Consider the following 72,089-nt stretch of genomic DNA (forward strand, 5'->3'; position numbering starts at 1 on the left):
GTACAACTTGGGTAGAACTAACCCATTTGCTGTCAGAAATAGGATAAATGATTCCATTATCTAGAAGCTTAATGACTTCATTTTTCATTACTTCTTTCATATTAGGATTAAGCTTTCGTTGCATTTCTCTAGAGAGTTTAGTATTTTCCTCCAAATAAATCCTATGTGTGCAAATCAAAGGGCTAATTCCTTTTATGTGAGCTATGGTCCATCCTAATGTATTTTTATGCATTTTCAGAGTCTATAATAACTTACCTTCTTGATGTGCATTAAGTTTGGAAGAGATTATTACCGGAAAAGTTTCATTTTCTCCCAAAAATGAGTAGTTGAGATTAAATTGTAACGACTTCAATTCAGGTTTTGGTGGTTGAACACTTGTAGGTATGGACTCAATTGACCGTGGTGGCAATTCTTTAATTTGTGGTCTCTAATTACATGCCTTTGATTCTTCCTGAAAATAGACCATTTGCAAATCATCAGATTCATCAATCTCAGTTTCACTGGAAGTGGTTTGAAATTGATCATGAAGTAATTTTTCAATAAAGTCCACTTCCTGTAAATCATTATCATCTCCAGGTTGCTTGTAAATGTTGAAAATATTCATCTCCAATGTCATGTTTCCAAATGATAGCTTTATCAATCCATTCCTACAATTAATCAATGCATTAGAAGTGGCAAGAAATGGACGTCCTAAAATGACAGGAATTGAATACCATGCTTCAACAGGTTGTGTATCCAAGACAACAAAATCTACAGGGTAAATGAATTTATCAACTTGTACTAACACATCCTCAACTATTCCTGTAGGCACTTTTACAGATCTATCAGCAAGTAAAAGAGTTATAGAGGTTGATTTTAACTCACCTAGATTGAGACTTTGAAAGACTGAATATGGAAGTAAATTCACACTAGCTCCAAAATCAAGTAAGGCTCTTTCAATTTTATGTTATCCAATAAAGCAAGAAATTGTAGGACAACCAAGGTCTTTATATTTCAAAGCATTATTGTTATGAAGAATGGCACTTACTTGTTCGGTTAAAAAGGCTTTCTTTTTCACATTCAGTTTTCTCTTCACAATGCACAGATCTTTCAAAAATTTAGCATAGGAAGGAACTTGTTTAATAGCATCCAACAAAGGTATATTGATCCTTACCTGTTTGAAAGTTTCAAAGATTTCAGAGTTGTGATTGGTTTTCCTTTGTTTGGTCATGACATGAGGAAATGAGAGTGCTGGCAGGGAATCAGCCTTTTCTTTGCAATGTTCAGGTTCAACCTCCTCCTTACCTGTTTGAAAGTGATGATTTGTCTTTTGAAAGAGTTTGTTCTGTGAGACAGAAAAAACTTCTTTAAAAATTGTTGTTGCATTTTATCCCAAGCACGAATAGATCCTGGTCTCAAATTTTGTAGCCATGTTTTAGCTTTATCTTTTAATGAAAAAGGAAAAAGCTTTAATCTAATGGTGTTCATGCTACAATTTGAGTCATTATAGGTATTATAGACCTCCTCAAATTCCCTTAAATGCAAGTATGGATTTTCTAGGTCTAAACCATGAAAAGAAGGTAAAAGTTGAATAATGCCTGGCTTAAAATTAAAATGGGATGCATCAGGAGGGAAAACTATGCATGAGGGTGCACTTGTTCTTGTGGGATTCATGTGGTCTCTAAGTGTTCTCATACGGTTATTCTTATTATTCTCATTATGGAGTGATTGATTATCTTCTTCAGCCATATTTTCTGAAAATGATGAGGATACCATACAAAGTCGACCACTTAATGTACGTGACCAAACTCTCATGCACGTGTATGAAGAGAATAAAAGGAACAAAATAAAAGAGAAGAAAAAGAAACAAAACAAAACAAAGGAAACAAAAGTTAGATAAAATGAAAAGTGAAAAAAGAAAATAGATTAAATATTATAATTTATACAAGAATTTACCTCCCCGGCAACGGCGCCAAAAACTTGACACGACCAAAAGATTGATGTCTTCTCCCAAGTGCAAGAGTGTCAAAGTAATAAATAACTCGGAAAGACCGGAGTTCAACCACATGGAGGTTAACTATATAAATTATAAATAACAACAACACAACAACAACAACAACAACAACAATAATAATTATTATTATTAGTAGTAGTAGTAATAATGATAATAGTAATAGTAATATTAATACTAATACTAATAATAACAATAATAGTAATAGTAGTAGTAGTAGTAGTAATGATATGAATAATTGTAATAGTAATAATAAAGAGAACTTTGAGATGTAAGATTGATATAAGGATTAAACAATAATAAAAACAAATGTCAAGGCTAGAGGATCCACTAATGGTACTTCAAACAAGTATAGTATAAACTCTTATTACTCAATTGGAAACCATACACAAAGGAGGTTCCAATCAGATTATAATTGTTAACATGATTACATTAATTATCTTATTCGAGTAATGTCAATACTTGTAAATATTATCAGGTATTCATGGTGATAACTTATGTTAACAACAAATCAAGTTCCTTTCATAGCACATGTGTAGGTTATACCATACGGTTGGGCTAAGAAAGTGCCAAGTATTTGTTGTACCAAAGGTTGTTCAACACAAATCTAGATTAATCATTTAATAAGCAAGGTATTAAGAGTGAGCAAGATAATAAATATAAAACATGTTAATATCAAGCATTAAAGTCCATGTTGAGTTTATAACTATAATTATTCTTACACCATTAGTGTAACATTTTCACCTTGACATAATAGATTTAGCTAAACATAATGAAAGAAGAAACATAAATAAACAAGATAAGAACGTAATCATACAAATAAAGAAAAGGAAATGAAAAGCATAAACAATAGATTAATATAACATCAAATAAAACTTAAACATTACAAAATACAAAGAAAGAAAGCAAGAGAATGATCTTGATCTGAACACCAAGATGACTAAATGCATGGCAAATGCCTCCTTTTATAGGCCAAAATTTAGAACTATTGATTTGATGAATAATTATTGAGTGGGTGGCCATATCTTGACTTTGTGAAAACCCTTATCTTCTTGTCTGAATAAAACATCATTGCTAACATCATAATTGGAACCACCTATACTCATGAAAGTTCTAGGAAATTCTCTTAGCTTTCTAAGAAAAAACAATCGAGGTCATTTGGACTTCTAGAACTCAAGATATGGGCTGAACACTGAATAGTGTCTGGGCTGCAGGACAGATTCAAACTTCTCCGTTGTTGCTATAATTTGGACTTGAGGCCTATGTCTTACCTAATCTGTGTAAAACATTGAGGTTATTTGGACATCTAGAACTCGAGATATGACCCCATTACCGAACAGTGTTTCAGTTTGGATTGCACAAACATCTCTTTTCTAAGCTTCACCCTCTCTTTATCTTCATAATTTCAGTTGTTGAATTCATCAATCAATCCTTTGATTTATGTGATAGGCCTGCATATAAGATGAACATTTACCATATATTAAAGCATTTTATAGTATCAGACTTGTTATTATAAAACATGCTTTAGTTAAGGAGTTATTGATACTTCAAGTGCAAAATGATGATATAAAACCTTGATAAACATGCACTTTTAAGTACTAATCACTACCCGAACACAAGTCATGGACAAGTCACCCAATCATAGACCACATGCAAGCTACCTGAACACAAGCCATGGGCAGGTCACCCAAACAAAAGCCACGAGTAGGCTACCTAAACACAAGCTAAGGATAGGTTACTAGAACACAAGCCATATGCAGGTAATTGAATAAGAGACCACAAATAGGTTACCCAATCACGAACCATAGGCTAGTCGCTTGACCCAAACCCAGAAAGATTTTCTTTTCTTTACAAACTTACTTTCTAAAATCTTTTTAAATACTTTAAACTATAAGTATTGTAAAGAGAGGATAATTGTCACAACCTAATTTTAGCTCTCCCAAAATTGTTTTATAAAAAAATATATACATATTTTTAGTAAAAAATAATAAAAAAAGAAAATCCAATAATATTTTTAGGACACTTGGAGATAAGCTTTTGAGATAAAAAGATCAAATAATAGAAGAATATCTAGATTGGGAGAATTCAACAAGATGAGATGAAGAAAGAAATAAGGTTGAGGTTGAAATACAAATTTGATGAAATTTGGAAGAAATAATCATGTTTAAGGACTTAATTAAACTTCTAAATGGCATAGTTGACTTATTTAAGGAATTAATTAAAGTGAAGATTATGTTTGAAAGTTAATTGAGAAAACAATTAGAAGAAATATTTAAATTTAAGGACTTAATTAAACTTCTAAAGGGTTTTGTGGATTTAATCAAGAGCTTAATTGAAAAAAACTAAGTTTCAGGCCTAATTAAGATAAAGTTGCAGAGATTGGAAGATTAGGGATATATTTGAAACTTTGAAAAGGTTAAATTTGTGAAATCAGGAGTTCAAATACAAGAAATGTGAAGTTTGAAGGCTAATAAGGGGCCAAAAGGTGCGTAATAGTGGGGCCTATATTGCGCTTTTTCAGGTACTAATTTGAAGAAAATCAAAGTTTAAGGTTTAATTAGGGGCTAATTAGAACAAATTGGAAACCAAAGGCTACTTTGAAAAGGACGTTAGACTTTAGGGATCTCATTTGATTTTTGGCAAAGGCCTAATTGCATAAAATTAGCTAGTTTTGTCTCAATTAAAGATATTTGAGCTTAAATTAAAACAACATGTCATTCATTTCTAATAAAGATATTGAGTGACATGTCGTCCATCCCTGTTTTATTGTATTTTTTAGTTGAAAAGGCTGACCACATTGTCATGTTCAGGTGAATGAATGTGGCATCTCCGACCACTTTAGAGACTTCAATCACCACCATTCAACCAAAAAAGGTTCTCCTCTTTAAGTTTATGCCACCCTTGTTTGATGTTTATGCTTTGCCTACCACGTGGAAGGCCTCAACATCTTGTCCTTGATCAGCCATTTTGCATTGATCGATTGAAGTCGATCAATGGCCAATCTTCCAAACAATGAATGTGAAGTTCTAAACCTCCAAATCGAGTGTGGTTTGTTTTTTAGGGTAGTATGCACCCCCTTTACTTGTTTAAGGTAGGCAAAGGGTATGACTATCTCCTAATTTGTATGATGACTTCATCAAAATAGCACATTTAGTCAACCATGACTAATGAAAAAACACTCCCTTGATTGACTAACTTTGTGGCTGCCTTCTCTTGATTAAATTGAACCTATAAAATAATAAAAAGAATGAGAACCCTTTTTTCTAAGGACACTAGGAAAGGATGGGCTTGAATCTTCTAGAAACCACCCTTTTTTTGTATGCACAACCATCATGGTTCTGCAACTGATGGTTTTAATTTGATTATAAAAGAGCAGTTTCTTTTTGAGGAAAAGGGTTTTTTTTTTCTGGAAAGGAAAAGAGTAGAGAAAAAATAAAGAAAACACCTAAAGAGTTAAAAAGAAATCCTATAAGTGATTTAAGAGAGAAACTAGAGAGCAAGTGTACCAAAGTGAGAGAAATAGAATCTAAATCAGTTAGAGGTGAAAAAAGGAGCTAAAAATCAAAGGGAAAGAAACCAATGATCTAAAGGAGAAAGCTATATCTTCTTCATAATGTATACCCTCAAGCTTTGATGGGGGATGTAGCTCGTTAAACACACCTATCCTTTTTTTATATATATATTCATTCAGCTTATCAATCTATGTTTAGATCTTTGTTTTTAAATATGTGTTGTTGTTGTTGTTGCTAGCATCAGATGTAATAGAGTTTTGTGTTTAAGATATCACTATTCCATGACTCAATATATATACATAAGTTCATTACGATTTATGCATAGTTTGTTGTGTTATGAATGTTAATATAATGATATATTTTAGCTTAAGAGATTTTATCAAGTTTTTAACTAGGTTTATTACTTGCTTTATTGGTTAAATCATTTAGGAAGTTTAGTTTTAGGTTTGCCTTTTTTGGTGTATTTTTTTAGTCACAACAAGTATAGGTTTGTGTTTTCAAAATTTGAAAGATGTGGCAAATTAATGTTCTTAGATTGTTATATTTCAAAAATATGTTCGCTATGAAACTTGATCTAATTACTCCTTTTTTTAATGGTTTTTTATGTTTTTTGAAGTGTACATGAGTGTCCTTGAGCGAGGGCTACTATAGTTAGGTCTCATTTCTGGGTTATATTGTATTTTTTTGGGTTTACATTTTGTTGCTGAGTTTTTAGGCTTGTAGAGTTGATGTTCATCCATTGAAGATAGACTTAGGTACCTATTTTTCATGCTTTCTTGGTCGATTGATGGTTCCTACATGTGTGTGCATACTGGTTGTTATTTAATATATGGTCTTCATGGCTTAAAAACATTGTTTTTATGGCTTTTGATCTTTGTTTCTATCTTTTTCTTCTTCTTGTTTTTTTTTATTATTTTATTTTGGCATGAAATTGAATAATGTGGCTTTTGTTGGTTTATTGTGATAATTTAGTGCCTAAACCTTGTTTGAATGATGTTTGTGTATGATTCTATACCTTTAATTTTGTGTAATCTGGTATCAAATTAAATTCATGTTTTTTGAGTTTATTTTTTTTGTTCATTGTGTTCGTTGTCAAAATCAAGAAAAAAACCTGTTTGATCTTTAGTTTTTCTCTTTCTTGTTTTCGAACCTTATTTGTGGTCTTGGGGCTAGGAAGCCCACCCTACGTGGCTGGGCTAAGCCCACCCTACGTGGCTGGGCTAAGCCCATTTCCTCTATAAGGTAGTGTTTGACAAGTTCGGTTTTTATTAAAGGAAAAATGTATTTTTTTTTGTCCTCAAGGCAAGTTTGCCAAACATGACCTTAAGAAATCTTTTAGCCTTTGATTTTTAGTTAAGGGCATGTATGACAAACATGCCCCAACTGATTCTCAGCCAACATCTATTTTTTTTAATTTTTATGTTTTCATGAAAGACCCACAAATAATTTCATAATAAAATAAAATAAAATAATAATAATGGACTATTTTGAATTTATTTTGAGGTCCCTCACATATTTTTCCAACCATTTTACTTAATATTGGATCTATAGACTTATACTGTAAGATAATGATTCTATATTTAAAATACTCATTTTTCTTCAAAAGTTTTAGAAAAAAAATTCAAAAAAAGTAAGAAAATTCCTTATTTGAAAAAAATACACAAAATATGTTTTAATTGTGTGCATATGGCCAAATATCTTAAAAATTAAAAAATTAAAAATAAAATCATATTTGGATAAATAATAAAAATAAAACAAATATCAATACATGATTTAACATCTTTAAAAAATTTTAAAAAATATTTTTTTCTTATATTTGTCTTGTTCGTAAGACTTATTCAGGATATTAAATAAAAAGATACTTTTATTTTTTTTTAATTTTATTTGACATTAGGACGGTTATGTTTTAACCTAATAAAATAAAAACATCATTATTGAGAAGAACTTTTTTAAAATATTAGATAGACCAACGGTTAGAAAACATAACAACATCTTAATTTATCAAACAAATAAACAATGCAGCTTACCTTAGGTAGGTTGTACTAGGAGTGATATATCTTCCATACACAACCAATTCTTTTATCCAGACTTTAAAACCAGTTAGGGTTTTTAGTAACCAAAATAATATATGACGACTTCATCCTTTTTTTTTTTTTTTTATTGATAAGAAATAAGCATTCCTTGTTCTTTCCCTCATAACCACAAAGATCCCAACCCGATAGAATGATCACTGTGACTCTACACACGTATGACAATTTGCATCAATAACTATTGTTTAAGAGTTTTAATCCTTGGGTTTTGATTTTCAACTAAAACTTTCTATGACCAAATCATGATGATTAAGTGATAATCGAAGTGAATGGATGCAAAATTATTGATCCTTGTATGATTTCCAACATGTCCATGTCTTTTTTTTTCCCCATAGCTGGTCTAGTTTGAGAGCCATGTTGTTGGATTCATGTTGAATGTTCTTCCTAAGAACAATGCCTTAGTTATGTAATTTTGACTTGTTTTGTTCCATTTCTTTACATTTGCATCTTCGTAAGACATTGTTAGCCAATAATCTAGGGTTAGTTTGCATTTATAACGTGTAATTCAGCGTTCTAATTTAAGGTTTTGGGTTTCATACCAAAACCTTTTTGTGACCAAATTATAAAGATTTAATGATAATCGAAGTGAATGAACCCTTAATTATCGATCCTTTAATGATTTCCAACCTTTATGTGCTTTTGATGTCATGAAATCTGATCTGGATTAGTGTTCATATTGCTGGGTTTGAGTTGAATGTCTTCAGTGTTCTTTGTGTTCTTTGTTTTTCCTGTTTTGATTGAAAAATTCCGAGTTTTAGTGTTTTTGGCAAGTTTAATCTGTTTTGGGTTTTGATTTTGGTTTTTTTTCAAGTCAAACTAATGATCTTTAAATCGGTTTTATGGTTGAACCAAAATTTTTTTTATAAAAATCATGTTAGAGGAAGTAAAGCCCTGTTTGGTTTGCAATCTTTAATTTTTGGCTTAAAGGTGTGCTTGACAAACATGCCCTTAGACTTGTTTTGATAGTTTTATTTCAAGGAAAAATGAGTTTTTGCTAAAGAAAGCTAAAAATTAAAAATTAAAAAATTAAAAATATTTTCTTTTTTTTCTTCATTGCATATACCCAAAAATCCTAAATATTATTTGAGTATTTGTTTTAAGAAAAAATAAATACTTTGGAATGTTTTTAAAAAAGTATTGCATGGATTTACAACAAGTTTGTAAAATTTCATTGGATATTGGCTTATTTTTCAAAAAAAAAAAACTATTTTTGGCGAGGAAATATATTATTCACTTTTAATATAAGGATAAAAAACCTAAAAGAGGTTAATATCTAAATTATTATTATAGATAATAATTTATTATTACTTAATTTCATATAAGGAAAAAAAAACCTATATGAGGTTAATATCCAAAATATTATTTGGAATAATACAACTCATTCACTTCTAATATAAGAATAAAAAAAACTAAAATGAATTTTATCTTAAATATTATTTGAAATGACGCAATAGCTAAAATTCAAAGTTAATCCCGAAAGAAGTCTCAATGATAACTGAGGACATTTCAACCTTTTATACCAAGTTCTTGACCTAGGAAATCAAGGTTTGTTCATCGTAGCAAACCTACCATAATAGGCTGATGAAATAGAAACATCATCAGACCATAGCAAACAAAGAAAATCAATGCAGCTTACTTGAAGTATAAAATTCCAAGTTAATCCCGAAAGACATCTCAATGATAATTGAGGACATTTCAACCTTTTTAACCAAGTTCCTGACCCAGGAAATCAGGGTTTTTTCATTGTAGCAAACCTATCATAGTAGGTTGATGAAATAGAAACATCATCAGACCATAACAAACAAAGAAAATCAATGCAGCTTACTTGAAGTATAAAATTCCAAGTTAATCCTGAAAGAAGTCTCAATGATAATTGAGGACATTTCAACAGTCGATATCTCGAGTTTTAGAAGTCCAACTGACCTTAAATTTTTTTTCTTTGAAAGATAAGATAATTTTATATAACTTTCATGAGTACAGGTGGTTCTAGTTCTGATGCTAGCAATGATGTTTTATTTAGACAAGAAGATAAGGATTTTCACCAAGTCAAGAGTTGGCCACCCACTCAACAATTAGTCATCAAATCAATAGTTCTAAATTTTGGCCTATAAAAGGAGGCATTTGCCATGCATTTCGGCATCTTGGTTGTTCAGATCAAGATCATGCTCTTTATATTTTCTTGATATTTTTGTAATGTTTACATTTTATTTCATGTTATATTTTTCTTAATCTTTTGTTTATGGTTTTCATTTCTTTTACTATACTTATGTTCTTATGTTGTTTATTTATGTTTCTCTTCTTCAATACGTTTAGCTATGTTTATTATGTCAAGGTGAAAATGTTTCACTAATGATGTTAGAATATGTATAATATAAACTCAACATTAACTTCAATGTTTATATCCAAGAAAGTTTGTTATTAACATGTCTTATCTTTTTATTTTACTAATTCTTAATACCTTGCTTGTTAAATGGTTAATCTAGATTTGTGTTGTATAACACCTGGTACAACAAATACCTGGCACTTTCATAGCCAATAGTATGGTATAACCTACACCTGTGCTACGAAAGGAACTTGATTTGCTGTTAACATAAGTTAACATCATGAATTCCTGATAATATTTAAAAGTATAGTGTTACTAAAATAATATAATTAATATGCTCATGTTAAAAATTTGTAATGAACTATTAAGGATAAATCATCTGATTGGAACCTCCTTTGAGTGTGGTTTCTAGTTGATTAATAAAAAAAAGTTTATGCTATACTTATTTCTAATACTATTAGTGGATCCTCTAACCTTAACAATTGCTTTTATCATTGTTGAATCCTCACATTAATCTTACATCTCAAATTCCTCTTTAACTTATTATTATTATTATTATTATATAGTTAACCTCCCTGTGGTTTGACCCCGGTCTTGCCGGGTTATTTATTACTTCGACACTCCTGCACTTGGGAGAAGACATCAATCTTTTGGTTGTGTCACTAGTAGGTACTGTAGGATGACAACTCCTCTATAGACCGTTGGACTGACTTTCTCTTTACATCCTGTCATGCATAGTATTTTAGATATGGATGAAAAGCATTCATGCATCACTAATATTATTTATAAGGGCACACATTATAAAGTTGTAGGTTAGATAGGGGACTAGTAGCTTACTTTATGACTTTTAGTTAAGGTATATGTTTGTGTAAACTCAACTCTTTGTTGAGTGCTTTGATTGACAATGATTAATACATGTGACATCCCATTGCCTACGAAGCCCCTATATTGCTTTTACAAGGGTGATTACTGGGAAAATAAGAGACATTTTTTTGAAGACCAAGTAATAAACCTATCATTTGTCCCATGCAAAACAATTAGAACCAGCCTTTAGGGTGTATGTTCCATAATACTTATTTTGCATCAAGCCTGAGCCTAACCATAAACCATCTTAAGTTACATGACTTGTGAGTGATAAGATGACCATCACTGCTAAATTTACCAATGTAGAATATATGTAAATTCTGAATTGTTACAACTATCAGAAGAAGACTACCCTAAATACAATGCAAGGAAACTAAAAAAAGGGTAATGAGATGTTGTACACAATTATTATACATATGGATGGTAGACCAAATTGAAACAAAGAAACCGGTCTTCAATAATTTTTGGAGGTTTAACCAAAGGCCTTTAAAGTTAGTGGAAAAATAAAGAATGAGGAAACTTGGGCGATCAAGGCTGGATGACGAAGTTGTAAGAGTTGCCTAATAGAAATTTCAATTGGAAAGCCCTATGGGTCATAGTAGTAAATGTCCTAATGAGTTGTGGGCTTAGATGTTAGGTACCTTAGGTCAGGATTACAAGTTATGTTGGTTATTCTCCGGCTCTTAGGGTAAGACAACTAAGGAGCATACAATACATCATGAAAATTGTTGGACTTGTTCAATTTTCTATGTTATTCAAAGATCAATCTATACGTGAGGTCCAAAGAGTAGAAATGATTGTCCTATTACAAGAATATACAAATTTTTTTATCTGGTCCAACAAGGATATGTCTAGTTTGGATACGGATATCGTAGTACATAGGGTACCATTTATAGATGGATACAAAACGATCAAATAAAAGTTAAGGAGAACCCACCCAGACATCTTGATTAAGTCAAGGAAGAAATTAAGAAGTAGTAGAATGTTGACTACTTAAAAGTACTTAAATATCCACAATGGGTATCTAACATAGTTGTCGTACCATATAAGAAGGGGAAGATCAGAGTTACTTAGGTATTTGAACAATGCTAGCCCTAAAGATGACTTTTCATTGCCATATATAGATGTTTTGATTGACAATGCTACACACAGTTTCACTTATTCCTTTATGGATGGCTTCTCAGACTACAACCAAATAAAAATAGCTTCGCAAAACAACTTTTATCATACCCTAAGGAACATTATACTAAAAGGTTATGCCACTCAAATTGAAGAATACAAGGGCCACCTACTATATGGCTATGATGACTTTATTCCATGATATGATGCATAAACAAATTAAGGTGTATATGGATGATATGATTGCCAAGTCCAGAAAATGAGAAAATCATGTCTAGGTTTTAAGTAAGTTGTTCCAGAGATTAAAAAAGTACAAAATGAGGTTTAACCTTGTAAAATGTTCAATTGGAGTTAAGTTCGAGAAGTTACCAGGATTCGTGGTAAGTGATGGAGCGATATAAGTGGATCATGATAAAGTAAAGGCCATTCAATTTATGTCATCTCCTAAAATAAAAGAGGAGGTGAGGGGATTCTTTAGGAAATTGAACTATATTGTCTAGTTCATATCTTAGCTAATAACAACCTATGAACCTATCTTTCAGCTATTATAGATGCCATTGAAGATTATGAGTTATTGGATTTTGACTTTCCTAATAAAGATGTGTTATTGGTTAAGGAATAAGAAAAGAAGATAAATTGTTGTACCATGTTTTTTGATGGGGCAATAAATATATATAGTAATGAAGCTGATGTAATAATTATTTCTTCTAATAAGAAGTAATATACGGTTTCAGTTAAGCTATCATTTGAATGCTTCAACAATATAGCTGAGTATGAGCCTTGCATCCTCAATTTAGAAGTTGCATTAAAGTTGAAGATCAGAAAGATAGATGCATATGATGACTTAATGCTAATTATCTTCTTGGTGAAAAGTTGAGACCCTATCAAGAATACCTATCCAAATTGGAAGAAGAGTTTAAAGAGATAAAGTTCACCCATCTAGGAAGAGAAAGGAATTAGTTTGCTAACACTTTGGCCACACTAGTTGCTATGGCTAAAATTGACTTATGGCATAGGGTACAATCGATACACATTGATAATAGAAATTTCACAGTTCATTGTTGCTTAGGATTGATGAGAGATAGATACGAAAACCCCTTGGTACTATGATATCAAAAACTTTGTGTAAAAACCAAGAAAATGAGTGGCAAACTATGAGGGTCCCTATCTAAAATGGATGAAGAATATCTAGCTAGAATTGTGAATTCCAATATTCTATAAGAGAATACAACGATATTATGTATCCATTTTCTTTCAAAATCAATAAAGTGAAGTTTGGCCATATATTCTTTGTGTAAAGAACCTTTCTTTATAAATTGCATGATCTCACAACATTTGAAATCCTTTTCCTAAAAAAAATCTTGAAAAAACTGGCTTTGTGCATGATTACAAGGAATATATCATAATATGCTCAAGATGAGGTTTTAAGCAATTCATGATTAGTAGGTGACCAAACCAAAACAAACCAAAGCTAACTATAAATGGCAAATTTAAATTTACATGGATAAATTATTGGTAGTGACTCTATAATCACCTACAATTTCTTTCGGAAAGATAAAGTTTGTTGATATTTTTAACGATGTGTGTTTGAAATGAGAGAAGAATATACCCTTGTGGTCTTTATTTTGGCCTGAGCAAGTTGTTCTTTCATCAAAATCTGACTAGGATCAACACTTCATACTGGGTAAGAAAGAATAACGAGTAAAACTGGCTGAAATGTATACAATGGATCTATAAAAAGTCAAAAAACCAACACTAAGGGCATCATCATAAAAAGGAAAAAAAAAAGAACCAGAAATGAGGAAGCAAAAAAGAAAAGTAAAAGGAAAGGAAAAGGAAAGGAAGCGAAAAAAAAAGATACGAAAAAACAACTGATTCTCCAGAACTAAGCAAGGATCTTAAAGTGAGACTATTTATTAAGAAGAAATTATATCCAAAATAAAAGCCCATTTTGAGATGACCTTATAAAACAAAAAAGGCTAATATAAAAAGTCATCCTAAGTATTTAAACCTTTAAACACTTTTTTTTAGCCTAAAAAGCATCTATTTCTATCATACCCTATAGTCTTAAGGCTGCATTACATGCCTTTAAAAGTCCTTTCTAAAAGCTATCATAACCCATAACCTGGTTTGATAAACAATGATATTACATTTCACACGAAGTGATAAAGAAGTAAGGGCTTGCTCTTATTTAAGCGAGAAAAATATAAATTCTAACACGAGGCAAACTTAATATATATATTATATATATATATATATATAAATACTTGAAACCTCTTTGAAAACTAAAGCAGAAGGTCGCCTCTAGTAAGAACCCCACTAAAAGATAACCCACACTCTAACAACTGATAAAACACTTGGGAAACATTGCTTGAAGAACTCATTTAATGCATCACATTGAAAGTTTACAGTTTCATAAACAAAAACCAAGTCTTTTTAAAGATTTCTTCTTGAAAATATAATAAATTATGTGATGAAACAAAAATGAAAGGCCCTTAAAATGGTAAAAGGCAAGTAAAGCATTGACAAAAGCATGATGGAAAGCAATGTTAAATTACTATGGTCAGTGGAGCAAGAAAGGGCCCCACAAAAGAAACAAAGCTGGAGGCTTCTTCTAATAATGAAAGGTGGGGTAAAAGATTGTAGCCATAAGAAACAAATCATCATAGGTTCAAGCATACAAATTCAAACAAATAAACAAGCTCACACACGGGCTAGAAAAGGTCTAGTTCATTATGAAACTAAAAGAAGGAAATGAACCATGTGTTTCGCAAACTCAATGTAGTAAGCATGCATTTAACCTTAAAAACATTTCACAATGTTTGATTTTACTGGAAAAATCTTCAAAATTAGACTCTCGACAAGTCAAGGCTTGATAAAGAGAGTATGTTGAGCTGGGAAATCAAGGAAAGGAGGAAAGTTAAACCCTATAACCAGTAAACAAGGAACTTACCTTGTATCAAAATGTGTTTGGATTAAAAAAGAACAAATGTAAAAGGATGCCCTTGTAAAGTTCTAGTTACAACGGTGGATCGTTGGACTTAGGATTTCATGTAACTAAGCTGGGAAAAAAAAGTTGTATAGAAGATAGTTTAGAAATGGATCATAATAACCTTTCTCTCAAGATCAATCAATAACCTTTCTCTACATATATAAGCAGAGTTAGAAATGGATTCTACACTACAAAAACCTAGCAAAACCATATAAAAAAAATAGCCCTTGGAAGCATCAGAGCTGAACATAAAAAGGAAGATTCAAGAGGAGGCAACTAACACATAATATTTCTTAAGCCTTTGAACAAGGTTAAAAAGTTTGTTAGAGGCAAAATCTTTACAAAGAAAATAGTGTTGTGTTTGCCTTTGTTTTGTTTGTTGTAAGGTTCCAATTGTTGTTTATGAAAGCTTTTTTTTTTTATATATTGTTTTAATGTTTCGATGTATGTTGTAAACCCATTTTTGGGTCCCCACAAAAATAATAATAATAACAATAATAAATAAATAAAATTAAATTTAAAAAAAAAAAAAAAAAAAACACAAACAAAAACAAACAGTTGTCGTTTTGACACTGTTCCTACTTCCCGCGCTGCTGCTAGAGGCCCCACACCAATGATTGCAGGCTGCTCCCAAAAAACCTGCCGCACACACCTGCCGAAAATCAACGGGAGCGGCGCCTTCGCTGTCGCGCCCAATGGCCGACCAGCCGCCGCGTGACCCGCTCCCTGGCTCCACAGTGAAAAGCCACGCTCACTGGCTCTATAATTAGAGGAGGAACGACGAACAAATGGGTGGTGGCAGGAGAAGAAAAACCGGAGAGAAGAGGGAAGAGAAGAGAAGGAAGAGACAAAGAGAGGAGAAACCGAGAAAGAAGGAAGAGAGGAGGAGGAGAAGAAAAACCGGAGAGAGAGGGAAGAGAAGAGAAGGGAGAGACAAAGAGAGGAGAAACCTGAGAAAGAAGGAAGAGAAGAGGAGGAGGAGACCGAGAGAAAGAGAGCAGAGAGGAAAGAAAGGAGAAAGAAGGAGAACACAGAAGAAGAAGAAGAAGCCAGACAAGAGGAGAACGAAAAAAAAACAGAGGGAATCGAGAGAGAAGGCGAAAACGCAGAGCCACCGCCCGGCCCACCCCCCACTGTCAGCGCCGCTTTTTCCTGTCCGCCAAAGAAGTCAAGCATTACACCACTCTAACCAAGTATGGGCCTCCGCCATCGACGACGACTCAGCCACCACAGGTCAGCCCTCTACCCCTTATCTCGTAGGTTTACTGATTCACATGTTTCTTGCATGCAGAACGTGCACATGTGCACGTTCTGCAAATTAATTACCCGGTTACTGTTGCATGGCACTGGCTAATTAATGCACTGGTTACTGTGCCACAGTAAACCCGTTTACTATGTGCACAGTTAACCAGCCCATGCATTTGGGCCAGGTTCGGCCCAACCCATGTATTTGGGCCTGACCCGGCCCATTTCAAAAAAAAAAAAATCAAAAAAAAAACATTTTTTTCAGGCATTTTATAATTTTTCCGCATAATTTTTATGTTGTCATTTTGATTAATATTGGGGTGGTATTTTATGTTGTTAAAAATACAAAAATCTGGTATTCTATTAAAATACTCAGTTTTCGTCAAAAAAAACTTCCAAAAATACCAACATGAAAAAGCGAACTATTAAAAAAAAGAGAAAAAAAAAAAATGTTTTTGTGCATACACACGGCCAAAGTGTCTCAAAGCTAAAAAATTGTCATATTGTTGTATTTTTCATACAACCAAAAAAAAATATTTTAGCAATGCATTTTGGCTTTAATAACCAGTTTATTAAAGTCAAAAGAGAATATTGGCCAATATTTCAAAAACAACAAAAATTTTATTTTCGTTTGTTCTCTTAGTATCCGGGGTATGGACTTTAACGTAATGCATATTACCGGATATTTGAATTCTTTTTTTTTGGGACAATAAGAACTTGGGCAAACACGTATGATAGGATATCACGCTAGCCATATGACACGTAATGCGTATTTCCGGATATTTAATTCTTTTTTGTTTGGCACAATAGAACCCGGGTATGACATTACATGTAATGCATATTTTGGACAATAGGAAACCACAACCATGACTTAGATTTTATTAGACAAAACAATGCAGCCTACCTTAGGTAGGGCGTAGTTGGGGTGCTAACACCTTCCCTTTACGCAACCAGTCTCCGTACCCGATCTCTAAAGACCAGTTTTAAGGTTCCTAGTAACCAGAATACTAGGTCGGCGAAACTCCCAGTCCTATTTTTAGCTTAGAGACAAAGAAGTCCTTGTCTCACCAATATTTTCCATGCCAAATAGACACACACCACAACCATCATGAAGGGTTGGTAGTGGACGATCGCCGTGCGCGCGCCGCAACGCCAGTTACAAGTGCGACAGAATGGCGACTCCGCTGGGGAATTTGTGTGAACTAAGCTTTGTTTTTTGTCTGATGATTGTGTTTTATTGTTGTGGTTTGCTTCTGTTTATATTTTTAAATATGCATTTCTCTATTATATTTGTTCATATTTAGTTGCGCGTTTTAATTTCTGTACATATTTATTCTCATGCCATCACATGAGTGTAATTTTTAAAAGAACACACAAGCTTCAAGTTAGGAAGGGGGACTAGCAGCTTACCTTACGACTTTTAGTCAAGGTTTAAGTTTGTGTTAAACCCCAACTCTTTCGTTGAGTGCCAAGATTGGTAAAAGTTGGACATGCGCCATCTCACTCCCCTACTGCCCCTATATTGCCTTTCAAGAGGGTAATCACACTGGGACAACGAGAGTCCTTTTTAGAGACCAAGTAGGAAACCTACCCTGTCTCACGTAAAAAGATTAGAACCTGTCTTTAGGATGTATGCTTCGTAGACATTGTTTTGCATCCGAGAAGCAACCCTTCTTGAAGCATCTTGAAACTCCAGACTTATGGGTAACATAATGATCGTCGCTCAGAAAATTTTCATTGTAGAGTTTGTGCAAGAATCATGATTCTTGTTCCATCATACAAGAGTTACGACCATATGTCACCCCTCGAAGGGCGAGTTCATCATATAGATTACATATTCATATATTTATCATGCATGTACCGAGTTGAAAGGTAGGTCTCCCGCACAAGCTGTGCTGCACGTGATTGAAGAAAAATGATAGAGGTGAAGAAAAAGGTGTTCAGATAGAGGCTCCATTATCAGATTAAGGTTGAGAGCATTCAAAGGTGAAGTAAGCCAGACTCGATCCACTCCTCGAACAAGTGTTGAGCATCAAATGGAAAGAGAATGTCTGCACAGTCTTCTGTGGGAACACTGCTGGCCACATCCAATTGAAGCTGCCTCTCACTTTTCAGTCATGAACCAACAACAACAACAATTGCCTTCAGTCATCAACTAATGACAACTCTGCTTCCTGTCCAGTTGCACTCTTAAGTGTTCATCGCCTCCACATCATCTAATGGAACCAAAATTGACTACTAGCCTCTTGTTCATGGTGCATTTCTGCCTTTGAAGTTACCCCAATTATTGAGCTCAATTCCAACGAGCAGCACAACGATGTTGGTCTGAAAAAAACTATGAGAGCAAACACTGAACTTCTACGTGGGTAGAAGCTCTCTGTAGAGATTTTATTTGTGGAATCTGCCAATGGAAATTGCAAAAGGGGCATGTATTAATTTCATATGCTTTGAAACTTTTTTTTTCCCACCAGTAGCATGAGTAAAAACATTGTACTAGGCAGAGGAAGTCAGGCCTGGTCTGAAAAATATGAGTAGTCATCAAACATCCAACTACGGCAGAGCTCTCTCTACAAAAAATCTGTTTATGATGCTGCAAGTTGAGAGTGCAAGAGAGGATTTACTAATTGCATATGCTACAAATATTTCTCTCATCTAGTTTCAACACGAAGAAACTGTCTAGCATGTTTAAGAGCCATAATTTGGTTTTTGAAAAACACATTGAGCAGACATCAAACTTCAATGTTGTAGAGATCTCTCCGGCAGAATTTTCTATTTGTGGATCTGTAAATGGGAAATCCGAGAAGGGATGCCGTGGTTCAGATTGTCCACAATTTTCTCCTACCAGTATCGGCATTACAACGCAGAAGTAAAGAGGAGAGACCATGCTAGACTGAAAAAACGATGAAGAAGACTGAAACTTCAACAGAGCAGGACTTCCTCTATAGGTGTTTGTTTGTTGCACTTGTCAGTGAGAAATCGAAGAGGGACAAAAGGAGTTTTTTAGATTCATTAGATGCTCTTCCAATAGAGACAATGTGTGATTCCACACATCGGATAGTGGCGATACTACAAGTTTCTGGGCGCTGCCAAGATTACCAAGTTGTTGGAAACTTTTTCTAAACAATCCTCAACCAACCTACAACAACATGGAAGATTGACATGATGTTGTTGAAGATCATCGAAAGAATTGAGCGAAGCTATGAGAAGTGAAGGATTGAGAAGGTTTTGTTATGGATTCCCAGAACCGTGAAAAAGAGTTGAATCAGAAGATGACTCTCGATTGAGAACCTCAGTTATGATGGTTCTAGCCAAAGTTCTTGATGTATCCTTGACTACTCAAATGTCTTTGCCAAAAGATAGACATTCCTTGCCATGAGAGTTTATTTACCAGCATCTACAGATTCCAGGCTTTTTGCCCCGACATCGACAAATCCCATGTAACCACCGTATTTTCTAGTGGTATATCCAGACAAGAGATGTGTTGTCATGGTGGGCGGTCCTTTGACCATTTAGTTAAGCAGATGCAAGAGTTTCAAGAGTCGAGCTCAATTTGCGAAAGATGATGTCAGAGTCAAATCATTTTCAGAATGACAAGTGATCGGAGTTGCTAGGCAAAACATAGATATTGCCAGAGAAGCTGATCCAAGAAGGAGTTAAAACTGTCAAGCATTTTTGTTATGGATTTTTGACATTTTGCATTTTGTTTTGGGATCACATCTCATCCTTGAACGAAACATGTCTTTTCTTTGTCTTCTTGTTGTTTTTGAAATCAGGAGATACTTCTTTCAAAGGGTATTTTTAACAAAATATTTTGGTCAAACTCCAACATGCGATAAAGGTTAATCAATCCTGAAGATTAAAAGTGTTTTGATTACAGAAATGACTTGATTCTTGTTGAAATGAATGAGGTGACCAAACATATTTTGAGCTCATACACAAAATTGAAACCACACATCATATAGCTAAGTTTTAGCAGTATGCCATAATGACATGTAGTGGATTCGGTAGTTAAAAATAGACCTCGTGAAATCATAAATGAACTCTTACAAGTCCAAATCATTACACTAGATGAGGTCAAAATTTATCGATAGTTCTAAGACCGAGCCTTGCTTGAAATGAGAAAAGGCCATCTTTGATATTCCCTTCACTTTCTAAAGATTATATCCCTTGTTCTAGTCCCATTTTGAAGCTGGATAAAATATCTTTTTCATTGAACCCCTGACTAGGAATCATTCACCACCCACACTGGGGACAGATGAGAGATATGTTGGAGACATTGATTATAATTAATGGATAAAGGGTAAGGCTTAGAACAAAGATCCAATGATTGAGAGAGAGGTAAAAGAAAACACATAGATTGGGGGCATTTTAAGAAATTTTTTAAGGAAGGCTATCGATGAAAAAAAAAAAAAACAATGAAAAAAGAAGAAAGAAGAAGAAGGAAATTGCCTTCACTTAAAGACAAGTCAAACTCGATAATGAAGAAGAAATGCCCGTATCAAGTCTATTCGAAGAGCAAAAAGAAATTTCAAATCAAGGAAAGGCACAACAAAAGTCAAATACCAGGAAAAAAGACTAAGTTATAAACGTGACTTTTGGTGTCCATTATAAAGCCTCTGATGTTATCAGATGATTAAGGTTGTTTATTCATCAAGGAAAGTGGGATTTGTATTATGACTTTTGTTAATAGAAGTCTGATCTTTGGGGTTAACAAGGTTATATGTCGTCTCCTTTACAAAGACAACAATAGAAAACAAAGTTGATGAATAGTTGATGTTGATCCTAGGTCTTTGAAACCCTCAAACACCTTTTAAGCCTGTGAAATTCCTTTCTTTCATAGCCATGAACCATAGCCTGCATTACGTGCTTTTAAAAGCCCTTTTTAATCAAGCAAGAAATTTGAACCGATAAATGGCGCTCTCAAAACTTAAAGAGCTTTTCCATAAGGGTCGTGACTTCATGAATTAAGCTACTAGTTATTATGCATGCTGATAAAATAAATGCTAAGAAAAGAAACAACTTTTCTTGATAAAGCCTGAGCATCTTGTTTTTGAAATTCATAAAAATATCACCTCATCATAAACCATCAAATGATATACCCAATATCAAGGATTCAAATTGATACAAAGAACCATGGAAAAAGCCATTTTAATCCTACAACGGGTCGATTTCTGTTTTCAAAATACAAGACAATCAAAGGACTGTGTATTTCAAATAACGTGTGTTGGGTCTTTGTTCAAAAAGCTTGATTTTCAAAAGATTTTCAAAAAGGACATCTCTGATTTCATTTCAACAAACTAGACTTTGAATAGACAGGATCTTTGAAATATGAGAGTTGATTCCAGAACAAGGAAGATTATCAAACACAGAAGAACATTGATTGAGTATGCAAAATCGTTGATAGAAATGACATTGAAGTCCTCGACACTCCTTGAAAAGTTGAGCAGCTGGGGGCAATACAGTGGACCTTAAGAAGGAAAACAAACAGTATCCAGATCAGCTGGGGGCAAAGAAAGAATCACATGATGAGTCATCAAAGTCCATCAAAGTCATCCCTGGCATTCACAAAAGCCATTTGGTTGTAAACAGAAGAATGAGCATGTTCAGATCAACTAGGGGCAATGTTGTTCAAAGACAATCCATGATTTAGTAAACTTCAGCAACAATTGATGAGCAACACTGCACTTGAAGGATATTTTCATATCTTCATCTTGGGTCACCCTCTGAAACATGGCTATGACTCCTGACAGATGTTATCGGGTGAGTGCATTTGAATGAACATCAAACATATGCATCACCAGGACTGATTGTGGAACAATGCTGCACTTGAAGGACAATCTCATATTGTCATCCTTTGAAACATGGTTATCGACAGACGTTATCAAGCAACTGCATTGAATGAATGTCAGAAAGGCACCCACCCCGAAGACTGGCTGTGTGGGACAATTTGTTTTGAAGCCAGATGAGCACTTCACCACATGACTATGGGTGATAAAAGCAGCATCATTGATGAGGCTGAGACATTTCTTTTCACAATCTGATTAGAAGAGTTGAAAGGAATCTATGAGAAGAGCACTAGCATACAACCATAAGCCTTTGTACTGCAAGCTATGAGATGCATGACTGAATGACTGAATGAGTTCCAAGAAGGCTGATGATAACATGTACTTGAAGAGTACTGTTTCAACTAGAGGCAAGTTCATGACTGATTAACAATCTTGATGGGTATTGGCATGATGCACACAATCAATCAGAGGATAATTCTCAGAAGAAGCCATGAGAGAAAATCCTTCATGATGAATCAAGCAGTACCACACTTGGGGGGCAGGGTCAAGCTTGATGAACGATGCAAGCAGTAATTGTCGAAGACAGCTCGGGATGGGCACTGCATTTACAGCTGAATGGATGGCTAGCACATGAATGAGTCAATGCATTGGCAGAACAAAGAAAGCTTTGGGATACAAACAAGGGCACCCTATGATGATGGAGCATCAAAGAGGGGGGGGACCTATATTTCAAATCAGGTAAGGATGCATGCATATCATCTAACCTCAAAAAAAAAAAAAAAAAAAAAAAAAAAACCATATGCACATATTTTTGAATTGTTATAGGAAAATCCCTAATGAGGTCCAGCAAGATGTTGGAAAGAGAAAGAAGCATGGTGGTGATGATAATAAAGAATCGGTTTTGATCATGAAATAAAAGGACGATGGGATGAACCCTACCATTAGGAAAATCCCAAAGAAATGAATAGATCAACCTTGCAACCGGGAAGCCTTGAGTTTTCAACCCTTGCAGTCAGGAAACACCGAGTTTTTCAAACCCTATGATCAGGAATTATCAGGAAGCACCAAGTTTTCCAGCCCTTCTTCTGTCATCCCTTCAGGACTTTGCCAGGTAAGTCCTATTTTTTTAGATTTGTCATGTCACATTCTTTCTATTTGGGTAGGTCACCCATTACAATGAGACCGCACTTCACATTCATTCTATTTGGGTAGGTCACCCATCATAACGAGACCACTTTCATATTCTTTCCACATGGGTAGGTCACCCATTATAATGAGACCGCACTTCACATTCTTTCCATCTGGGTAGGTCACCCATCACAACGAGACCGTTTTTTTCATATTCTTTCCACCTGGGTAGGTCACCCATTACAATAAGACTATTTTTTTCACATACTTTCGTTCCAGTTGAATGAGGTTGCCAGATGGGATCTCATGTAGCTTTGGTTAAAGGGAATCTTCATATGGGATTTCAGGTTGACTGAGCTACACATGAATTTGGGTTCTGGTTAGAGGGGATTGCCGAAAGGAATCTCAGTCTATCCCAACCGCACACAGGATTTTGGTTCTGGTTAGAGGGGATTGCCGAAATGAATCTCAGTCTATCCCAACCACACACATGGATTTTGGTTCTGGTTAGAGGGGATTGCCGAATGGAATCTCAGTCTATCCCAACTACACACACACCTTGGTTATGGTTAAAGGGGATCGACGAAGGGATTTCAGTTTAACCTAATTGGAAAGGATTTTGGTTCTGGTTGAAGGGGATCGGCGAAGGGATCTCAGTTCAGCCCAACCACACACACCTTGGTTATGGTTAAAGGGGATCGATGAAGGGATTTCAGTTTAACCTAATTGGAAAGGATTTTGGTTCTGGTTGAAGGGGATCGGCGAAGGGATCTCAGTTCAGCCCAACCACACACACCTTGGTTATGGTTAAAGGGGATCGACGAAGGGATTTCAGTTTAACCTAATTGGAAAGGATTTTGGTTCTGGTTGAAGGGGATCGGCGAAGGGATCTCAGTTCAGCCCAACCACACACACCTTGGTTATGGTTAAAGGGGATCGACGAAGGGATCTCAGTTTAACCTAATTGAAAAGGATTTTGGTTCTGGTTGAAGGGGATCGGCGAAGGGATCTCAGTTCAGCCCAACCACCCATACCTTGGTTATGGTTAAAAGGGATCGGCGAAGGGATCTTAGTTTAACCTAATTGAAAAGGATTTTGGTTCTGGTTGAAGGGGATCGGCGAAGGGATCTCAGTTCAGCCCAACCACACAGACCTTGGTTATGGTTAAAGGGGATCGATGAAGGGATCTCAGTTTAACCTAATTGAAAAGGATTTTGGTTCTGGTTGAAGGGGATCGACGAAGGGATCTCAGTTCAGCCCAACCACACAGACCTTGGTTATGGTTAAAGGGGATCAACGAAGGGATCTCAGTTTAACCTAATTGAAAAGGATTTTGGTTCTGGTTGAAGGGGATCGACGAAGGGATCTCAGTTCAGCCCAACCACACACTCCTTGGTTATGGTTAAAGGAGATCGACGAAGGGATCTCAGTTTAACCTAATTGGAAAGGATTTTGGTTCTGGTTAGAGGGGAGTGCCAAAAGGAATCTCAGTCTAACCCAACCCTACACATTCCTTGGTTATGGTTAAAGGGGATCGGCGAAGGAATCTCAGTTTAACCTAATTGGAAAGGATTTTGGTTCTGGTTGAAGGGGATCGGCGAAGGGATCTCAGTTCAGTCTAACCTACACATTCCTTGGTTATGGTTAAAGGGGATCGGCGAAGGGATCTCAGTTTAACCTAATTGGAAAGGATTTTATGGTTCTGGTTGAAGGGGATCGGCGAAGGGATCTCAGTTCAGCCCAACCACACACTCCTTGGTTATGGTTAAAGGAGATCGACGAAGGGATCTCAGTTTAACCTAATTGGAAAGGATTTTGGTTCTGGTTAGAGGGGAGTGCGAAAAGGAATCTCAGTCTAACCCAACCCTACACATTCCTTGGTTATGGTTAAAGGGGATCGACGAAGGAATCTCAGTTTAACCTAATTGGAAAGGATTTTGGTTCTGGTTGAAGGGGATCGGTGAAGGGATCTCAGTTCAGTCTAACCACACAGACCTTGGTTATGGTTAAAGGGGATCAACGAAGGGATCTCAGTTTAACCTAATTGAAAAGGATTTTGGTTCTGGTTGAAGGGGATCGACGAAGGGATCTCAGTTCAGCCCAACCACACACACCTTGGTTATGGTTAAAGGGGATCGACGAAGGGATCTCAGTTTAACCTAATTGAAAAGGATTTTGGTTCTGGTTGAAGGGGATCGACGAAGGGATCTCAGTTCAGCCCAACCACACACCTTGGTTATGGTTGAAGGGGATCGGCGAAGGGATCTCAGTTCAGCACCAACCACACACACCTTGGTTATGGTTAAAGGGGATCGGCGAAGGGATCTCAGTTTAACCTAATTGGAAAGGATTTTGGTTTTGGTTGAAGGGGATCGGCGAAGGGATCTCAGTTCTGTCTAACTACACAAGACCTTGGTTATGGTTAAAGGGGATCGGCGAAGGGATCTCAGTTTAGTCTAATCACGCAGAATCACTAGATGGGATTTCAGGTTCACCGAGCTACACACCGATTTTTGTTCTTGTTTGTTTGCCAGATGGGATCTCAGGTAAACCCAATCAAAAGGGAAGGTCGCCCGTGAAAATAGACCAGTGTGAGTGTGTGGGCAGGTCACCCCTGAAAATAGACCAGAGTGAGTATGTGTGGGCAGGTGGCCCCTGAAAACAGACCAGTGTGAGAGTGTGGGTCGGTCGCCCCTGAAAATAGACCAGAGTGAGTATGTGTGGGCAGGTCGCCCCTGAAAACAGACTAGTGTGAGAGTGTGGGTCGGTCGCCACTGAAAATAGACCAGAGTGAGTATGTGTGGGCAGGTCGCCCCTGAAAACAGACTAGTGTGAGAGTGTGGGTCGGTCGCCCTTGACAATAGACCAGAGTGAGTATGTGTGGGCAGGTCGCCCCTGAAAACAGACCAGTGTGAGAGTGTGGGTGGGTCGCCCTTGAAAATAGACCAGAGTGAGTATTGTGTGGGCCGATCACCCCTGAAAATAAACCACTTTTCTTCAAAAGGGGCATGTCGCCCAAGATAATAAGATCATTTTTCTTTTTCTTTTCTTTACAAAGCTTACTATGCAAAACATTGAGTTTTGCTTCGTAAGCATTGTAAAGAGGGGGCATCTGTTGTAACCCATTTTTGGGTCCCCACAAAATAATAATAATAACAATAATAAATAAATAAATAAATTTAAAAAAAAAAAAAAAAAAAAAAACAAACAAAAACAAACAGTGTCGTTTTGACACTGTTCCTCTTCCCGCGTGCTGCTAGAGCCCCACACCAATGATTGCAGGCTGCTCCCAAAAACCTGCCGCACACCCTGCCGAAATCAAGGGAGCGGCGCCTTGCTGTCGCGCCCAATGGCCGACCAGCCGCCGCGTGACCCGCTCCCTGGCTCCACAGTGAAAAGCCACGCTCACTGGCTCTATAAATAGAGGAGGAACGACGAACAAATGGGTGGAGGAGAAGAAAAACCGGAGAGAGAGGGAAGAGAAGAGAAGGGAGAGACAAAGAGAGGAGAAACCCGAGAAAGAAGGAAGAGAGGAGGAGGAGAAGAAAAACCGGAGAGAGAGGGAAGAGAAGAGAAGGGAGAGACAAAGAGAGGAGAAACCCGAGAAAGAAGGAAGAGAAGAGGAGGGAGGAGACCAAGAGAAAGAGAGAGAAGAGGAAAGGAAAGGAGAAAGAAGGGAGAACACAGAAGAAGAAGAAGAAGCAGAGGAGAACGAAAAAAAACAGAGGAGAGAGAGAAGGAAAACGCAGAGCCACCGCCGGCCACCCCACTGTCAGCGCCGCTTCCTGTCGCCACCAGTAGCTCCGCCAACGACGACAGCCACCACAGGTCAGCCCTCTACCCCTTATCTCGTTTTACTATTCATGTTCTTGCATGCAGAACGTGCACTGTGCACGTTCTGCAAATTAATTACCCGGTTACTGTGCATGTGCACAGTAACTGGCTAATTAATGCACTGGTTACTGTGCACACAGTAACCCGTTTACTATGTGCACAGTAACCAGCCCATGCATTTGGGCCAGGTTCGGCCCAACCCATGTATTTGGGCCTGACCCGGCCCATTTCAAAAAAAAAAATCAAAAAACATTTTTTTAGCATTTTATAATTTTTCCGCATAATTTTTATGTCATTTTGATTAATATTGGGTGGTATTTTATGTTGTTAAAAATACAAAAATCTGGTATTTAAAATACCCGGTTTTCGTCAAAAAACTTCCAAAAATACAAAAAAAAATTAAAAAAAGAGAAAAAAAATGTTTTTGTGCATACGGCCAAGTGTCTCAAAGCTAAAAAATTCATATTGTATTTTTCATACACCAAAAAAAAAATATTTTAGCATGCATTTTGGCTTTAATAACCAGTTTATTAAAGTCAAGAGAATATTGGCCAATATTTCAAAAACAACAAAAATTTTATTTTCGTTTGTCTCTTAGTATCCGGGGTATGACTTTACACGTAATGCATATTCCGGATATTTAATTCTTTTTTTTGGACAATAGAACTTGGGGTATGACATTACACGTAATGCGTATTCCGGATATTTAATTCTTTTTTGTTTGGACAATAGAACCCGGGGTATGACATTACATGTAATGCATATTTTGGACAATAGGAAACCACAACATGACTTAGATTTTATTAGACAAAACAATGCAGCCTACCTTAGGTAGGGCGTAGTTGGGGTGCTAACACCTTCCCTTTACGCAACCAGTCTCCGTACCCGATCTCTAAAGACCAGTTAAGGTTCCTAGTAACCAGAATACTAGGTGGCGACTCCCAGTCCATTTTTAGCTTAGAGACAAAGAACTCCTTGTCTCACCATATTTTCCATGCCAAATAGACACACCACACCATCATGAAGGGTTGGTAGTGGACGATCGCCGCGCCGCCGCACACGTGCGACAGTAATAAAGGTTTGTTAGTTTAGTTTTTTTTTTATAAAATTGTTTTGTTTTAGGTTTTGTTAGCTTGCGTAATGCTTGTTGAAGTAAGGTTGTTTACCCTCGGCTTACAAGGTCTATCCATGACCAAAATAGGTTTAGAAAACCAATTTTAAATCTAAATTTCATAAATATGTAGGTTGTTTAGTTTTGGTAGATTTTGAAATAGGAACATCTTGCATGATTTGAAATTGTTTGTTAGTTCTTTGGATTCAAATATGTTTTTTTTCCTTGGTAGTGTGACTTGTTGGAATGAAGAAAGCATGTTTTAGAAGTAAAAAAAGTCGGTTCCAGGGCTTACTAGTGTGCTGGGATTTTTGGCAGTGTTCTTCTGTTTTTAGGAAGAACATTGTCTTATCTCTATGATTTGAACCAATTTTGATCCATTTCTTTGCATTATATACTTTTTTGGACTTGATTAGTCAATAATCTAAGGTTAGTTTGCATCTACAGCTGTTGTTTATGAGTTTTAATACTAAGGTTTTGATTTTGAACCGAAACCATCTATGACCGAATCATGATGATTAATTGATAATTGAAGTGAATGGATGCTAAATTATTGATCCATGTATGATTTCTAACAAGTCTGTGTCCGTTTTTTTTAATCGATATCTGGTCTAGTTTGAGAGGTACGTTGTTGGGTTCACTTTAAATGTTCTTCGTGTTATTCTTAAGAACATTGCCTTATTTATGTGATTTTGACTCGTTTTATTTCATTTCTTTACATTTGCATCTTTGTATGACATTGTTAGCCCATAATCTAAGGTTAGTTTGTATTTATAATATGTATTTCAACATTTTAATCTTAAGGTTTTGGGTTTCAGACCGAAACCTTTTGTGAGCAAATTATGAAGATTTAATGTAAAATTAAAAGAATAGAAATTTATTTCGATGAAAAGTGTGATTTGTCAACTTGTGTTATAACTAGGGACTACAATGTGATTTTGTCATTCTATCCTTATATTCAAGATAATCCATATCTTCAAGATAATCCTTTTCTTCAAGATAATGATAGTTATCCGCTTTTAAATTTGATTCTTAATCAAATTCAAACTTCAAAAAAGAGAATGTGTTTGATTGAAACTTTGTTTCTCACATACAAAGGGACTCTAGCACTATAAATACAGACCTTAGTGTATGTAAAAAAACCTAGAGAGAGGCCATCACAAAAAAACCTAAGAGGAGGCAATCGTATAAAAACTCTAAGAGGAGGCAATTAAAAGAATCTTTGAGAGGAGGTCATTAGGAAAAATCAAGAAAAAAAAAGATAGAAAATAGAAGAACAAGAGAGAGAACAAACCCAAAAAAAAAAAAAACCACAGCACAAAGGCGAAAGGAAGAATGAATAGAGGGGAGGAAAACAAATGCAGAATGAGTAATACCAGTTTTCCTAGCAACGAGCGCCTGCATCAATCTTCGCTCAAGAAGTTGCCAGCAACAGTCCAGCAACAGGTAAGTCATTTTGTCCCCTCTTTTTCACTTTTAATCACCCCTCTTCCTGTAGCAAGTGTGCATGAGTAGCTTACGCATGCTTGCAAAGAAAAATATACTGGTCGGGTCACTAATCTGAACTAGTAACCAGGCTGGTTTGGCTGTATGGCTGGGCTAGATCCAGCCCAAAAAGAAAAAAAAAAGAGTGGGTTGGGTCTAGGCTTTAGGCCCAGCTGGCCCAAATTGTGTTTATTAAACACACCCTTATATATTGGATATAATTTTTATGCCCATTCTAATTTGTTATTTGACCAAACAAACCCCTTTTCGATAATAGAAAACTTCAAAAATATTTGGGGGCCTTTGTTGATTTATTTGTGGGCCCTTCGCACTTTGTTTATTATTATATTTTATGTTTGTATTTTTTGTAGAAGTGCTCAATCTATGGACTATTATTGTTAAATGCAAAAATGTTGTGCACTGTTTTTTTACTTCCATATAAAAAAGGGCAAATAATAATAAAGGATAAATAAGAAAAAATGGCATATAAAATTTCTTCTTCAAATTCATTTTTTGTGAAAATAGTCACTAGCGCCAGAGTCAGAAGTATCGTATTTTTTTGGATTTGTGCAATATTTACCAATGCCAGAGTTATAAATATTCGTAGGAATTGTTCATTGATGTCAGGGTTAGGAACATGAAAGGAAGAATAAAAAAAGGAAAAAGAGAATAGATTATTAGCAATTTTAGACAAAACCAGCAATGCAGCTTGCCTTAGGTAGGACGCTTAAAGGGTGATAGCATCTTTTCTTTTGTGTAACCAGTCTCGAACCATAGAACATCTGTTGACCAGTTAGAGTTCCTAATGACCATAATACAAGGTGGCGACTCTTTGAATAAGACATTTCCCCTAAAATAACAAGATGCCATTTGATTAATCGATCATCGTAATGTCCGGGTGTGACAACTATAATACTAGGTAACAACTTCTAAATGAACTAAAGACCTCTATACCCACTCGAGAAGGGTTTTCGTGATGCGCACTCTTGCGAGAGGGTATGACATTCTATTTCTTACTTCCGTATCAACAAAATCATCGCTACTATCTCTCATATTTTTCCTAACTTACAATATAATCATCATCTTTCCTAGTAGAACCATCCTTTAATAAGTTGTCAATCCAGTCATCTTTAAATTCATTTACAAAATCAAATCCCTTCTCATCAGAAGGGATATAATCTTGATCTTCTTCCTCTTCATCATTCACATTATCACTTCACATATTAATAACAATATCACTCATAACACCACCCACATCAGCACACGTTTAAGCTCTAACACAATCAACATCAACAACAGAACCACCCATATCAACACCTATTTCATGTCCAACACCATTATCATTGGCTTCAATATAACCTACATCAAAACCAACATCATCACCATCACCAAAAATAGAACATCAAACATCAGCACATATTTGACCACCAAAACCAACACCATCACCATTACTAACATTAGAACCAATCACAACATAACCCAATTTAAACTCAATATCTTCATCATCAAAGTCCAAATGTTATATCCAAAAAACAACATAACCTTATAACTTTTTTCACCTTTATCATCGTAAAAATAATATTTAGTACTGGCTGGCCTACCATCAATAGTCTTTCCTGAATAACACTTAGGAATTCCCTATGCTAGAGGAGAAAATCAATATCCTTTTCAATATATAAATGAATTTCTTCTTCTCTTTCTTATGTGTATATACTAATTACCTCTGACAAAGAGATATCATTCATAATCATATTCCCTCTATATGTGGCATATGGCCTAAAAAATTCTTTGATTTGACACCAACAACTGATTCTTTTTTTTTCTTTTCCTCTCTCTCTCTCTCCACCTTGAATTTCATATTAGCCCCTTCAATAATTCAGACCACCACCTGAAATTTATTTTTTCCTTCATATTTGGTCCATGTCCATTTGATTAATTTTTTTTTTGAATTATCTATAAAATTCCAAATGTTTTTCAATTTCTTTCAACCATTTTTTAATCTATAAATTATTTATCAAATTACAAATGTTTTTCAATTTTACCCTCTTATGATTATTTAATCTTTCAAATTTGATCTCAATTTTTTTATTGCTATTTGTTTTGTTTGGGATCATTTTTTTAAAAAAAAAATTATAGTTTTTCCTTGGAATTTTTTCTATCAAATTTTATCCTCTTTCTTTTTGTTGCTATCTTTTTTTGCTTTTGCAAGTTTTTTTTTCTTTATGATTTTATTCTTCAAAATTAAATTGGTTGAAAATTTAGTTTCTTAATTGAATCCGAGTTCATGATTTCTCAATTTTGGGTTTTATAGATTTGACCAAGTTTTAGAGGTTTATCCATGTATGCTTGTTTCCCTTCTTTTTTTCAAGCTAATTTTTTCTTATCCTTTTTTTTTGTTTTTCTTTGTTATTTTTTATGGTTTTCTTTCTATAGAGTTAGCCTCGGGTTCATAACTATGATAATCGGTTTCAAAGGTTAATGCAAGTTCACATTTGTTTTTTTGTTCTTTTTTTAAATTGATTTAATTTAATTTTCTCATTCAAAAATTTTTTCTATTTTTTTTCTATGATATTATCTTAATCTTATGCTCATGGGCATGAAGTTTGTGAGTTCAAAGGGTTTAATATGGTTTTTTCTTTAAATTGTTTTTTTTTTACAGTTTCACCCTTCATTATCAACTTGTTTGATAATATTGATGGAGTGAGGTTTGGTTCTTTTTATTTTTGTTTCATTGTTATTTTTTTGTTAGTTTATTTTTTGTTGTTGTATTTTTTCATATTATTTAATCATCAATTGATCCCTTGGCTCAAGTCTCAGATTTTTTTACGCTAGCATTTTTTTATGTCAAATTTTTTTTTTCCAACCTGCGATGGAGTGCGGGGCAACAAATATAGTGAAAACTAAAATTAAAGGAATGGAATTGGTAAAATAAAATAAAATAAAATATAGAAAGTAGATAGAAGTTTTAATTAAAAAAAATCAAGACTACAAGGAATCCCACAAGAATTAACCCTATAATTAACTATTGACATAAAATCATAAAAGTTGGAATAATAATTTGCAGTGAGATCTGAAATAATGATACAAAAAATAGAATAATATCCAAGATATTGTAAGATTTACCGCTTTTGTTGACATGTTAAATAACTATTGATTTTAGTTTGTTTCAATTCTTGATAGGCTCAAATTTGAATGATTTCGTAGACAAAATATTTCAGTTTGCCCAACTTCTAAGTTAAGCTGTGCCAACCTAGTTCATGTCATGGAATATCGAATGAGGCAATTACTTATCCAAAAATATTAGACATGTGTTGAGGATTAGGAGAAATCTTGTTAAGCATAGACAAATAAGAATATTTGTAAGGGTGTGTTTGGAAACGCGATACAAACTGTGTTTCTAAAAATTTTAATTATTTTGTTTTTGCTTAAAATAAATTTTTTTTATATTTTCAAATATTTTTGATATACTGATGTCAAAAATAATTTTTTAAAAATAAAAAAAACTTTATTTTAATATATTTTTAAACAAAAAGTACTTTAAACCATCACCGTTACCACAATCTCAAACATGCACTAAAACAAGCAAAGAAGGAATTTATACCGTTAGAAGCTGCAGCTTGGCATTAGATGGAGTTGTTTTCGCAGGAGAAGGTAAGTGAAAAGCTAATATATGGACAAGCATGCCCCCTCCAAAAACCAGAGATTTTGTGATGGTTAGCAATGAAAAAATAACATGGCTCGAAGCAATTTATGGCCTGAAGAAATCTAATCAGACATTGCTCCTGGTGTTTCTGGTCTAAAATAATTCAATGGTGAGAAATCTCAACCAGTTTTTTAGAATCTCTTGAAGATTTCTACAATCTTCAAGAGATTCTTTGCATGGAAGTTAGTTTTCTTTGCAATTTTGTGGACTATGTGGTTGGCAAGGAATAACCTAGTGTTCAATGATGTGCGCATTAGCCATCTCTCGTTCAATTGTTAATGCATAGAATTTCAGTATGGATTAACAAGATAGAGGAAATTTTAGATATATAGGAATTTCAGTATCTCTTTGCAATTTTACATATATTGGATCAGAACGTATTAGAAATCTTACCATTTCTTGGCAATGTTGGTCATCTCAATTCTAAGTTGGGTTTCTTAGCTTGAACCTGATCAGGAATAATTGCACGGACAACTAGTGATTACTAGCTCAATCCAAATTCTGTGATCCCAACGGTTAAGACATTACGGCATGCTTGTATATCCTCGACTGCAGTATTGGAGATACAGTAAATCTGATTTTTATTGGGTTCATTGGTAGATCCAGTCTCCAAACATAAATCAAGATTGAGTTTCAAATGGATCAAAAGATCATTCTCGTATCTATAAAACAATTGAGTGTTATATGTTTCGGTTGGGAGTGGAAAAAATAGTTATTTTTTGTTGGTAAATGTCACCCTAATGTACCAGCATAATTTTTTATTGGTATTTTTGTTTATATTTTGCAGTTTTTTTATAGTGCTTTTACTTTCTTATTTTCAGATTTCCTAGTATTTTTTAGGATTTTTATTTTTTTTTCATTATCTTTTAAATTTGTTAATTTCTTTAGGTTGGTTTTGGGGTTTACTTAAGGAATTGTAAACCTCTTAAAGAGATAAATTACTTGAAAATAAAATATTAGTGATAAAATTTTAAATTACAATTTATATGTGATGACCATATTTGACATGATTTTATGTAATTTATCTTTATTATCTTTCTTGTGTTGTTTTTGTCAATGTCATGTACTTATGTTTGGATTTGTAGTTTATTACAACTAATTAACACTATATTTATTGAGTGAATTTTTCTATATTAACAGGCCAATAACAGCTATGATGTGTTTTCAATAATATACAAAAAACATGGATTTTCATTTCCGCAGTCAATTTTTTTTTTTTTTTAATAGTACATGAGGAAAATTAATTTCCTACACCCAAAGAAATTAATTTTCCTGTTTATTGTGCCCGAAATTGATGGCAGGAATTGGATTTAACAAAATATAAACAGTGGCTTGATGCTAAAATGTTGGTAGGAAACACAAAAAATCATGAAAATAACACAACAGAAAAATCCTACTTGAATCTTTCCTGATCCTGCCAGGTGAGGAAAATCTAACCTGAAGAGAACCTGACAGAGGCCCATTTTCTTGCTCCTAAACCCTAGCATTCCACCAAACACAATGTATTAACTTGCCACGTCAGGCTGCCATCCTGTCCAGTAGCCAATGAGACAGTGAACATTTACCTGGCAGTATAGTCTTTCTACGTGCCCATCAAATGCCACAGATTCCGTGTGCCAAACAAAACCCCATGTCATACAGGTATAGATTCAGAGATCTGCTCTTCTGACCATAATCTATCATCTATTTCGTTATATATCAGTATAGATTTGATATATAACATCCAATTGTGAGTTCTCTTTATTTATTTATATATATTTTTTTAAAATTTTAGTTTGTATGCGTCAGGTACAAATTCAAATGGTTTTTTTCAAAAAAAAATTGAGCTTAAATACATTTTGATTGGTGTTGATTTTTTCCAGATAATGATGATCGTAGTTTCATTTCTAGTCTTTGTGTTTTAGCTTTCATTTTTTATACAATTTGAAGATTGTTAAGGTAGAAGACTTGTGAAAACTAATTAATATAGAGAGATATGTTTGTACAAAAAATTTAACCTATTCAAACTAACATGAAAATGAATATATTCCAGATGGACATGTCCGAGTCGGAGGAGATCAGTCAAGATCAGGAGATAAGCAGTGATGAAGAAATGGTGCGTCCTGATATCACCGATGCGAGCTCAGTCAATGGTGATGGTTATAGTACTGATAGTGATTATAGTGAAATTGATGATACTGAAAATACGGAAAGGTGAGTTGTTAATGGAGATGTTGTTGCTACCTGCGATTTGATCATTTTATTTTGATGGTAAAGAGTTTTTCTTCTTCTTCTTTTTGATCAGTTCGGTTGAAGGGTTAGAGGAGATGAAGAGAACTACTGACGAGGAATTAGGGTTTGATCATGAAATAAATCCACAGGTAACTAGTCTTGCAAGATATATATGTGATTAATAACCTATCTGGAGATATTCATTATGACTAATTAAGATTTGCATGACATTTTCTAAAGTAACAGAAGAAAGAGTATGGCATTTTTAATGAAAAGCCCTAAAAAATCAAGCAAGTCCAATACCATTCTAAGATAAAAAACATATATATAAAGGCATCTTGTGCTAGCATTGTCATTGATTTTTCTTGTGGGGATTAATTTCTATAACATTCTATGATAGTAAATCTTGATCTCTAGCATATTTTGATGTTTCCCCCCTTTCCTTTAATCCCTTTCTTGGGTTGGGAGGGTTCATAAAAAAGAGATGTTTTTAAGATTTCTTTAGGGTTTATATATGGTGTCAAAGCTTAATTTTGTACTTCATTGATGATTCTTTTGGAGATTGATTTTAGCTTTGACTTACAGGATGATAACATGATCCAAAATAATGGATATGTTCCATTCAATTCAGATAATTGTCAGTCCCCTCAGATTTCTCCTCGAAGTGAGTTTGAGTCCGTGTCATTCACAAACATGCCTTTGGAAATAAATGATCGAGCTAGTGACCTTTTAATGGCAGTCTCAGTTGGTTCTGATGCAAACAAGAAAAAAATCAATGAGATGGCTGTTTCAGCCATGGACGAGCTAGTAAGAAAGTGCCTTGCAGGAGAACCTCTATGGCAGCACCGACAAGATTGTGACCTTGAGACTCTAAATGAAGGAGAATATATAAGAGAATTCCGTCCATTTGATGCAAGTCTAGGAGAGCTAATGAGAATAATTGAGATGGAAGATCCTCAAAATCTTGCAAACTTATATGAGAGCAATGCAAACACTAATGGAACTCAACACAAACCTATGTTTCAGCAAGATGCTGAAAAAAATTTCCTTCAAACTGAAGCTTCACGACATATAGGGTTTGTTCGTATGGATGCTACCAGCCTTGTCGAGTGCCTCATGGATGTGGTAGGGTTTCTTTCGTCTCTCTCTGTTTAAGTATTTAAACATTAACTCATTTAATCTAATGATGTTATCAAGTTTGGAACACAAAGGATAATTGTTTTTCTTATTTTGATAAACAGAAGCAATGGTCATCAGTTTTTTCTAATGTAGCAATGTTCAAGAACAACTGTACTTGGAGTCTTGTCAAGAGGAGTAGCTGGGAACTACAACGAAACGTTAAAAGTGGTAATTTAGTTCATCAAGCTGTTTCAGTATCATCATCCCCTTATATTAGTGAAATGGATTCTAAATGCCAATGGAATGCAATATTGTTGATTTCATTAGTTAGAATTGAGTTCATACTTGCAATGGGAGCTTCTATACTACACCATGAAACGTAAATAATCGCAAGGAGTCTTCAAGTATCATTGGATGTTCGATGAAACTAGTAAACTGTCTGGAAATTATACTGATAGATTCAACAAAACAAAAAAAATTGTTTACAGGTACCCTTTGGATACTTTAATGTTTTTTTTAGGAATCTTCAAGTAACTCAAGCATTGATTGCGAATAATACCCTTATGATCTGTTGCAATTATATGTATTGGTATGTGGGGGACAGTGTAGTTCTTCCAACCAACAAAATGTGCATATATATGAATAATCGATTTCATAAGATGTTCTCAATGCAATGCTTTACAGATGAAGGCAGAGTTTCATATGCCTACACCACTTGTTAATATTCGAGAGAGTCAGTTTGCAAGGTATTGTAAGCAGATAGGGCCTGGAACTTGGGGAGTTGTTGATGTATCCTTGGACAGTCTATTCCCTTATCCACTAGTAATTTTTCGGAGAAGACCATCAGGTTGTTTAATCGTAGAAATGCCGGATGGATACTCTAAGGTGATTACATGTGCCAATTGGAAAAGCATCCCTTTCTGTAGTTTACTTGAATTAAGCCTCCTATTAATTATATTTCCATGTTCCTGTCTTCATCAAATTCTGCAGGTTATTTGGGTTGAGCATGTGGAAGTCGAAAATAAATTTGTCCATAGAATGTTTTGGCCAATTGTTCTCCCTGGTTTTGCATTTAGCGCCATGCGTTGGGTTGCCAGCATAGTCCGACACTGTGAGCCAGTTGGGAATATAATCTCTACTTCCCTTGACAGTGGTAAAAACATTTCATTTTCTTCTAACTTTAAGCAACATATATATTGGTTAACCTGTTACAGTTTTGGTTTGATATTGCACAGCAACAATACCCCGAAATGGGAAAACAAGTGTGTTGAGGCTGGCTCGTAGAATGATGAGAAGCTTTTATCATGACAACAGTGCTTCTACTGACAATTTGTGGGTCCGAATATATCTATGTGATGATGGAGATTTTAGGTTAATGACTAAGACTATTTATGCCCTCAATGGAAGCCCTAGTTCGACTTTAGTTTTCACAACATCTCTTTGGGTTCCAGCTCCACCAAAGAGAGTCTTTGATTTCCTTCGCCATGGGGATTCTAGAAACAAGGTATCCATGATGCTTAAACTTTAAAGCATCGTTTCCCTTTGATGATGATTGTTCAATTTCTGCTTCTTTCCTCTTAAAATAAACGTATCCAAGTTAAACAAGCAGGGACTGCTACGAAATAATTAGAGGAAGTTTCGAACGAGGATTCATTTATCGATACCTCTTTAGCGTGTCCGTCGATTTTAGAAAGGAAACTAAATGGATCAGATCGATTTAATTAATTGTTAGCACTACTACTTCTGATTCATCTCGCTATAAATCATCTGTATCCCACACTGTTTTAGCATTATCGTTCAGATAGTTTTCATTATACTTAAAGCTAGTCTGGCATCAAATATTTTGGTAGAGTTTGATTACTGTCTTGAGTCAAGAAAGACTTCCAGGACAAAGAGGAAATGTCACGTCCTTCCTGTTCTAAAAGAACCAAAATTCACTGCAAAAATGTCTTGGATATTTATTTTTAAGTATCTATTTTCATTTTTATCTCTACAACTTTCTATCTCTTCTGTATTCTATATAAGGACACTAAACAAGCACAACCTCAAAGAACATTTGAACAACACCTATGTATCTTACATAAATATGAATAGCAGGAGTGGTTTTTTGAAATTGAATGTCTTACAGCAATCCATTAGTGCTATGGCATTAGCATCATGTTTCCTCCTCAAGTATGCTAGATTTGCAAGTAGAATTGTTATCTGCGCTGGCTTTTCATGCAGTGGGATTTGCTTGCCCGTGGATACGCAGTTCAAGAGATTATGCATATCATCAAGGGAGAAAGTCTGGAAAACCGTGTGTCTATCATGCAAGTGAATGTAAGTTGCCACTTTTTTCTTTCTTATTCAAATATGCTATAAACATATCCAAAATTTCAACTATATGAACCGCACATTAACAAAGAAAAGATTTCTTGATTATGCAGTCTGCTCCGAACCAGATAGAAATCTTGTACTTGCAAGAAAGTTACAGCCATCCAACTGGATCCTATGTTGTTCATGCTCCAATAGACATTCTTGTTGAATTAAACTCAACCTCTAGATGGTCAAGGAAGGCAACCACCAGCTGCCACCGACCAGCCACCAACCGACCAGCCGCCAGCCGCCAGCCACCAGCCGCAGCCGCCAGCCGCTCCCACAGCCGCCAGCCGCCTTCACACTTGAAGGTTGAATTTTCTTGTTTTGATTTCGTGTATAAATAGAGTGCCCAGCTTATGTTATATGTGTGGAGAGAATTGAGAGGAACACTAGAAAGAGAATAGAGAGAGAGAGGGCGTGTATTGTTAAGCTTTTGTGTGTAATTGCAAGCTTCGGTTTTGTGTAATAAAACAGTGTGTTTTATCCCCTCTGAGTGTTTCAAAGCCACCACCAGTGGTTTCTCCCACCAACAATTGGTATCAGAGCCCCGTTCGTCGGAAAACAGAAGTGTTTTGGGGTATATCCGAATTTTCAAAATTGTCAAAAACAAGTTTTGATCATTCCAAAGTGTAGAGCTCATCAAGACGAACTCACTGCCGCAAGAATCAGCCTGATCGGAGGAGGAGGTAGCCCACACGCGCCGCCTGAAGATTCTGCACTGTTATCCCACGCGCAGCCACTCGCGCCAGAGGAAGACGACGACTGACGTCCACGCGCGCCATATTGGAGCCGCGCCGAGCCGTATACGCCGAGTCCTAACCGAGCCATAAGCCGAGTCCAGCCGAGCCACAAGCCGAGCCGTATCTCACGCCGAGCCGAGCCGCGTTCCAGCCTCAGCCGAGTCGAAGGAATATTCCACAGAATATTCCACAGAATATTCCCAGAATATTCCCGGTTCAACCCAGTGGACCGCCCGCCGTACAGAATTGGTTTTGTGACCGGTTCACCCATTTTATGACCCGAGTTTAACAAAGTCAGACCGGTTCCCGACTATTTGGACCATTCCGGATCGATCTACAGTGTCCGTTTGGTCAAATTCGGCTCCCAGAAGGCGATATAGTCATTAAAAGAGCAAAATGACTACAGAAGGTACACATACACTCATTCCAAAGCTGACCAAAGACAACTATGATAGTTGGTGCATCAGATTGAAGGCATTCCTTGGGTCACAAGAGTGTTTGGATATTGTACAAACTGGTTATGATGAACCAGAGTCCAAAGAAAGAGAAGATGCTTTACAAGAGGCTCAGAAGCAAGCCTTAAAAGTCAACAGAAAGAAGGACAACAAAGCCAAGACCATCATCTACCAAGGTCTTGATGAAGATACATTCGAGATCATAGCTTCCGCTGAAACATCACATGATATATGGGAGGCTCTCCAACAGAAATACAAAGGTGCTGACAGAATCAAGAAGATTCGTCTTCAATCTTTGCGAGGTGACTTTGAGTTATTGCAAATGAAGTCCTCGGAGTCTATTTCTGATTATCACACAAGGATTATGGTGATAGTCAACCAGATGAGGAGAAATGGAGAAGCCCTCATCGATTCTCGAATTACGGAGAAAATTTTGAGATCCCTAGATTCAAAATTTGATCATGTTGTTGTCGCCATTGAAGAGTCCAAGGAAGTGGACAAGTTGACGGTTGATGAGCTTATGAGTTCCTTGCAAGCTCATGAGCAGAAGATCGTAAAGCGAAATGGAGATAAGGCAATTGAGCATGCCTTACAAGCAAAGCTGTCCCTCAAGGACAGATATGAGCAAGGGGAGACTTCATCAAGTGGCTACACCACTCAAGCAGGAAGTCAACAATCCAGAGGTGGATTTCAGAGATTCCAAGGAAGAGGTTCTTGGAATACAAGCTTTAGAGGAAGAGGTGGCAGAAACACCACTAGAGGAGGCCGAGGACAACAAGCATTCACTCCTAGAGGAAGAGGAGGCGGTTACAATAACCGTGACAAGAGGAATATCAAATGTTATAGTTGCAATCAGTTTGGGCACTATAGCGCTGAATGCCGATGGAAAGCTCCGTTGGAGATACGTGAGCAAGCTAACTATGTAGAGAAGGATGACAGAGAAGAAACTGCATTTCTTGTCCAACAAGGACTTGATAAGAAAAAGGAGGACATATGGTATCTAGATACTGGAGCCAGCAATCACATGTGCGGCTACCGAGAGTTATTTAGTAATTTAGATGAGACCAAGCAAGGTCTAGTTACTTTTGGAGATACCACAAAGGTTCCATTCAAAGGTAAAGGCAACATCCCAGTCAAGATGAAGAATGGCGATTCCAGCTACATCGCCGATGTCTATTATGTCCCAGCCATAAAACAGAACCTAATCAGCTTAGGTCAATTTTTGGAGAGAGGCTATACTTTTTACTCGGAGAATTGTCATCTAGCAATTAGAGACAACAATTGGAGATTAATGGCCTACGTGAAAATGTCCAAGAATAGGATGTTTCCTTTGAACATCCAGTATGATGCAGCAAGGTGCTTGAGTGCCATCACCAACAGTGAAGAATGGCTTTGGCACCTGAGGCTTGGACATCTGAATTTCACGAGTTTGAAGATGCTAGCAAGCAAGAAGATGGTCAAAGGTTTGCCTCACATTGATCATCCAGAAGAAGTCTGTGAGAGTTGTGTCCTCAGCAAACATCACAGATCCAGTTTTGCCAAAGAAGTCAACTGGAGAGCAAAGAGGCCACTGGAGTTAGTACACATAGATGTGTGTGGCCCGATAACGCCTATGTCGACTGGACAAAATAGGTACTTCCTCACTTTTACTGATGATTTTAGTAGAAAGACGTGGATATACTTTCTGAAGAGGAAGTCAGAAGTATTCAATTGTTTTAAAGATTTTAAAGCAATTGTGGAGAAGCAAACTGGTTATACGATCAGAACAGTGAGATCTGATCAAGGAGGAGAATATACAGCAAATGACTTTGAAGCCTTCTGTACACAACAAGGCATCAAACATCAGACGACACCAGCCTATACACCACAGCTGAATGGTGTAGCAGAAAGGAAGAATCGCACGATTCTTGACATGGCCAGAAGTTTGCTCAAAGCAAAGAAGCTGCCCAAGCAATACTGGGCTGAAGCTGTATCATGTGCAGTGTATCTGTTGAATCGCTGCCCAACTAGAAGTTTGCAAGGTATTACTCCAGAAGAAGCATGGAGTGGTCACAAACCAAGTGTTACTCATCTACGAGTCTTTGGTTGTGTGGCATATGCAAAGATCCCAGATGCAAGAAGGAGAAAGCTCGATGATAAGAGCGAGAAATGCATCTTTGTGGGATATGGTGAAAGAAGGATGGGATATAGGCTGTATAATCCCATCACGAAGAAGGTGATTACGAGTAGAGATGTTATCTTTGAAGAAGATAAATCTTGGGCATGGAATGATGATCAAGAAGCAGTCAGATGGATCAACACTGATTTGATCCTTGAAGGTGAAGAAGTACCAACAGTACTTATAGAAGAACCGATTGTGCCAGCAGCTGAACCACAAAGTCCAGTGTTTATGCCAGCAGCTGAACCACAAAGTCCGGTACACAGTTTTCCTGTCAATATGTGTTTGGTACCTAACGTAGTCATTCCTAAGAAGTTTAGGGTGCCAGAATTCATTAAATATATGGGAACTCAATGCCCTATAACTCATCTCAAAGCATACTGCAACAAAATGGCCGAGGTGGTTAATGATGAGAAATTGTTGATTCATTTCTTTAAAGATAGCTTAAGTGGCGCAGCCCTCACTTGGTATTTGCGATTGGATAATACCAAGGTTAAAAAATGGAAGGATTTAGTTGATGCCTTCATGAAGCAATATAAGTTCAATATAGACGTGGGGCCTGATCGGTTAAGCTTGCAAGCTATGGAGAAGAACAACAAGGAGTCCATAAGAGAATACGCCCGGAGATGGAGTAAGGTAGCTTCACAAGTTAATCCTTCCATTTTGGAAAAAGAGATGATTAGTTTATTTTCCAACACTTTTAAAGCTCTGTAATTTGACTACTTGGTTAGAAGCTCTGCACAACATTTTATTGACCTGGTTATTATAGCTGAGAGGATTGAACAAGCAATTGAGTTAGGTAAAATTGTTGATTCGACTGAAAAGAATGGTTTCACCGAAAAAGGAAAGGACACTGAAGGGGGTTGCCAAGACACTTACCGTTCCTACAATTAACTTCTTTGCACCGACTCCAAGATATCAACTATTTTGAAAATAAAGCTATGGTGATAGTAGGTCGAGAATGGTCTGCATGTGACTGCAACTAAGTGTTGAAAAGATGTCTTTGTTGAGGAAAATGAATGATTGAAAGATTCAAGAAATTCCAATCAGTGATCACTAAATGTTTAGCCCCTTTATGTGTTATCATGCCAGTATTCATGTTGGCATAAGATCTTTGTTGTTAAACTTCTTTTCCAAAGTTTCAATGAAATAATGAGTTTCTCATTCAATCGTGTTTATGACCAAGCATTATTCATCTTCTTAAGAGAGTTTTCTTATAAGAACTTACGAATACACCTTTGAAGCCTCGCGTGATCTCATAGACGCAATTCATCTCTTGTACCAAAATCCATTTCCCTATTGGAGTTTTGAAAAAATTGATCTGGCATTTTGATTTAAAAAATAATTTGATGTTCATTCAAAAATGATATTTTTAACATTCTACTTGTAGAATGACAATTGAAACAAGCAACTCTATCATTGAGGTGACTAAATTATAAACCAAAAAAAAGGAAAAAAAGAAAAAAGAAATGAATAAACACCCTTACCCTATAACTCTTGAATCATGTGTTTTTAAATGTATGAATAATGGTATGTAGTGAACTCGTTACTCATGACTCATGAAATGTATCTTTGCAAAGACCAAACCATCATACCGGATGAGGTCAAAGTTTATTGATCTTAACTGCTTGCGCTTGAAATGAGGAAAGGTCATCTTTGTTATTCCTTTCACGTTCTGAAATAAGTACATCCCTTGTGATCCCCTTTTGAGCCTGAATAATTTTTCTTTCATGAAAAAAATCCTGACTAAGATCACACCCCACACTAGGGGCAAGAGAAAATTTCAATGAGAAAAGAGAAAAAGCCGTGAGAAAGCCAAAAAAAGCATAAAAGCTCAAGAAACTTAAATGCTAGGGGCATACTCAAATCACTAGAAAAAGTGACTTCCAAGATAAAGTGAGTATGTCCTTACAAAGCAATAAGAAAAAGAGAAGAAGCAGCAAATCAAGAAGAACGGCAAAATAAAATGTGAATGACGTCAAGAGTCAAACTGTTGATAGTGATCCTCGGTCTTTGAAACCCTGAAACACTCTTTGGGCCTTATGAATCCTTTTCTTTCATAGCCAAGAACCACAGCCTACGTTACGTGCCTGTAGAAGTCCTTTCTAATCAAGCATGCAAGCGACCTAAAACAATAGACAATGCTCTCAAAATGCAAAGAATACTTTTTTCATAAGATTCATGACATCAAGAATAAACTACTCATTATTATTCATGCTGATAAAAAATTAATGATTCAAAAAGAGCGTTTTCTCATACAAAACCTCGAGCGTTTTCTCGAACCATTCACTTTGAAACAAAAGGTCATCTCATGATGTATTTTTACTGAAGATCTCATTGCCAAACACAAGAGCAAATAACCTCTTTTCCAAGAAAGAAAATAATCAAGGAGTTGCAAGATTTCAAAAGCAAATTGTTTTAGATTCACATCGAAATAATTTTTGTTTTCAAAATGCAAGATCAAGATTTCAAGATTCATTCTAGACCCATATTCCTTCACCAAACTAAAAAGGAGAGAAATGAGAGAATGACCTTCGAAATAATTTTTTTTGTATTTATGATTAGGGTTTTTTTTTTTTTGTTAAAAATACATTTGAAAAGCATTCATATTTATTTATTTTGCTAAAAAACATTTCTGACCTATAGTAAAGTGCGAGTCAAATAACTACTAATATAGCTATAGTGAGTGTCTTTTTAGTATATGTGGATGTAGGAAGCAATGTGTTATATTATTAGTTAGATATAACTTACCTATTCATTATTAAAAAAACATAAAATAAATAAATATATTAATAGAAACCTAAAAGAGATCGACTGAAACAATAGTCTCCGAGAGAAAATACTGTGAATTCACACAATGTTTACTTTCTCTTTTTTTGTCTTTTTTTTTATCAATGATCTTTGATGATGAATTGATTAAGATTTGAGACGGGTAATGTATTTTCATTTGTCTTTTTTATGGTTATCTTGCTCTCAGTAAAACATCTTGATATTATAACGATGCTTAATTTGACAAAAAAAAATAAAATTGTTATTTGTAAGAAATTGAAAATGAAAAGATCAAAATTGAAACAAATAAAAAACCAATTTAAAAAAAAAATATGGTGTCAACTTTGCCTTTTGTTTTTTGCTTTTGATCATTTACTTTTTTTTTTTTTTAAAAAATAATCTTTCAATGTTGTGTTAATTGGAATTTAAAGTCAGTAATTTTATATAAGCATCTAGAACTAAATAAAAAGCCGCACCATTGGTTTGGTGCCCGACTTTACAAAAAAGAAATCGATTATATTATTTGAGAAAAAATAAAAATAAAAAGACCAAAATTAAAACATGAAAAAAAAAATAGGAAGCCTTAAAAAAACAAATTGTGTCAACCCCTCCATGCCTTGTAATTTTGATAAATTTTCTTTTTGGCCCTGTTAGTTTAGAAATGAATCTTTTTAATACAAAACTTTATTTTACTTGTATTTTAGTTCTTGAGTTTGATCAGAAAAGAAAGATAGAAGATTAATGGAAGCCAGCAAGGTATTTGCTCGAAAAAACCATTCAACATAAGATTGCTCTGCTAGTAAAACATGATATCAGTATCAAACTTTTGAACAAAGTCTCATTCATCTTGAGATTTGAATGCCCAAATATATTCACATACTCATCCAATGACATTTTTAATAATGCATTATGCATTAGAAACAGAACATCAAACAAAGAGTTCAGTATCAAGGAGAACGCATGAAAGTCCACACATTAAACCAAAAGAAACACAAATGGGCAAGCAAACATACGCCCTTACTTCATATTTTTGAGGTTCCACCAATCAAAAACATATTCGCAGCACCAATCTTGAAATCATGTAACAGCTAACCAACCTTGCCTGATGCAAACATGAAGAAAAAAGACGATCCATGATTTAATTCAACCATTAAAATTTCAGGGTAAAGGAGAGGATAAATAATTGCAGCTATATCACCTGGTTTGGGCAAGAAAGAATTATTAGACTAGCAATCATCATCATCATCATCATCTTCTTCTTCTTCTACTACTACTACTTCTTTCCACCCGTTATTTCTGGTCCACTCTATATTAATGCTTGAATCTTCAGCTACTTCGGATACCTCAGATACCTGTAAACCAATTCAAGCATGGCATGCTCATTTTAACTTGTAAATCATATTATTGAGCGAAACAAGAGACAAACACATTAAAAGAGAGGTAAGAAATCAAGTCAAATCAGCAGCACCTGCGATTGAGCACTCATTGAACCATCTGGTGTAGTAGCAAATTTTGTGGTAAGCTTTGGACATTGATGGACCTTCAACTTCTCCAAACGAGGGAATAAGAAATAATCACACCATCCGAAACTAAAACAGACAATACTTGATAATTGTTCTAGCGACAACTCCTTTAGATTAGGAAGCACTATCTCCTTCTCAACGTTGATAGGTGAAGCTTGATCATTGAAGACATATTCCAGTTTACCACACTCTTTTATGATGATAGTTTTTAATTTTGGGAAGCAAGGAGACTCTGGAATTATTTCCCTTTCACCATCATTTTCTCTGATAATATGCTTCAATTCACCGCATTTACTTATCTCAAGTCTTTTTAGCTTTGGCAGACTTTGAGCGAGGGACGGTGTAAAGATAAATGTCAGTTTGTCGAGATAATCCAACTTCAGATGAGCAAGACTTTGGAGGCTGACATTCCTGGTGGGCCCCTTCCATATACATTTGAGCCCAGGTAACCTTTGCAGCCGTAACTCTGTTAAAGATGACAGCAGCTCCTTCTCCTCACTGCGTCCTTCATCAGGCAGCTCACCTAATTCAAATACCTCTTCCAATGATTTACAGCTGTCAACAGTCACCTCCTTTAGATTTTTCAGAGCTCGAAGCAATTTTGCTGGAAATAGAGTGCGAACATCCCCACAATCGTCCACTCGTCCAATTTCTAATCTTTGTAAGAAGCCGTTTTGCTGTCCATGGACGGCCATCTTATCAGAGAACAATTTTATATTTTTTCACTCTCATAAGAAAAAAATTATATGATGTATAAATAGGAGAAAAAAATAGAAAAAACAGGATTAAATACTTCTTAGAGATTACATGTTATTGTTTCATTTTTTTTCTTAATTAGAGATAATTTGAATAATAATTAGATTTTTGTGAAAAATGGTTACTAATATTTTTGAAGATATTTTAATTGAATTAAATACTTGAACACACAATTTATGTTCTTATATATTAAATCTAACAGATAATATGATTTCTATGATTACTTTTTGGTATTAATATCGCAAACAACAATGAGCAATAAAGAATAAAAAAATCATAAAAAATAAAAATAAGCTACTATGTTTGTTATATAATTAAAAACAAATCAAACCAATTACTTTACTTTTAGAAATTGGGAGGAAGAAAGAATAAATTATCAATTACTTCAGTTTCAAAAATTTGGAGGAAGAAATCAACATTATTTGAGAGATATAAAGGACGTACTTGGAGCTGTGCAAACAAATTTCCAAATTCTTTGTGGCCATCAAATTTTAGAATTCGCAAAGAAGGCAATTGGGCAGCAAAATTCTTTGGACCAAAAAAGCTGTAATTTGATCTGGAAGAAAGATCCAATTCACTTAGCCGAGGGAACTTGATGATGCCATCTGTGGTCAGTGCGTCTCCTTCTCCACTATAAAATATCTGCTTTAAATTGTCAGCATCATAAATCTGCATCTTAACCAGGTTCAGAAGGCTTGGAGACACAGATACAGGGAAGACATATTCCAGTTTACCACACTCTTCTATGATGATAATTTTTAATTTGGGGAAGCGAGGAGACTCTGGAATTATTTCCCTTTCACCATCCTTTTCTCTGATAATATGCTTCAATTCACCGCATCTACTTATCTCAAGTCTTTTTAGCTTTGGCAGACTTTGAGCGAGGGACGGTGTAAAGATAAATGTCAGTTTGTCGAGATAATCCAAGTTCAGATGAGCAAGATTTTGGAGGCTGACATGTCTGGTGGGCCCCTTCCATATGCATTTGAGCTCAGGTAACCTTTGCAGCTGTAACTTTGTTAAAGATGACAGCAGCTCCTTCTCCTCACTGCGTCCTTCATCAGGCAGCTCACCTAATTCAAATACCTCTTCCAATGATCTGCAGTCCTCAATTTCCACCCTCCATGGATTTTTCAAAGCTTGCAGCAATTTTGCTGGAAATGGAGCGCGAACATCCCCACAATCCTTCACTCGTACAATTTCTAATCTTTGTAAGAAGCCGTTTTGCTGTCCATGGACGGCCATCTTATCAGAGAACAATTTTATATTTTTTCACTCTCATAAAAAAAAATTATATGATGTATAAATAGGAGAAAAAAAAGGATTAAATACTTCTTAGAGATTACATATTATTATTTCAGTTTTTTTTCTTAATTAGAGATAAGTTGAATAATAATTAGATTTTTGCGAAAAAAGGTTAAAACAACGCCTAATAATTAGTTTCATGTAAAAAATAAAAATAAAAATAGTAACTAATATTTTTATTTTAGTTATAAAGTTAATGAATTTTTAAAGATATTTTAATTGAATTAAATATTCCAACACAAAATAAGCTAATATGATTTCTATGATTAATTGTTGGTATTAAGTTTCTTATATTTATATATGTTTAGATAAAACAAAAAAATAAGCAGTGACGAAGAAAGAATAAATCTAACAGATAATATAAATGACGTAAACGATGAGGCAGTTAAATCTAACAGATAATATATTTCAAATGAGGCAGTTATATCTAACAGATAATATGTTCTTCCATATGATTAATTTTTAATAACGCAAACAACAATGAGGCAGTTAAGATTCTTATATTTATATATGTTTAGATAAAAAAAATCATAAAAAATAAAAATAAGCATTTTTCAATTACTTTACTTTTAGAAATAGGGAGGAAGAAAGAATAAATTATCGCAATTGACAATTTAAATTAGTGGAGAAATATAAAGTACGTACTTGTAGCTGTGCCAACCAATTACCCACTTCTTCGTGGCCTTCAATGGTTAAGTTTTGCAAAGGCAATTGAGCATCAAAATTTGTTGGACCTAAAAAGCTGTAATTTGATCTGAACCCAAGAGACAATTCTCTTAGCCGAGGGAACTTGATGCTGTCATCTTTGTTATGAGACAAAGAGACCGGAAAGATATATTCCAGTTTATCACAGATAGATACACGGAGAGTTTTTAATTCTGGGAAGTAAGACTCTTGAATTATTTCCCTTTCACCATCCTCTTCTCTGATAATATGCTTCAATTCACCGCAACTACTTATGTGAAGGCTTTCTAGCTTTGGTAGACTCTGAGCGAGGGATGTTGTGAAGATAAATGTCAGTTTGTCGAGAGAATACAACTCCAGATTAATAAGACTTTGGAGGTTGACATTTCTGGTGGGCCCCTTCCATATGCATTTGAGCTCAGGTAAGCATGACAGCTCTAAAGTTGTTAAGGATGACAGCAGCGGCATCTCCTCCTCCTCACTGCTTCCTTCATCAGCCTCACCCAATTCAAATACCTCTTCCAATGATTCACCGCTGTAAAGAATCACCTCCTTTAGATTTTTTAAACCTTGCCGCAATCTTGCTGGAAACAGAGTGAAAACATCCTCACAATCTATCACTTTTACAAATTCTAATTTATGTAAAAACAATTGCTTAAATGTCTTCGCATTGAAGGATGTACCATACAAACTTAATCTTCTCGAGGATGGGTATTGTCCTGCATCAGTCCCATACCCTAATATTATATCATATTTGCGCAAGCTAACTGGAAAAACAAAATCTCTGGGAATGCATTCAACCTTCGGTATCCTCAATGATAATACGGCTAACTGAGACAACGAATTTAGTTCTGTTAGGCTTGCATTCATTCCTCCTGTGCTGTCACATCCAACAACATCCCATCCATTAAAGCTGCGATGCCCGATCAACAGCTCTTCTAACTTCTTCAACCTTCCAATCAAATTCACAGGGATCCTTCTTAGGCTTCGACAACCTGTCACATCCAACAACCTTAACTCCTTGAGCTCTCCTATTTCTTCAGGTAATTCTTCAATGAATAAGCACCACATAAGACCAAGAATCTTAAGTCTCTGTAGCTTTCTCAACCAAATGAGGTCCTTGCATTCACACCAGATCAACACCAACGATTGAAGTTTCGTTGAGAGTTCGAGTGATTGCAATGACAAACACCCTCCCTTCACAGACAAAACTTCAATTTCTTTCATCCCTTCAAAAAACCTCTCTGGAACATTCAAACCATAAGCCACTTCTAATAATAGAACTTTGAGCCGTGGACATACCAATCCTTCAGGAAGTTCAGCTAGTTTATTGCCCATTAACGAAATTGTTGTACAACCTTCAAAGCTTTTACCCGTCCATTGCCACTTCTCTAACCCTAAGCCAGCCTTTACCATGAATCCATAATCTTCTGATGATGCTATCTGAATAGCAAAGTCACGAACAAGGTCATGCATTCTCACATGTTCTTCAGTTTCAGAGCCCAACAGCATGCAACAATCTTTGAGGTTTTCGATGGCCACATAAACTCGTTTCCTTGCATCTTCAATGGGCTCCGCATCTTGATGTAACCCATAGCCAACTGCATATCTCGACAAGTCCTCGATTGGAATGTCATAGTCTTCTGGAAATAAACAGCATAGCACGAAACATGACTTGGTTTCCTCGAGCTTCAAATAATCATAGCTCAACTTAAGACATGTATAAGCATTATTTTTTTCGTCAATTTGTTCCATGCGCGCAAATTGAGATTCTTTGAGCTGTCTAGACGCTGATTCCCACTGAAGTGCAGATGCATCTCTTAGCGCCCTTCCCACTGTCACAAGTGCTATAGGCAAGCCTTGGCATTCTCTCGCAACCTCCCTTGCCACTGTGTTCAAGGTAGAGTTCCCATCACGTAAACCTGCATTGATTCTGAATAAATCCCATGCTTCTTTTTCAGTTAGGGGACTTAACAACACTCTTTGCTGGCACACCATTGAAGAACATACGCCTTGACGACGTGTTGTTAGAAGAATTTTACAACCCCCGTGATCAACATCAAATGGGATTCCTATCCCTTTCAAGTCAATATATTCCCAAACATCATCTAGGATTATTAGCATCTTCTTTCCCTGCAGTCTCTTCCATAATCGAGCTGCTCTCCCTTCTTTACTCTTTTCTTCAATTTTCAAACCTAACATATCTGCCATTCGGTTCTGAATGTCTATGACATTTGGATTCTGCGACACCGTAGCCATCAAAAGTTCATCAAACAGCTGCAACTCTTTGGCTTTCCTGCCTACTTCTTTTACCAGGGTGGTTTTACCCACCCCTCCCATTCCGTACAGTCCGATCATATTGACACTGTCATCTTTGAGAGCTTCCATAATCTGTTTGAAAGCTTCTTTTGAAGATTCTGAGGGCGTGAATTCCTTCGATGGGAGAAATTCTATGGGCTGAGGAGGAGCTTTGTCGGCCACTTTTGTAAACTTTGTTTCTAAAAGTTTTCTGAAAGTCTCCGACTTCTTGGCCAGTGCCTTGCTTAACTTGAATTGTCCCATGCAGTTTGGACACCAAGTAAAGTATTTGCCATTATTTCCTATTTCATTTTCCAAAGGCTTCGCAACTTCAATTTCGTTTTTTGCATCTTCCAGCCACTTTTTGACACCTTTCTTAATTTCTTCAGCATTCCTTTCAGAAGCTTCGACATCTTTTTGCAGACCATCTAGTGCTAAAGCAAGGTTCTCCTTTCGTTCTTTGAATTCTTCAACAAAATTGTTGAAACAGAACATGTAACGGAACTGCCTTCCTACTGGTTCCACCATGAGCTCTGCTATCTTAGATATAACGGATCCACCCACACTTTCAAGAGCCATTTTCCACAGGTCTGAAAATCAAAGAAATAAGGATACAGAACGTGAGAGTGAGTCACTACAAGTAAAACAGGCGCAGAGAGAATGGGAATAGGAACTTCATTACCTTAATTTGGGAAAATATGTGAGAAAAGCACTGGCAATCAATGAAATAGCGGGAGGAAGAAAAGGAGAAGGCCTCTAGCTCTGTATGGAATCCAGCTTCAAAAGCAACAAGGCAAGGTTCAAACTGACACTTGTGAGTTGAAGTAGTAATTCCCATTAAAAATGCATCTTGATGACATAATTAAGATAATATAGAGACAGTGACAGAGAAATAAAGAAACGAATGAAAGGTTCAGGATAATCACATAGACGCCTCCCTGGATGATACCAGCTCGCTTCCAACAACAAATATAATTAACCTAAGCTATGATCGGTCAGTTTTTTTTCGTTTTCTTATCTTTTGTTTTTTTTTAAAAAAAACAGATCAACAAGGGAAAAGACTTGCAAAGAAGTAGAATTACTGGAACGAACTCAACAAAGAATCAAACTCAAAAAAATAAAAGTAATTGTCTATGAGAAGCATTTCTGTGTCACACTCAAGTAATTTGATTGACCTATTACATTATACAAATTAATAATAATTGTAATAATAATAAAAGAACTAGGTTTTTGATGGCATCCAGAGTGCTGTAACTTTCAAATAAAGAGGCTTGTGCATGTGGTGTTATGCTGTTCATGTAGGCTAAGATCTCCTATGAATACATTTGTAAAATCATACAACTGTATTCTTTTTATTAAGCTGCTAATTTATGCAGCTTTAGCTCATGTTCTCTCTATTCTGATTTTATCTTTCTCTTTACATGATATAAGAGCAGGTTCTTACCTCTTGAAGTCTGCTGGATAAACCTATCAGCAGAAGATCCTGAACCAATCTCCTCTTTCCCGTAGTCTTCCGTCCTGAATTGGGAAAGGATCCAAAATCAACAACCGGTCCGGGAGATTGTTTGTGTGAAAAGAAACGGCTGAAAGATGAAATGTGAAGGTTATGGTGAGAAATTAGATGACAAACTTACTTTGTCCTACTAATGCTTTTGCTTTCATTGTTTCGAAAGTAAAAGAGACATGAACATAATCATTTCCTTCCTTTTACTTTTCACTTCTTTGTAATATTGGATTGCGAACGGGATGGTGCTTAGAGGGGCCAGTTTTTCTTTTCCTTTCTTTTTAAAATCTTATGCCTTGGGTGAGGAAATTAGTGGTGCTAGAGACTAACTTTTTTCTTATGGTGCAGAGAATAACTTAAAAAAAAAAAAAAAAAAAAAAGTCGAAAGAATCGAGTTTCCGTTTTAGCTCAGGTTGGAAGCAAGGCTGAAAGTTAAGATTATTTTAAAAGAATTTTTATTGGAAGTTTTTGTGGATTTGTGATTAAGTAATTTGTGACAACTTAATTTTGAATAAATTATTTAAAATTAAAAAAATTAAATTTTTAAATAATAAATCTTTAAATAACTATAAATATATCTAACGAGATCTTCAGGCAATGAGATGTTCATGTAATAATTCTATTCCATTAGGCAATATCAACAGTTTTCGCAAAGATTCTACTACCAATGTGTCAATATTACACAGGAACAAAATGCTAGAGAATAACTTCTTAAAAAAAAAAATCGAGAATTTTCCTTGCTAGCAATGGAGAATTCTTTAGCATTTTCAATTGAAAATTGAGGATTGAGATAGACCCAGGTTATAACCAAATCGAGTTTAAAAGAAATAAAAAAAGTCAAATAAGGGATCGTGCATGAACTAACAAAAACTTTGAGATAATGACTACAACACTAAATCAACACTTTATTCATGTTAAATAACAAAGATTAATTGACCTAATTTTTTTACTTGTTACTTTAGCGATCGCTAGCAAGGTACCTGCTTAAAAAAGACCATTGAACAAGAGATGAACCATTCAGCAAAGGATTCTGCTAGGAAAACATGAAATTGTTCTTCTATTTGATATTTGTTTCAATCTTCTAAGCAAATAGTACAGCATCAAGTCTCAGTCACCTATTAACGAAATTGTTGTATTTCTAATGCAAATGCTAATAAAAAAGTTTAGCCAGCATGACACCTTAAATTAAAAAAATAACATGTGAATATAAATATTTATATTATAATCATGCATCTCAGAAAATCACTTGACGCAACAAGTAGGGTAGAGAAATATAAGACTTTTAGGAAATTGTTTCACTGTAAAATGGCTGAAGGATCTTTAATAAGCACTTATATTAAAAAAAATTAGGTCAATTAATCTTTGTTATTTAACATGAATAAAGTGTTGATTTAGTGTTGTAGTCATTATCTCAAAGTTTTTGTTAGTTCATGCACGATCCCTTATTTGACTTTTTTTATTTCTTTTAAACTCGATTTGGTTATAACCTGGGTCTATCTCAATCCTCAATTTTCAATTGAAAATGCTAAAGAATTCTCCATTGCTAGCAAATAATAAATGTTAAGCATGATAAATCTTATTTAAATTAAAAAGCTGAAAATGAACGCATCTACTCTTGCAAGAATGGACTAAAATCCGCATAATTAAATAGTACTGTTACTGTAAACTACTAGGAAATTCATGGGTAGAGCCAAAAACCTAACAATAGCATTGATTCCATCAAGTAAGGGGCTTTAGTTTCATACCTGTTGATCTGCTTCATATACACTTGGACCTCTTATTTTATTTTATATTGGTTGGATCTAAACTTAATCCAATACAAAATTAACATTTGTTATTTATTTAAGATAAATGATATCGCTTTAACATATTAGCGTACACTTAATATGATTAAATTTAATTTTAATTAATTAACATCTCACCGTAATAAATTTTACCATTTGCAACCAAAAAACAATTGACACCTTATTAATATAATCAATATAGTAGAAAAAATATAGTGATTTTAAACAATTCATTAAAATGTTTGTAAATGTTTTTATTTTGTGACGAGGATTCTCATGTTATCTTTTATGTATTGTCGCTATCATACATGGACGCGTGACATGGGGGTCATTTGAATTTGTCACCTAGTTGTTTAGGTCAAGGTCACTTAAAAATACGAGAATACTAGTCCTGTTACAGATTTGAGAGTAAATGACTAGTTGTGGCTAAAGAATATATTAACACTCCTAGCGCACCTTACCTAGGTAAGTTACTTTGTGATTAGATGTGGTTTAAAGATTTTGATGGTTTTCTGATATATCTATAGTTTAGGATTGGGATTTACTTGTACGAATAAATTTGATGTTTAATAATTTATTATGGACTCTTGTACCCAGATAAATTCATAGAAAAAAAAAGTTCTTCGTAATTTGTGTATTACGGTAAAATTTCTCTCAATAAAAAATCATGAATATTTAGAATAACTTTGAAGATTTTCTGGTCAACTCCAATATTTTCAAATATCAGCCTCACTTATAGGTATAGCATTTTATATCATGATTTTTAACCATTAATTCTCGTTAATTAAAAAATAGTGGTTTATTAAAATATTGACCAAATTCACATTAATTTAATAAACTAGTTATTAAATTCTAAAATGTATATTCATATATAATATTTTAATTTTTTTAAATAAAGAATATTTTTAAAAAGTATGTGCCACAATACCAAATTATAGTATAAATTAAAAGAGAAAGGAGTTTTCTCTTCATCAATGTTCACTTATATTCATTTTACTATGGATATTAATAGTGAATTTTTTGAAAATTTCCAATTTGGCACTCAATTATTTTTTTCACAATTGAGCTCTTTTAAATCCAAATTAGAGCCTAATTGCATATTTTTTTCAAGGATGAGGGTTGAATTGAAAGACATAGGACTGAAGTGAAAAACTCGACTAAAATAAGTTGTGGCTTTGCAATTTGTTTGCAAAGTTCATTTTAGTCCCTATAATTTTTTATCATTGTATTTTGATATTAAACTTTATTATCCTCTATTTTTAATTTTTTTTGTGTAAGAGAGAGAGAGGATCACCATATTTTGTTTTAGAGAGAGAAAGTTGTTGAGCATTTTAGCCACCAAAACGGTTGATTTTTATGTCAAATTATTATATCTTAATTTAACAAGGTTCCTTAAATGTTTTCTAGGTGTTTTGGATTAAAATGGGTTGAAGACAAGTTTTATGTTACAGTTGGGTTTTTTTACCAAATTGGTCAAAGTTTTTTTAGCTTTTTTTTTTTTTTTTAAAAAAAAAAAACAGATCAACAAAAGAAAAGACTTGCAAAAAAGGAGAATTACTAAAGGAAACTCAACAAAGAATCAAACTCAAGCAATTAAAATAATTTTCTATGATGACCATCTCTGTATCACACATTTCCGTAATATGATTGACCTATAACATAAATAAAGCCCTGCAAACAATTAAATTATGCTTCAAAAGCAACAAGACAAGGTATAAAGTATACCAACAAAAATAGTTTACTAACTGACGCTTGTGAGTTAAAGCAGTAATTAATTCCCATTCAAAACATTGCATTTTGATAATATAGAGACAGTAACAATCAAATAATTAAAAAAAATAAAATAATGTGTAAAAGTACTTACCTAGCAAAGAAAGAAACGAATGAAAGGTTCAGGATAATCACTTAGACATCTCCATGGATGATACCAGATCGCTTCCACCAACAAATATAATTAAATATTTATATTATAATTATGCATGACACATAAAATTCAAAAATAACATGAGAATATAAATTTTTATAGTATAATTATGCAGGGTAGAGAAATATAAGACTTCTAGGAAATTGGTTCTTTTATATTAAAAAATTGGGTCAATTAATCTTTGTTATTTAATATGAATAAAGTGTTGATTTATAAGTCTTGTAGTCATTATCTCAAAGCTTTTGTTAGTTCATTATAAATTAGAATTAATAGAAACACACTCACCTTATATATGAATGGAAGGTTCATGCACGATCACTTGGTCGACACTCACACACTTGATAACACCTTAATTTGATCTATCGATCGATTCCAACCACAAATATAATTTATCTAAGGAGTTATGTATGTGATCTTACTATAGGTAGGTATGGTCTCTCAAGGGGACATTAGCGAAAAGAATTGAAAAGGAGAAAATAACTAGTTGAATGAAGGAAGCTCTCTGCCACTTCCCTATACATCATCACACTCCATAAAGGAAAAAGAGACATTCCTTACTTGAAGTTTGCTTTACTTGTGATGTAGGCTAAGGACAACAACATCTGCAAGCTAAGGAAATAATATTTATTATAACCATAAGATTGTGGGTTGGGACAAAAGAAAGAATTGATTCGATCAAGGAAGGTGTCTAGAGATGACCTTGCCGTTAAGGAAATAACCATAGAAACTATGGAGCCCACTGTTTATTAATCCATTTCTATTTATTAAAATTACTTGCAAAGGCGTGTGGGCTTGTCTAAGGCTCACATGCACGTGCCTGAGTTTTGTTGTAAGAGGACGAGTCATGTGTTTGGTTTTTTTTATTAGTCATTTTAGTTTTTTATTTTTATTTTTTTAATATATTTTTTGAATTTTTATTTTTTAGTATTGAGTTTTTTTTATTAAATTTTATTTTTTAATACTGAGTTAATAATAAATTAATTTTTATATTTTTTATCAAGTAATAAATTCAATTACTACAATACCGTTTATGTATTTATATCTATTTCTAAGCCTCCAAGAGTTTTGTTGACTTTTTCTATTCTCTTTTATTTTCAAAACATCACATTAAATTGTATTCTTTTTATTAAGCTGCTAATTTATGCAGCTTTAGCTCATGTTCTCTCTATTCTGATTTTATCTTTTTCTTTACATGATATAAGAGCAGGTTCTTACCTCTTGAAGTCTGCTGCATAAACCTCCTATCAGCAGAAGATCGTGAACCGATCCCAAATCACAGCTTCAATCCCCACCACAACCAATCTCCTCTTTCCCGTAGTCTCTCGTCCTCAATTGGGAAATGATCCAAAATCAACAACTGGTCCGGGAGATAGTTTGTGTGAAAAGAAATGGCTGAGAGTTGAAATGTGAAGGTTATGGTGAGAAATTAAATGACAAACTTACTTTGTCCTACTAATGCTTTTGCTTTCATTGTTTCGAAAGTAAAAGAGACATAAACACAAGCATTTCCTTCCTTTTACTTTCCACTTCTTAGAGGGGCCAGTTTTTCTTTTCCTTTCTTTTTAAAATCTTATGCCTTGGGTGAGGAAATTAGTGGAGCATTAGGCTTTTTAAAAGACAACAAAAAGAAGCAATGTCTAATCATCTTTTGATATGGTGGTCTTCCATGATCAGTTTGTTAATTCATTTTGTCGCACGTGTGCGGCGGTGCGACGATCGTCCACCCTCAAGGAAAAAAAAAAATTGGTATAGGGTTTTATTCCTGGCAAAACATAGGAGTCAAGGAATTCTTGTCTCCTATCAATAAAAAAAAATGAAAAGGGCGTCGCCACCTAGTATTCTGGTTACTAGGAACCTTAACTGGTCTTTAGAGATCGGGTACGAAGACTGGTTGCGTAAAGGGAAGGTATTAGCACCCCAACTACGCCCTACCTAAGGTAGGCTGCATTGTTTTAATGTCTGATAAAATCTAAAATCGTGTTGTGGTTGTTAATATTATTGTTCGGAATACGCATTACATGTAATGTCATATCCCAGGTTCTATTATTTATTCGGAATATGTATTACGTATAATGTCATACCCTGGATATTAAAAGATAAACAAAATAAAATTTTGTTGTGTTTTTGAAATTTTGACCAATATTCTCTTGACTTTAATAAACTGGTTATTAAAGCCAAAATGCATGCTAAAACATTGTTTGTTTGTTTTTTTCTGTATGAAAAATACAAAATGATTTTTTAGCTTTTGAGACACTTGGCCGTATGCACAAAAACATTTTTTTTTTAATAATTTTTTTTATACTTTTGGAATGTTTGCCGAAAACCGGGTATTTTAATACCGGAGTTATATTATTGCGATGTAAAATACAGACTGATATTAAGCAAACAGTGATAAAAAAACAAAATATATACTTAAAAAAAAATTTATATGGGCCGGACCCGGCCCAAATGCATGGGTTGGTTACTGTGCATCAGCACGTTCTGCATGCAAAATGCAAGCCGGGGCAGCAAGAGAAGAAAACGATCGGGGAGTAGGAGGGTACCCGGGGTGGCGTCGAGGTAGTTCTGCTGGCGGAGGCGGTGGTTCCAGCGGCGGTCCTCCTTCTTTCTCTTTCTCTTTGATTTTTCTTTTATTCTCTCCTCTGCCGCTTCTCTTTCTTCTTCTTTTTTTTATGTTTTTCTTTCTGTTTCTCTCGCCTCTCTACTCTCTTTCTATCGTTCAATCCTTCCCCTTCTCTCCCTCTCTTTTTTTTTTTTTTTTTCTTCGGACTCCTTCCCCTGTTTTTATAGGCAAAAACAGGGGAAGGACGTCACGGTGGGGCGGCCACTGTTGGCCGCCCCACCCACTATCAATCAATGGATAAAAAGGAGGAGGCAAGTGGGTGAAATGCGGGCGTCTTATTGCGCCAAATCCGGGAAAGAAGTTCGGCGAAAAGTGGAAAAGAAAAAAATTCTTCTCCCCTGTTCTCTGCGTGCGCAAGGAAGAAGACGATGGTGCCGTTTCAAAACGGCACCGTTTTTTTTTTTTTTTTTTTCATAAACAGTGCATGAAACGACGCCGTTTTGGTCAAAACGCGTCGTTTCAATTAAAAGGAAAAGGCGCCAAAACGCGTCAGATTCAAATTTAGTCCCTCAATTTGCGCACGATTTACAATTTCATCCTTGGTATCGGATTTCTTTAATTAAGTCCTTAATTGGCCATTAAACTTCAATCTTTATGCAATTAAGCCCCTGATTTGACCAAATTAACTTCCAAAAAGTATAATTTGACCCCAAAAAATTAATTTCTTCTAATTAAAGCCCAAATTAACTCAAAAATGAATTTTTCTTGCAATTAAACTCTCCATAAAATTTAATTGAGTCCATAAACTTCTGATTTTGTATTTTTCTTCCTCAAATTGAATTTTCTTTATCATCGGGGCTCTCATCAGTCAATGATATACTGTCACAAATTAATTTTTATATTTTTGAATATCCTCAATCAATTTTTGAACATTTTTAAGGCGCTCTGGCATTTTTTCACTTTCGGCAATCCCCTCTAACCAGAACCAAAATCCTGTGTGTGGTTGGGATAGACTGAGATTCCTTTTGGAAATCCCCTCTAACCAGAACCAAAAATCCTGTGTATGGTTGGGATAGACTGAGATCCCTTTCGGCAATCCCCTCTAACCAGAACCAAAATCCTGTGTGTGGTTGGGATAGACTGAGATTCCTTTCGGCAATCCCCTCTAACCAGAACCAAAATCCTGTGTGTAGCTCAGTCAACCTGATGTGGCGATTCCTTTTAATCAAAACGGTCTCATTGTAATGAGTGACCTACCCAGGTGGAAAGAAAATGAAGTGTGGTCAAGTGTCCACAAACTCGTTGCACCTTCACTCAGATATTTTCCTTAAGCAAGTAAACAAAACAAATTGTGCATGCAATGGTCTAAAATGTAATGATAATGCATGCACCCTTACCTGAATTGAAACATAGGTCCCTGAGGTTTCGTAAAACCCTTTCCTTTGTATGAGCTTGTCTTGTGTTTTTGCAATCAGTTGTTGGTATGTGTTTCTTGCACTGTCTTTTTCTTATCCATTACATTTCAAAGAAGCAATCTCCATTTCTTCACTAGGCGCCCCATCACCTTCTTTTTGCCAATGTTTTATTTGTCTTTCTCAAAATAAAGGGCTGTTGTTTTTCTTTTTTGTGTTTTTTTTGTTTTTTTTTTGTTTTTTTGTTTTTAGTTTGACATAATAGAAAAGGACTGGGTTGCCTAAAGAAAAGGAATCTTTAAACAACACTAAACAAACTTGAACTTGTTTATGACTACAAGTACTGTCAACATACACATTAAAGACTTGTTTAAGCAATTCCCAAAACCAGTTTTCTCGGGTTTTTAGGATGTCGTTGTCTTTAGGTAAAGCTCTTCGTTTTTGTTTTTGTTTTTTTTTCAAAAGTGACCTTCTGCTTAATCTTTTGAAAAGGGTTCAAGCATAGACTTGAAAAAGTAGTATATATAAAAGAAATTGTCTCATACTAGCATTTTTTTTTTCATGGAGCACAACAGATTACCATACTATATCAAACCATGTGGGTCATGAGATCAAAGTTTATCAAACCAAGTTACATGCGCTTGATTAGAAAGGACTTTTAACGGCTTGTAATGTAGGCTATAGTTATGGGCTATGAAAAAAAGAATTTCATGGTCTCAAAAAGTGTTTAAGGGTTTTAATGATCTAGGATCAACTTATTCAGCAATCATATTTCTGGTATATGTATTGATTCTAGGAAAGTCATTTGGAGAGTCTGTTCTTGATACCAAAACCCAAAGTTTGTAATTCTTCTCTTTTTTTTTTCTTTTTTTTCAGAATGTTGCCTTTAGTGCCTTTGTTGTGTCTGCTAACTGAGACATAACCAAATCTCCTCATCTATCTTCACTGCTTTGTCTGGATGATAATAAGAGACCAAATATTACATGGGCAATTCTAGCATCCCTTTTCACTGCTTTGTTTGGATAGTCTTGGGTTCGATATTAGTATCAATATTTTCTACCCTCTAGTCGGTCTCTCTTTTTTTTTTTTATTATCATCGTTAATCTTTGTCTTGAAACTTTCCCTTTCCTATTGATTCTGTTAGTGTCTTCTCAATACCTCTTATTTGCCCCCAGTGTGGGGTGTGATCCTAGTCAGGGTTGTGATAAAGAAAAAAAACGATCCAGCTCAAATAGGGATTACGAAGGATGAAATTATTTAGAAACGTGAATGGATGACAAAGATGGCCTTTCCTCATCTCAAAACGCACATTGTTTAAGTTTGATAAACCTTGTTCTTATCCCAGGAAAAATATGTATGATTACAGAGATGGTTAACTAACCATTCATCCACGTCAAAAAATAATGCCAGTAAAGACAATGTTTTATCTCAGGGTTAACTTTGAGGTTTATTTTGGTTTGGTCACTTCTTTAATAGGAACTGCTTAAACTTCATCTTTGAGCACTATATGATGCATTTCTTGTAATCATGCACAAAATCAGTTCTGTTAAGATGCACAATCTGAGTATGGTGAGATCAATGAAACGACAAGGAAATCATGGCCAAACTTTACTTTATTGATTTCAGGAGAAAACTGAACACATTTAGACATAATATCTCTTTACAGAGTCAGAATTCACAAGTCTGGGTAGATCTTCTCCATCCATTCTGGACAATGTCAGAGCTCCTCCTGAGAAAGCCTTCCTTACTACATAGGGACCTTCATAATTTGGAGCCCACTTGCTGCGATCTTCTCCTGGTAGAGACAATAGTTTCTTCAGCACTAGATCTCCTTCTTGGAACACACGAGGTCTAACCTTCTTATCATATGCCTTGGCCATCCTTTTCTGATAAAGCTGGTGATGACAGATTGCGGCTATCCTTCTTTCACTGATCAAGTTTAACTGCTCATATCTCACCTTGGCCCAATCAGCCTCTTGTAATTCAGAATCTATCAACACCCTTAATGATGGGATGTCAACTTCCAACGACATTACTGCCTCCATTCCATATACCAATGAATATGGGGTTGCTCCAGTCGAGGTTCTTATTGTAGTACGATATGCGTGGAGAGCAAATGACAACATCTCGTGCCAATCTTTATAGGTGACTACCATTTTTTGAACGATTTTCTTAATGTTCTTATTGGCTGCTTCCACGGCCCCATTCATCTTTGGCCTATATGGTGAGGAATTTGAATGTTTGATCTTCCATTTAGTACAAAGCTCTGCTATCATTTTGCCATTGAAATTCTGAGTATTATCAGTTACTATCTTTTCTAGCACCCCATAACGACAAATCAAGTCTTTCTCTATGAACCTCTTTACCACTTTCTGAGTCACATAAGCATATGAACATGCTTCTACCCATTTCGTGTAATAATCAATGGCTACAAGGATGAATCTATGCCCATTGCTGGCTTTTGGGTTAACAGGCCCGATCACATCAAGTCCCCACATTGCAAATGACTAGGGAGATACCAGATTAAACAAAGGGGTTGGAGGTGCGTTGACTTTATCACTATGCACCTGGCACTTGTGACATGTTTTAACGTAGTCAATGCAGTCTTTCTCTAATGTCATCCAGAAATAACCAGCCCTTTGTATTTTCCTTGCCATCATATGTCCACTAGCATGAGTTGAGCAAATCCCTTCATGAACCTTTTGCAAAGCCTTTCTAGCATCTGTTGCACTTAAACACCTTAGCAAGGTTCCATCAAATGATCTTTTATACATAATCTCTCCATCTAGATAAAAACTCATAGCTAATCTCCTTAGGGTCTTCTTATCCGTCTTTGAAGCTTCCTCTGGATATTCTTGCTTTTGCACGAAGTTCTTGATATCGTAATACCAAGGCTTCCCATCTATTTCTTCTTCAATGGAGTAACAATAAGCTGGATTATTTCTAATGTCAATGTGTACTGGTTGTACCCTATGCCCGAGATCAATGGTAGCCATAGCAGCTAAAGTAGCCAAAGCATCTGCAAAATGGTTCCCTTCTCTTCCCAAGTGAGTGAACTTTATCTCTTCAAAGTTGCCTAATAATGAGGACAAGTATTCCTGGTAAGGCTTTAACTTTTCTTCCTTGGTTTGCCATTCTCCCTTCACCTGACAGATAATCAACATTGAGTCACCATATACATCCAGCTTTTTAATCTTCATCTCTAATGCATCTTCTAAACCAAGAATGCAAGCTTCATATTCAGCTGTATTGTTGGTGCATTCAAAATGCAATTTAACTGAAACTGGATACAACTTTCGATCAGGAGAGACTATCACTGCACCGGCCCCATTACCATATACATTCACTGCTCCGTCAAAAAACATAGTCCACCAATCTCTCATCTCTTCTTCTCTCTCTATTGATAATAAATTTTCATCCGGAAAATCAAAATCCAGTGGCTCGTAATCTTCAATAGCATTATCATCTAAGTGGCCAGCAATCACGCTCCCCTTCATAGCTTTTCGTGTCATATATATGATATCATATTCTGATAGCAAAACTTGCCACCTTGCAATGCGGCTGGAGAGATAGGGCTTGTTACATATGTACCTCAATGGATCCACTTGTGAAATCAACCAAGTGGTGTGATATAACATATAATGTCGTAATCGTTTTGTTGCCCATCCCGATGCACAACATAGTTTTCTATTACCGTGTATCTAGACTCACATTCAGTGAACTTTTTACTTAGATAATAGATATCCCTTTCTTTCCTCCCGGTTTCATCATGCTGTCCAAGTACACATCCCATAGTTGTTTCCGTTACTGTCAGATACAATAGTAAAGGCCTTCCTAACGTAGGAGGCACAAGCAAAGGCGGATTTTGCAAACAACACTTGATTTTATTGAATGCCTCTTCACGCTCCTCATTCCAAGTCCCAGGATTCTTTTTCCTCAGCAATCCGAAGATAGGTTCATATGTGGTAGTTAGCTGGGCTATGAATCGGGCAATATAGTTCAGCCTGCCTAAAAATCCCCTCACCTCTTTCTCTGACTTTGGGGTTGGCATGGATTGGATGGCTTTTGCTTTATCAGGATCCACCTCTATACCTTTCCCACTGACTACAAATCCTAGCAGCTTGCCGGACTTAACCCCAAATGAACATTTTGCAGGGTTGAGCCTTAATTCATACTTTCTCAATCTCTCAAATAACTTCCTCGAAACCTTGACATGATCTTCTCCCTCTTTTGACTTGGCAATCATATCATCTACATACACCTCGAACGGCATAACCTTGTAGCAGTAGGTTCCCCAAGGGGTGACAAACATTGTTTTTGCCCTGTCTTCTATAGCCATCTTTATCTGGTTGTATCCTGAGAAACCATCCATAAAGGAATAAGTGGAACTATGGGTAGCATTATCCACTAAAATATCTATGTGAGGTAGTGGAAAATCATCTTTAGGGCTAGCTTTGTTCAAATCCCGGAAGTCCACACAAACTCTAATTTTCCTTTCTTTTTTTGGTACGACAACAATGTTGGATACCCACTGCGGGTATGTAACAACTTCTAAGAATCCAGCATTCCATTGTTTCTCGAGTTCCACTTTCACTTTGATCCATGTATCCGGGTGTGCTCTTCTCAACTTCTGCTTGACTGGTTTGCACCCTTCCTCTAATGGGATCTTATGTACCACGATATTTGTGTTCAAACCAGGCATATCCTTGTAAGACCAAGCAAAAACATCTGAGTACTCATGTAGTAAAGCACTTAACTCCGCCGTTTGCTTAGGCGTAATCAATCTCCCTATTTTCAATTCTTTTTTAGACTGATCACAACCTACATTTATGATTTTAAGTTCTTCAGCAGCAGGTTCCCATGTTTTTTCATGTTGCTCTACTAGTTTTGTGAATTCTTTGATATTGTTTTCATCCCCTTCTTCTTCTTCCATCATGGTCACATGTTTGTTAAAGTTTGGCCATTCATTCTTTATATTAAATGTATGTGATGTTGTGGAAGATTCGCTTTCAGGCTTCCTAAAAGCGAAAAATGTTTGATGTAAAATCGAGGAGAGAAAAAAAAACACAGATGAATGTAGATAAAGTATGATCTCCTTGATTATGATAAAAGTGGGATCACTTGATAAAGACAAACTCTAGTTGACATCATGAGCCTTGATTATCAACTAGAATGACAAAAGCAAGTAAACAAACAAAAGCATATGAAAGCAAACACAAGGGGTTTACATTTTAAATACTAGCGGAGCTTCTTGGGTCACCCAGTTTTGAAACTTTTCACCTTCAGCCAACCTTCGCACAAAAGTCTTAGTGGGGAGTTCTTCTAGAATATGCACAGTTAGTTGTGGTAGCACTTCATCTTCCATTTTAACTACTATTTTTGTGCCACTTCCTTCCTCTTTATCGTCTTCCAAGGTGTTGATGCTCATAGTTGCCAACCTTTGAATATCATCTTCTGCTCGGTTATCTGGTTGTATTACATATGCTGCCTTTGGGAAAGAAACCGTCAGTGGAGGGATTTCCAGTTCTTCTTCGTCAGGCTCCCTTCCCTCGATTCTAGCCATTCTTCGTTCTCTTCGTTTATTAGCAGCCCAACGATGATCCTCCTTCTTAGGCTTATATCCTAGCCCAAATCTTTGGTCGACAGCTCTCATTGTGATTGCCTTAATCCTTTTTGGTATTCCCGTGATAGGGTCATATTGGAATGGGATTCCATGTTCCAAGAAACATCGAACTGCCATCTTTGTTGCTGATGATATCTTCGGCTTTCTTAGCACTGTGCTTTCAGGTACCCACTCAGTGTTTACAATCTCAAAGGCATGAAGATTCTCATCTGTGCAATCCTCCACCTCCAGGAAGGGTATGGTCACATTCTTTACCATGGAGATTGTTTCCTCTGCTTTGACGGTTACCAACATCCCGTTCATGATATATTTCGAACACTAGTGTAATGAGGAAGGTACTGCTCCAGCTGTATGAATCCAAGGCCTTCTGAGTAACATACTATAAGAAGGGTGGATATCCATAACTTGGAATGTGGTTAAGAACATTTGTGGACCCACATATAGCTCGACCTCTAAATTCCCAAGGACTGGTCTAGGTGAGCCATCATATGCTCTTGCCATCATAATGCTAGGCTTCAGATGAGATTCATCAACTGGCATTTCTTTCAGCATATATTTGGGCAATACATTAAGAGCCGAGCCGTTATCAACAAGCACCTTTCCAATAAGAAAATCTTTACATTTCACGGTGATATACAATGGTTTGTTATGCCCAGTTCCTTCAGCACTTAGTTCGTCAGCCGTGAAATATAGGTAATTTGAAGCGTGGATCCTCCCTACCAAATGCTCCATGGTTTTTTGTTCAATGTCCTGGGATACATATGCCTCGTTCAGTACCTTTTGTAAGGCATTTCGATGAGGCTCTGAGCTTAGTATCAAGGACATGAGAGATATCCTTGCTGGAGTCTTTTTGAGTTGATCCACTATGCAATACTCACTATGCTTGATCAATTTTAGAAATTCATTTGACTCCTTCTCTGTTACTGGCTCATTCACCTCTACTTCTTTATCAAGATTCACCATTTCTTTGCTTTTGGCCTTCTTCAACTCCTCAAGTGTAAAACAGCGGCCACTCCGTGTTAGCCCACTAACCTCAGAATGAAATAAAGGGAGAGGGGCTTGAATGTTCGAGGTACAAACATAGTTATATGGCATTGCATTGTGATCTCTTTTTGTAAAGGAAGGTTTAGTCAAGATTAGTTTTGAGAACCCATTAGCCATAGTTTGAACTCTACAGACCTCTGACAATTTATCTTGGCCTTCCATCATACTCACCTCCTGGTTGCCCCCTAAGGTTTCAAGTCTCAATTCTCCCATGAGTAACATCTTGACACAATCTTCGATATGATGTCCCTCTATCCTGTGGAACTCACAATAATGATCATTTTCCAGCTGACATATAGTGCTGATATAGGTCATCCGTGACACTTCATTTTTCACTGATTCTAGTTCGCTCTAATAGCGGGATTCTAGGTGAGCCCTTTCTTCGTGTTCCATTCTTGTTCTGAATCTGGTGTAATGGACCTTTTGTGGGGGACCTATGTTTCAACTGCGGTATGCAAATGACATATTATAAACAAATGTATGATGCAAGTAGGATGCATATGTATATTTTAATGAACTGATTCATGACTTTCGTAATCCTTTAAGCAAGATTTCTGAGTTGAACTGATTGTTGTAAAGAGTATTTGCCAAGTTCTTTATCCGCAACATTCAAATGGAAAGAAAGATAGGTTATAACCTTTTTATAACGAACTGAAGCTTGTACAAAAAAGTTATAAATCAACAATACTTAATTAATGCAAAAACTATTTTACAAGGCATCCCCCTTATCAGCTAAGTCTTCAACAAATGAAATGAGAGCCCCCATATATTCTCGATACTTTGTAGCACTATTTCCAACTTGGGTAGCTTGTTGCATCATCCTCTCCGCATAACGAGCCACTTGCCCAATCTATTTCGTCATATGTCTTATTTTTACATGGAACAAGGCGTTATCTGTGATTATCACTTCATTGTTGGCTCTTAAGGCTTCATTGCTCCTTTCCAATGTTCGGACCATTGTCTCAAACAATGTTAATGTAGTCCTAACTCTTTGTAGTTCTTCTCTTTCGATGTCTAGCTCAACGATTCTGGAGTTCATTTTAATTGTAAAGCTGTCAATATCTTGACATTCTTGGCGCACTTGCTTCAGCTCATGTAACTCTTTTTCTATTTCACCATAATGTCTTCTTAACCGCTCTTCTTGTATTTCCAACTCAGATTGTAGAATCATTATCTGTTCTTTTGAATACTCGACCCTTTTCTGGTAATCTCTTCTATCAACCTCGACAATCTTTCTCATACTTCTCTCCTCCTCCAACTGTACCATATATTGGGCACGTGCTCTTCTTTCTTCTTCTATGTCGGGGTGGACTTGTCGATTCTTCTCTTTTTCAATTTCTATCTTTCTTATGAAACTGCTCCTTTCTTTCTTCAAAGAGTCCAATGTCTCTTTATCTGTATTTATTTTGCTTTTCATTGATTTCTTTATCTTGATCAATTCTTTTTTTGTGAGCCCATTTTTGTGACTCAGTTTGTCATTTGCAATTATGAGATCTTTCACCTCCTCCTGGCTTCCTTTGGCTATTGTTTGCAAGATATTAGTTGTTCCTATTTCTCTTCTAGTTGTTGTTTTAAGCAATTCCTCATCATATTTTCTTCTTCTACTTGTTTTTCCAGGACTTGTTATTGTCTTTTGCTTTTGCCGAGGTCTGTGCCACATCTCTCCAACTGTCTTCTTAGTTCTTCCTCATGAAGAGTCCTTTTTCTTTTTGGATGCTCCATTATTGACTCAAGATGCTCAAGTGTTGAAGACTCTATTACCCCAGGAAGGTTTCCATTTCTCCAACTTGCATAATTCTGACTGACAGATGAGTCAAACACGCTGCCTTCTTCCCTTTTCACCAGAATAGGCCTTTCCCAGTCTTGTCGAATGAGTTCCATTTCTTTGAGGTATGGTTGATGTTTGAATAATCCCATGAAATCTGCTAAACCCAGAGTTCTTGGTGCATATTGCATTCCACCTAACTGTTTGGTTACTAATGCTGAGGCATAACTGATGTATCCCGTTACACCAATCAGGGGAACCCATACCTTACTTCCACAACTCATTATACAGACTGTGTTGTTCATCCATGGTGCTTTCCATTTGAAGTTGCTTTGTGGTAGTGTAGAATACTTCTTTATCCATGCTTTCTCATCCCAATGTCTCCAAGTCTCCTCTATTGTAACTTTCAATGGTCGAAGGTCGAACCACCAGAAGTTGTTGAAGATGTCCCTTGGTGTCTCAATATGACTGATAATCCATAAGTATAACATAGGAACACAACATCTCATTACCCCCTTGCCATTTATTCTGCAATGGTTGAGTGACAACATGGTTTCGACCAAAATAGCTGAAGAGGGATTAATCTGATCATACTCGTATTCTAAAAATATGCTTGCGGCTTCCAAACTGATGACCCCAATTTCAGACGAAAACAATACAAGGCCAAAAATGGCGAAAGCCACCAATCGGTATCGTTCATCTCCTAATCTGCCTTCCTCAAAGTTTTTCTTCATCATAGCTTCAATGACCTTCCATTTAAAACCCCCATTAACTATTCTGCATTGATTGATCTTGCCGAGGCCTAATAACTTTACCACCTCTACAGCTGTGCCTTCAAAATTTCGTTTGAGGTAAATTCTTTGGCTTTTATTTGGAAAATCCAAGATCCTCCCATATTCTTCCAAGGTAGGTGTCATATCTGTGCTCCCAAAAGTAAAACATCGATAACTAGGATCCCAAAAGGTTACTAGGGCTTTGATTGCTGTTGTTTGTAAGGGTAACCTCATTAATTGAGCAATTCTTCCATATTTCCTTTCAAAAAGTGTATCGTCAACATATCTCATTATGGACCATATTTTCTCCAAGTCATTGATTGTATGATTTATTTTTGTAATCTCAGGTAATGTACTGATATTGATTCTTGGACAGTTTCCTTCAACTACCTGAGTCAGCTTAGATTCTTGCCCAAACTTGTGAAAAGATTGATACTCAGTCATGATTTTAGTTCAACCTATAATGATGATTGTTATATGATTAAATGCAACATGCAAATAACAGTAAAGTGATATATAAGACTGTAAAGTAATAAAAATCCTAAGGTTACGTTCTAATCATTATGTGAGACAAAAAAGGTAGGTTTTCTACCTAGTCTCAAAAAAGGTCTCATATCTGTCCAGTGACGGCCTTCGTAAAGGCAGTAATGGGGGCGTTGCAAGGAAGAGTTAAAGCACGTATGCCCACCATTATCAAGCAGGCACTCAGATATGAGTTGGGTGTTTCACGCATCTGAACCCGACCAATAGTCATAGGGCAGATCGTTAATTCCCCACTTAACTTAAAGGCTTGTGTATTCGTTTCAACAAATTAAAGCATTGACATATATCTGTACAAGAATTAAAGCGCGTAAGCAATAAAAATAAAGAAAATGCATATTAAAAATAAACATGCAAACCACAATAAAAAATAAAAAAAAATCAGACAAAAACAAAGCTTAGTCCACAAGGTCCCCAGTGGAGTCGCTATTCTGTCGCACGTGTGCGGCGGTGCGACGATCGTCCACCCTCAAGGAAAATAAAAAATTGGTATAGGGTTTTATTCCCGGCAAAACATAGGAGTCAAGGAATTCTTGTCTCCTATCAGTAAAAAAAAATGGAAAGGGAGTCGCCACCTAGTATTCTGGTTACTAGGAACCTTAACTGGTCTTTAGAGATCGGGTACGGAGACTGGTTGCGTAAAGGGAAGGTATTAGCACCCCAACTACGCCCTACCTAAGGTAGGCTGCATTGTTTTAATGTCTGATAAAATCTAAAATCATGTTGTGGTTGTTAATATTATTGTTCGGAATACGCATTACATGTAATGTCATATCCCAGGTTCTATTGTAAAAAATAAAATACTAATAATCAAATATCCGGAATATGTATTACGTATAATGTCATACCCCAGATATTAAAAGATAAAAAAAATAAAATTTTGTTGTGTTTTTGAAATTTTGGCCAATATTCTCTTGACTTTAATAAACTGGTTATTAAAGCCAAAATGCATGCTAAAACATTGTTTGTTTTTTTTTTTGTATGAAAAATACAAAATGATTTTTTAGCTTTTGAGACACTTGGCCGTATGCACAAAAACATTTTTTTTTTAATAATTGTTTTTATACTTTTGGAATTTTTGCCGAAAACCGGGTATTTTAATACCGGAGTTGTATTATTGCGATGTAAAATACAGACTAATATTAAGCAAACAGTGATAAAAAAAAATATACTTAAGAATATATATATATATATATATATATATATATATATATAACAACAAAAAATAATAATAAAATAAAAAAAAAATAAATAAAAATTATATGGGCCGGACCCGGCCCAAATGCATGGGCTGGTTACTGTGCATCAGCACAGTAACCAGCCCACGCTGCATTTTGCAGCACAACGTGAACAGTAACCAGCCCATGCATTTGGCAGTACAACGTGAATTATTCACGTTCTGCATGCAAAATGCAAGCCGGGGCAGCAAGAGAAGAAAACGATCGGGGAGCAGGAGGGTACCCGGGGTGGCGTCGAGGTGGTTCTGCTGGCGGAGGCGGTGCTGTTGTCGCGGTGGTTCCAGCAGCGGTCCTCCTTCTTTCTCTTTCTCTCTATTTTTTATTTTATTCTCTCCTCTGCCGCTTCTCTTTCTTCTTTTTT

General features: G+C 35.5%; 1 protein-coding gene and 1 pseudogene across 3 annotated transcripts; one reads left to right on the forward strand and one right to left on the reverse strand.

Moving 5' to 3' along the window:
- The first annotated feature begins 35,199 nt into the window (after nucleotides 1-35,199).
- LOC118038592 (homeobox-leucine zipper protein MERISTEM L1-like) lies at nucleotides 35,200-39,636 on the forward strand (annotated as a pseudogene).
- Nucleotides 39,637-45,863: 6,227 nt separating this feature from the next.
- Nucleotides 45,864-58,444, reverse strand: LOC118038538 (disease resistance protein At4g27190). 3 transcript variants are annotated; one of them, XM_035044919.2, is made up of 6 exons: nucleotides 57,986-58,444; nucleotides 52,241-52,335; nucleotides 49,222-52,148; nucleotides 47,716-48,498; nucleotides 46,461-47,192; nucleotides 45,864-46,344 (listed from the first exon to the last, which is right to left on the reverse strand). In XM_035044919.2, the coding sequence occupies exons 3-6, from the start codon at nucleotides 52,135-52,137 to the stop codon at nucleotides 46,219-46,221; spliced, it is 4,557 nt and encodes a 1,518-aa protein (XP_034900810.1). In that variant the 5' UTR covers nucleotides 52,138-52,148; nucleotides 52,241-52,335; nucleotides 57,986-58,444; the 3' UTR covers nucleotides 45,864-46,218. The 3 variants fall into 3 exon arrangements, with proteins under 3 accessions (XP_034900810.1, XP_034900817.1, XP_073260103.1); XM_035044926.2 differs by lacking the exon at nucleotides 57,986-58,444 and adding an exon at nucleotides 53,003-53,048; XM_073404002.1 differs by lacking the exons at nucleotides 52,241-52,335; nucleotides 57,986-58,444 and adding an exon at nucleotides 53,003-53,033.
- Between the last annotated feature and the right edge of the window lie 13,645 nt (nucleotides 58,445-72,089).

This window comes from Populus alba, chromosome 1 (genome assembly GCF_005239225.2).
Source record: "Populus alba chromosome 1, ASM523922v2, whole genome shotgun sequence".
In the NCBI taxonomy this organism is placed as follows: Eukaryota; Viridiplantae; Streptophyta; class Magnoliopsida; order Malpighiales; family Salicaceae; genus Populus; species Populus alba.

Excerpts from the sequence above, each read along its gene's own strand:
- LOC118038538 (XM_035044919.2), bottom strand. The coding sequence starts at position 52,137 with ATGGCTCTTGAAAGTGTGGGTGGATCCGTTATATCTAAGATAGCAGAG. Across the intron at positions 48,499-49,221 it reads ATTGGTTGGCACAGCTACAA|CAAAACGGCTTCTTACAAAG; the intron begins GTACGTACTTTA and ends GTCCATGGACAG. Across the intron at positions 46,345-46,460 it reads CAATGAGTGCTCAATCGCAG|GTATCTGAGGTATCCGAAGT; the intron begins GTGCTGCTGATT and ends ATTGGTTTACAG.